The following is a 72,089-nucleotide window of genomic DNA, read 5'->3' as shown; positions in this document are numbered from 1 at the left end:
TTTTGGACATTTTTCACAAACCAGGATTGGAGTTTCCTGACCTGCCAGTCATCATGCTCTGTGTCCACTAGAGCTTCTTTTTCGTAGTGTTGAGTTCTGCGAGAACATGATAATGGTGCTGTCTATCGCAAGAGGCATCCTTGAACTCTTGCCCAGAACACTAGCAGCTTTGGTTTTTTGCTCGAGGCATTACAGAATATTTTGTGTGGCGTCGTCAAATGACAACACCAGGGCTGGAAGTTTTAAAAGCGGAGAGAGCGCTGCCCCTAATCAGCTGTGTAGTGCCTCTGCTTGGTGAGGTTACAACATGCCCAAGCAAGCGCGGTGGAGGGAAATGCAGAGTGACAAGTGGTGACACGCAGCAACTTGTGTGTTTCTCATCAGTTACAATTGCTTACCTGTTGCAAAGGTCGGAAACTTGTACGTTGTGTTTGCAAGCATAGCCTGAGCTGACCAGGCGGCATTGTGTTTGATGCAAACAAGTGTTTGATTTGGAATTAGAAGGTTGGTGGGCAGCTATAAGCATACCGTGCAATATTTAGACTGTATAACCCTGGGCTGCCTTTAGCATTAATTTTTGGGTCTTTCCGGGAACAGCCCGTGGTGCAGTTGTGTGAAAACATTGAATGCCCAGTGCAAGCAGCTTTATCATGTATGGGCACCAAGCTGTCTTCTGTAGTCTCATTCAAGGAAGGGAAAGGAACATGCTTTTCAATTGTAAAGGGTTCTAGAACATCGTCGTAAACAATAAGAACAGTCCTGGCTCTGAAAATTTGTGGCGCATGGGATGCTAAATGGTGAAGTCCAGCGTAAGCACGTACAGAGACACATGATGCCTAAATAGTTACTAAATCTGGCATTTGTTTTGTTAATTGAAGAAAAATCTATCTCGTGAAATCATCATAAACTGCCGCAGTTAGTATTTCAGCTGAAAACCGAAAGGCTTTCGTATTGAAAAAGCATATTGTTCATTCAATCACTGGTAAAAGCTTGAGGTTGATAATTCTGTCTCGCCTGTAGCTGAATTCCGGCATTGTTAACCCAATCGGTGTGTACGCAGAGTTGTGGCGGGGTCGGGGAATGGGGTGTACGTGAATGTGTGTGCGTGCGAGTGTTGTGGTGCAGCACCAGTGTCGCCCTTCCTCCCCCCCAGGTGGACGTGTGCCGCACATGTGGCCTCTTGGGCTACTCTCGGTGGTGCCACTTCTGCCGCTCGTCGGGGACCATAGCGACGCTGCGCATCCCGTACGCCTGCAAGCTGCTGTTCCAGGAGCTGCTCTCCATGAACATCATTCCCCGCCTCGAGCTGCAGAGCCACTGCGCTCACCGACGCATCGCTGCCCAGCAGTAGCGGGCAGGTGAGGTGAGCTCTTTCCGACGCCATTCACAGTCAAACCCCACGACAACGAAACTGAAGGGACGCGGCAGAATATTCGTTAAAGCGAAAATTTCGTTGTGCCGATGTCTGCAGCATCCCGCTTATTAATCACATCATTGACAGCATGTTGCAACCTTTCAATCTTCATTAAAAAGGGTTGCCCCACAATTTCGTCGTGCTAATTTGGGTAAAACGGGTACCAGTAGCTACCAAACTCTTTTTTGCCTGCTCGCAAAGAGTGCATTACTGGGGGAAGAAATGCAGCGAGAGAACATATCTCTGTACAGCCAGCCTCATCCACTGAGCTTGTACTTGCAGATGGCTGCTAGGTTTGTTGGAAGCCCCCCTCTCGTTTGGCATGGCACGGCACAGCGGCATCTGACCTTGGAAGATGAGTGTGCGCACGATAAGGACAGGACAGCGAGGGTTTGAAACTAAATGGCAAAACACTTTTTTTTTTTTTTTTTTTTTTTGCTTTTGTCTTTGAAGCGACTGACGGCGTTCTGCCCGTTCGACTGGCCTGCTGTCAACTGGCCGGTGTACTGTTCCTGTACAATGGCTGTTTATTTCTCTTCAAGCATTAAACCAGTAAAGTTTCGTTCCCTGCCTGCTCTTCGTCACTCCAAACGGAGGCAACTCTCCTTCATGCTGCTTGCTAAACAGGGTACCACGGCATTGACAGTGCTTTTGTCTTTGATGATTCACGCCTGCGTTGACGATTTCGCCCCCGCGACAGATTCTACCTCACTCAGAAAATGACGCCCGACGCGCGTGGCAGTGAGAGGAGCCTGCCTTAAAATATTCCGGAAAGCCCGCTGGCCCTGCCGGAGTTTAGGCTTACCACGGTTGCGTATATCTCTCCGAATATTAGCACTTGTTTGGAAATGAATAAATAATGACAGTAAATGGCATTGATAACTTCTAGCAAATGAAACATTTTATTCCCGAAAAGCTGGTCATCGATTGCTCCCTCATCCTTGTTTACACACATTATTGTGGTCTGGTTGCGCAACTTGTTGGTCTTCGTGTCCGATCGCTGAACGTAGATCTCAACAGGGAGAAGGTTCTCTCGACAACCCAGCGTCCATTAGCTATACACAACGTCAGGGTAGCACTTGCCAGCCTGAGGTTGCGGCTGGTAGAGTCATTCCAATACTCAACGAGTTCGGAAGGTGTATTTGTGGGGCTTGCTTCCAGCAAGTACTGGTTGAGAATGGCGGAACGTCGGACCAATATCGTGCAGCTCGTTCCTTTGAACAGGTCCATTCGGGAAGAAATTGGGTTTAACCCGATCTCCTGAAACATGTTCGGGGTGTAAGAATCGGGATTTACCCGAAAACGAGCAACCCTAAACATATGCAGCCGGACTTCAAGAACACTAGAACTATACATGAGCCCTTGACAGCATTAGCAGCTCTCTTCGAATCCTACCACGGGATCATTTTCATGGGCACGCCTGAAGACACTCGCAAAGTAAAATACCCTCAGTGCCTTGCCATGAATTTTCAAAACACTTCACAAGAAGGCTGGTCATTTCTTCTTCTTCTCCTTCACCTTAAGTGGCTTGTGCCCACATGGAGGAGGGGAGGATTTTCCTGGGCTCGTAAGCAATACCTATTTAGTGAACTAATGAAATGGTAAATATGCGAATAAAAAAATAAACAAATTTACCCCATAGCAACGGGGAGACGGGATGAAATGAGTGTTTCGCATCTGTTTCATTGTCCTCACTTCGTCTTCTGTTCACTTTGTCGTTGACGTCTAAAGACAGATCTTTCGCCGATTTCTAAGTTGCCGCCTGAATTTACGAGCAAGCCAGCTCCGTAAAGCAAAAGGACTTCGAAAACAGCCGCAAAACAGTCTGATCAGCCACGCCAAAAGCAAACTCCCATCGAGCAAATGGATTCGGCTTCGGCAACAACGGACTTTCAGTTACAACAGACTATTTCTGTTGGTGTGTCTGGTCCCCATGCATTTTAAATGTAGTCCACTCCACTTATTACGGACCCGGCTAGAGCAGCCGACGGGCTACAAAAGGCTAAATTTTAGGTGAAAATTATATCGACTGAATGTTTGCAGCGAACTTCTGTGGGGCTGGCACCCGATATCCTTTTTTTTTTTTTTAGTTTGGCAAGAAAACTGTTCTGGCAACATTGGTTGCAGCCGGGTTGTTGGCGCAGCCAAGCCAGTGCCAGTGGCTTGTTTTTTTTGCGACTAGCGACATGGGCGGCAGGGTTGCCGATTTCACTTTCGGATAAAGTAAGCATAATTAACGCTGTTGAACGTGGCGTAAAAGAGGCCGACATCGCCAGAAGTACAGACCTATCTGAGCAGACTTGATGGTCCGCTCTTGCCGTCAAGAACAAGGCCACTGCCGATAAACGTGACTCCGGTTTGACTGAACAACAGCGTTATAGAATACGCGAAGTGGTGCACCCGGAGTCGAGTCTGCCCTCGTCACAGTTTTTTTTTATGCAATAATTTAAGAACTCGGGTTCAGTAAAGTTCGGTCTTTTTCCCGTTCCGTTGGGTGAAAAAGGTAAGCAATGCCTCAAGTAGTGGGGTTGGTTCCCATCTATTGTATGCAATCTGCCGGTAACCGTGCGCAGTCTGGTCTAACTTTCGACTTAACAGCTGTCCATCAGATGATTTTGTATCAGCTGTTTCAATGACTAGACTAAAATCATAAAAAATGTGGAAGCTGCCACTGCCTTGGGGGAACGTCAGGTAGTGATCTGATTTGCTTGACGAATGGTTTCGGGTAAACCTGCCTTGTCACGAAGGGATATAAGAAAGTCTAGCTAAATCTGATGGCCACGACTGATTTTTAGAGCTGGGTAATAATTGCTCCTAGCTATATTCTTTTTATATTTTCTGAGCTTAGCATGTGTGTTTACACACTTGACCACATGTGCCAGGCCTTTTCCATGTGCCGGTCAAACTACCCACTTCTGTGCTCATATACGCGCGCCCCCCCCCCCCCTTCCCCCTACCGCCCCTCCTCTTACCCCCGGTTGCAGATACTGCATACTTTGGCTACAGTGGACATTGTTTTCCGGATTAAGAGGGCCCATTGTAACGGGCGTAGACTGTACATGTTTGCCGGGTGTTATGTGACCTATTTTGTTGCAACCTCATTTCTAGGGGAAAGTTGCAAAGTTATTCTTGTCGCTGCAGTTTTATCTGACTTCGTTTCGGTTTGTGGATTTGGCTCACTTAGAGAAGAAAAAACGTCTCGTGTGGTTGCTTCGATGTTTGAAGTTTGGGCTATTCGCACATGGCTCTAGTAGATACATGCCAGCAGTGGACTCGCCCGCTCTTACAATTGCTAAGTTTTTGCATTGAAACATTCAACTTGGAATTTTCTGTCACCCATGTGATGTTTTACCTAAGCCTACATGGATTCTTCTCTGCAGGGGTAGTTATTTGCAGTGAGCATACTCCATGTAATTTCTGAAACAAGAAAAAAAAACTGTTGACTAGTCTAAAAAAAGTTGTTCTTGGTGTTGCGGTTCAATTAATTGGCGTCTCTCTCTCTCTCTCCCCCCCTCTCTCTCTCAAATATACCCTCCCGGCCATACGGGATTTCATCTCACTGTCAGCTTCTCGTAATGTTTCTGCAATGCTCTGCGTTAAGGAACCAGGTTTAAGTTTAGACTTGCATTTCCGTTTGTCCACAGGCAGTTACTAGCCGTTGGTGCCTGTGGGGACTGATCACTGCCAAGCCAAGCCAGCTGACGTGAAGCATACGACGATTCGGTGCTTGGAGCAACAGCTCAAAGAAGTCTTGTATGGATGGCCCTATGGCAACACAAGGCCTGTCCTAAACAGACCACTGTGCTGTTTGCCACACACACTACTCGAACTGTGGTCCATTTCCAGGGCTGTTTCAATGTGATGTGCGCTTAAAAACTGTTGTGAATCACTCCCGAGCTTCTGTTGAAGGCAACGACAGGTGTATTATTCACTTTAATCTAACTTATTACGTACAGAATGTAGGGACACTATAGTGCAACGTGTCGTCCCCGTGTAAAACTCTTCCCGATGTGGTGCAAACATTGTGGTACCACGATAAACCGTTTTTGCAAAGGAATTGCCGAAGCATTTGTTCCAAGAATAAGCAACAAATGATGATCCTGACTACAGGCGTAAATGTTTGCCGAATGCTGTGCCTTTCACTTTCCCAGTGGCTTGATCGGCAAGCGTTGCTCTTTGTCACTTAAGCACATGAGGCAGTGCAGGAGTGTCTTTACACCCAATGGTTTATTAGAGTTTGGAAAACCGTGCTGCAGAGTTTCTAGTTGTTATGGTAGTATCAATTAATCCACTAATTATGCCGTACGGCTGTTGTTCTATTGGCCGGGGAGAGCAATGCTCAGTAAACGCTTGTAAGATTGATTTATCAACATTGGATGGTTTTTTGGGGCATGCACGCATAATGTTTGTGTGTTCTCGAACTTGATCGCCTTGTATTGGCGATCAAGCCTTGTATTGGATCCGTAAATAGGACTGGATTAATTGCATGAGCATCCTGTGGACCTGATGTATAGACTCGGCTTTAAGCAGTGGGCATCGTCTGTCATGTTTAACTTGTGACGCATGCCACAATGTGATTGTGGTGCTATTTATATGAAGTACCTAAGCTTGAGTTCTGTACAATGGGTACAAATTGTAGCGATTTTGTAAATCATGTTTCAGCGGAAGTTGAAGGTATATTGACTGGCGAATCGTGTACAATATTTTGTATTCTTCGACGTGTAGTTAAGAATGGGTGGCTTTTCTATGAGTGTGGTCTGCACATAATTGTGTGGTGTCAGTTGTACAGAAGCTAATGTACTTGGAATAGGCAAATGAATAAATGGCGTACATATTTTCACTTGAAGCCGCAGATTTTTTGTTTGCTTCCTTTTCATTTCTCTCTATGGCATGAAGTCAGTTCCAAGCTTTTCACGATTTGAGGTTTTGCACTCTTTACTCTCTATTGCATTTTGCGGCAATGTTCAAAATTAGCTCCTTTGGTTGTCCAGTGCTCAGAGGGCTCCAAAAAATTACTTGTATCTTCTACACAGTGCAATCTTGGGAGCAAGAGATGACTACATTAGCTTTCTTGTTCCATTGGCAATTCTGGGCATGCTGGGAAATTGTTTTTCTGGGCGTCAAACAGTACTAAGTACACATGGTTTATAAAATGCACACCTGCATATAATGCATGTAGGTCTTATTGTAAGAAAAGCATCAATTTTTTCTTGCATGGCCTTAGCCTCTGGGAAGACCGTTAAGCAAAAAGTGCCAATGGGATTCATGAAAGTTTTGTGTAAGCCAGGGTATGTTTGCCACTTGAGCCATTAAGTAGCACATCAGGAAGTTTTGACTGTAATCATTGTGAAACAAGAAAGATAAGATCTTATGTCAATTCACTGTGGTACTGACACTTTGTTTGCCAAGAAACTGTTGCTGAGGGAAAAGCGGAAGCTATTTTCAGTTATGTACTTTTCTAATCATGAAAGCACACAATTTCCACCTATGTCTTTAGTGGCGCCTAGAACGGCACACAAGTGTAAATACCTAGGTTAGTTTATCTTGATTTCTCTGCAACTCGAGACAAAGTGCTCAAGCCCCACTGTGACGGAATAAAGAAAAAGAAACGTTCACAATGTTTGACCTAGTCTTTGAGTAATGGGTATTGTTGCTTGCATGTGCATAACTTGTCCACCCTCGTGCCTCGATGGGTGAAAAGCTCACTTGAGTTGTAGGCTCCATGGCAGAGCTGGATGGCATTGGTCAGAATGCTCTCTTAAACCATTTCATTCTCAAAGTGCAGTTTCGTTTTCTGCTGACGTAAAAGCACCAAGAGATGATTTCCCCTTAAAGTCGGCCGTGCCCAGCACTTAATGTTGCTGCAACTCCTCGAAAGTTCCAATATAGTTGCATGCCCAGCATTCCTGGTGCCACACAGAACATTGCCCCAGGCTTCACTCTGCACCCACACTGATGTAAAAGGCACTAAACCACCTTTGCTTATTGAAACGATGGTTGGAGTTCACCTACGAGAATTTTTGCTCGACACAGTATTGTGGGAGCTGGCAAAAAATTATTAGAATGGCTGGGGCTCAAATGGGGGCTGTTAACGTCAGAGGCCGAACAGCGGCTCCTCACCTGTTCTTCCTACCCATCCATCCCTCATTCCCATTGGGAGTGGCACTCGGTCCCTCATCTCAGTTGCATTCTGGGAGCTCTGGCTGTCTCCCCCGCTGACAGTGAGCATCCAGGCTGCCCAGGAAGCTCTCTGAACATGTGCACTGGATCTGCACGAACCTACTTTGCCCAGTGGACTGAAGACCGCTACAAGGACCTAAACCTAGGTTCTTTGGACAATAAAATTCCCTCTAGCTCTCAAGAAAACAGCGTAAATGTTCAAAGCAAACCTGTGAGAAAGTGGTTGTGTACAACAATCTGGCTGCCCACGGTGCTAAGATGATTTTGTTAAAGGGACACTGAAGTGATATGTAAACATTGCGGGATTACTAGCGCAAATTGTAGTCCGGAGTCCCCAGGCCATGTTTCGACCACTCTAGGCGCGTTTACGCGATTTTATTTAGTAGAAAAACTAATTCGAAAATGCTGTCCTCCTCTCTTTACGCTCGCCCATTTTCTGTGGCGTTTTCGTGTGACGTCAGGAGGGGATCAGGAGGCAATTGGCTGGCTGCGCTACTGCACGGCTCCCCGGCCTTCAGACAGAGTCAGTCGGCCCAGCGTTTCGTCCGCCGGCCGCCGGCGGGTCGTCGCAATCAAGGAGGTTAAAAAAAATTGCTTGGTCGCAATTCGTTCGCTTAGTTAAAACGAAGCCAGGACACGTTTATGAATGGAAGAATGTGCCTTTCTTTACTTGGTTTGTACACTGTATCTAGCTCCAAGTCAAGGTCGCTTCACACAGGCGCTGCACAAGCGCACATGCGACGCTTCGCTGACTGGTACGCCAGTAGGAAAATATAAGGCCTCTTGAAGGCGGGAGAAGAGTCAGCGAAGTTAATATAGGTACTAAATAAATAAAATCAACTGATATTTTTACCGTACAGCGTAAAACTACGGCGCGGGAAGCACTTTTTTGCGCTGGGCGAACAAGCACAGCGGTCAGGAGCACGACTGCGCATCTGCGAACGCTTTTCCGTCTACGAAATGCAATTGCTAGACGTGAGCTACTGTGGAAACTCGGGCGACGCTTACTGCACGAGCGCAGTACAACAAATAGTCACCTAAGCTGCTTGAAATGCCAAAACTAAATAAAAGTGTAAACCGGTTGTGCAATATATACCCTATATTAGGAAGGCCTGGGGATCCGGCTTCGTGGGTGAGTGGGCTGAGGCGTTATGTAGTTCACCGCAAATGTTTTGCAAGTCACGAGTTCGAATCCCCGCGGGTACGTGCTTTTTTTTTTTTTTTGTAAGTTAACTTTTATGTTTTCCGCCGATGTTTTCTATATTGAGTTCACCTTTTTTTGGGCCGCAACGTTCATGTCTACACGAACTAGTTCACAAAACACACGCAGGCTGGCACTGGCGCGCTAGCGAGTTCTCGTTGGCGTGCTGTTGCCATAAGCACCGACTGCTTGCAGGCAGTGGGCACAGGCCAGAATGAACAGACCCTTGGCCTGGTGCGAACACGCTTTTTACGATGCAGGCATGAGGGAGGCAAGCTCCAAATATGGGGGAAAAGCGCATGACATTTGGGCGTCTGCGGGTACGCGGAGGGCGTTCATGCACTGCGTAGGTCTCGGCTAGTGAATGCCACGACTACAAGCCGTCCTGGGAGGCTTATCTTGTGCATTTTACAGCCGCCAACATGGCAGAAGCGCGGTACGATGATTACTGAGATATTGAGAATGCCCATCCAACAACGCCATTGGTTATGTTTTACAGAACCGAAACCGAAACTTGTTTGATTGCTAACCTTGGGCATCGTCCAATCACGGCGCCCCTCCTCTCAACGTCACAGCCTTAGTTGGTGCGGCCGCCGCAAACCGCGCATGGTAGTTTTTCTTCTTTCGCGCTTTGTAAAATAATTACCGATTTGTCAACCGGATAAACGATGAAAAGTGTGCTAATTTGAGCCAGTCTACGCAGTGCAAGCAAAAACGGGAGCTTGACAAATTCACTTCAGTGTCCCTTTAAGGTGGAGCTTTCTTTGCCTCGCCAATGACGAGCGTATGTGAAAACGTACTGCAGGAAAACCAACTTCACACAATTGGAGGGCACACGATGATGGGTTTCCACAAAGGCCCATCAAGTGCATCAAAAGAAAGCGTTTCCCATCATAGGAATCAAACCTGGGTGCTTTGCAATTTTGTGCAAGAAAGCTACGTGCCTAAACCATCTTTCTCCATTGATGAAATAGGCTTTGATTTTGTTACTGACTGCAAAGTTTGCATACACCAAAAAAACACAGGTGAAGTGTCGCCTTCAACTTATCTGCCTGCCACTGTGCTAAGCAACATTATTACTATTGAATGGGCCAGTTTTACGCGCCACAAGATCACAGTGCATGGGACAAAGTGTAAACCTGTTTAGCTTGCCCCGGATTAAAAATTAAGACATGAATGGTGCACAAAGAAAAGGTTAACCATGTGCACCTAATAGTTAAATGGCATTAAAGTGGCTCCTTAAATAGGAATCAAGTTTTTTGTGTTGAGAAGCCCCGGGACCATGTTAATCTTAATGCAATCTCGATAAAGAATGTGATGGTTTCTTTCTCTTTTTTTTTTGCAATTTCCACTCTTTTTTTTATTTCCAATAAACTCGTTTGTTGCGCGTTGCCCTGTACACTTGTCTGTGTATGTATTTCTAGTCCTTCAGATTTGGTAGGAGTGTATTTCTGCAGATTTGGTAAGTGTATCACAGACGGGCCCCTATTCGGTATTCACCATGCCTTACAAAGAGTAACCTGATCTTGGCAACAAAAGCCCTTGCATGACTCTCTCTCAGTCCTCGCTCAAAGCGAAAGGTAACCACATTCTCTTTATGTTGTCACAATAATTTGTAATGCCAAAGCCCACGAGCGCAGATTACGACTGTGACAAACATGGTAAAACGGCAACAAGTGGTTGTAGCGGAGGCGGCGACAAAGTACGGAGAAACATGGCATCATTATTAGGCCGCAACCCAGATAACGCAAAACAAACCTGCGTAAATCCTCAGGATGTCCGACTCTGGACATTTCAGCATCCTCAGGTTGTCCAGATCTTATCCTCAGCCAGTCCAATCGAGGTCCGTTTGTCCGTCCAGCGTACATCCTTAGAACGGCGTCAAAATGATGGCGCTGGACAATTTTCGTACACTTTCAGGATACAAAGTAATGTTCTTTTTTCTTAGTCTGAGGTTATCTACAAGCTAAGACAAAAGGCCTCACTACACACTAAACTTTCTTGTACCCTTTTTGGCCGAAAAGGGTGTAAGAATCTTGTCCCATGGCGAACAACTTTAAAACGTGTTTTGACGAAAAAAAGGTGTATAAATGAAAAAAGGGTGTTCGTGTGGACACCCTAAAAAGGGTGTAAGGTTGCTTAACACCCTAAAATAAGGGTGTCACCGTGTGGCCAGGGAGCAGCTACGCGTGGCAATGTGAATCGGCGGAGCGCGCAGCAATCAACACAAACAGTCAATACACAGAAGTTACACTTGGAACACAAATGAATTGAGTAAGAAAACCATGCAAGCAGAACAGGGAGTTCACACTTGCTTAATAATACATGTGCTGTTCTTGCTTTTATATCCAGCAGAGAAAAGCCCACCGATAGAGTCGGTGGGCTTGTCGCAAAAAACAGACATTTTACCGCTAATTTTGGAACTATGGATTTTACTATGAGAATATACAAACAAAACAAGTGTAAACAAACGCCTAACCGTTGGTACTGAATGCAACACGACCACAACACGACATGGATATTCTCTTACTTGAGTACGTTCCATAAAGAAAGCGTTGAAGCCCCGTGGCACTTCTTTCTTGCAATCGCAGAGAACGCCCTGAGCCGAATGCCCGGGTTTGACGCATACATTTTATTCAACTTCCAAACAATCCAGAGATGCGTTTCGAACGAACACAACGTCACAACATGCGTTGCAAGTCCGAACCGTGATTGACAGACGATGGGTTGCCTCCTCCGCCCCTCGTAAATTCGGCACTCACCTCGCGCGCGGTTTGCGGGGACGAACAGCAAGTCACTTAACTCTGGCGCACAAGCCGAGATGGCTTTTAGCCACGCACACTGCACATACCCCATGCGAGGTTGAGTTGGTTGAGTCGTACGCCGCTTGAGAAATATAATCCAGACCATTGGAAGCACTATCCACCCGCAGAAGCACAACGTCGCATTTCATCGCGAAACAAAGGCGTCCACAACACACACACCATCGCCTCCTGTAATGCCAAACGCATCTCGCACTTCCAAATGGGAGTGAGTAGTATGCCTGCAGTGCCCATATTCCGCGAGGTGGGGCCCCAAGCTGAACCGGGATCACGCAGCCGTAACTGACTTCTAGAGCGGTTTGTGCCTTGTTGCCAGGGCAACCGGTGTTTGATATTGTCAAAGAAATGGTGCTCGCTCCAGCGCGAGGAAGCTCAGAGCCGTGGCTGAGCATGTTTTGCCAACGTTGCCGCTCTCCACCACGTGTCGCCCCAAGCTGAACTGGCGTTTTGTGCACGGGTTCTGTATCGGTTTAAAATGTCTTTTTCACATGCCGCCGGCAGGTATTACCACCGCCACAAAATAAGACCCGGCACCAGCGGGGCCACATCTGATACGGCGCTTTTTGGATAAACAGTGCGCTGTGCATCCAATGGAGCGAGCGCAGGATCCTCCCCGTGCGGCTGCGAGTTCGCCGCCGATAAAAAGTCGCGTGCCGCCGATAGCAAAGTTCTGCAGCAACGTACACCGCGAAAGGGCAAGGCCATGGCCACCGCACACATGGGGCCAGATTTTTCGTTCGCTTTTCCAGCCTTGAGCGGAGTGCGGGATTCATGGTGTCAACAAAGCTTGCCCGTAGCAGACGGCTGTGTGAGCAGCGCAATAGCGCAAGTACGTCACCGCCGAGGAGCGCAGCATCATGGGAGGGAAGGCTCTCTCGCCGTCAACAGCGGAGAGTAAGTTGAAAGGAGGAGGAAACGCGGCGCAACGATAATGCGCGGTTTTTGATTTACGATTTCTCAGCTAATACTCATCTCTTCAACAAAATTCTTGCGGGAGGAGATTGCTATACATTGCTTTATTTGGTTACATGTACATCCACGCATCGGCGGAAGGTATTTCAGGACCCCTTTAAATTTGCGATAACAGGGCCTTGTCAATTTAGTCGCGGTGTTTGAAGGTGAGCGTATACCTACACTTGGGATATGACTCATTTGGTTAAACATTCGCCAGCATCCTAGCAAACACGGATTTCGTCAGGTTTTTCTTGCTCAACGCAGCTTGTTGGTTCACGCACGATTTGTCTCTACCAGTTGATAAGCTTAAAGTAGTTGACTGTATTTTCTTGGACTGCAAAAAAGCATTTGACGGTGTTTCATATCACCTTCTTGCTAGTACATTGTGGGCTATAAACTGAATGTATCGGTATTGCATGGATAGCTCAGTATCTCTAAGACAGCAGTCGGTCGCTCTCAATGGTTGTTTGTCCGGATATGTTCCCGTGACCTCAGGAATTCCCCAAAGCTCAGTTGCGGGCCCTCTTTTTTTCTGTTATATATAAATGTTATTACTGCTGGCCCCAAATCTTTCTTCGAAATGTTCGGGAATGACTGTCTAAAGGACTATAGCGAATGAACGTGATTCCGAATACCTGCAGCATGATTCGAATTTAATAACATCCTGGGGTGCTGATTCAGAAAAGTCGTTGAATGTTAAAAATGTGTTAACGTCATCTTTACTAGAAAATCTTCATTCCTATTGAATACGTATATCGTAAATTACACTGCTTTAGGGACGGCCGGGGAATATAAATAACTAGGAGTGTATTTGACGAGAGGTTATGGATTAAATAGGCACGTTCACAACACAAAAGTTACGGCTGCACGTGTTTTTTGCCTTTCTGATCAGATAAAATTTCAGCGAATTTCCACCTACCTTAAAAGAACAACTGTATTTCGCTCATGCGCGCTCGATGTTGGAGTACGCATGTGTTTTCGGGAATCCCTACACCAAATAGCTGGTTGATACGCTCGAAAACATACAGAATAGGGCAGTGCGATTCGTATTAGGTAATTGGCACTGTCAACTTAGCATGAGCGAAAATAAATGTAAACTTTTATGGTAAGACGTGAAAGATCACAGACCAAACCTCAGGTTGAAATTTTTTCGTAATATCTATCACCCGAAAACTGGAATAGAAAGGGAAAAGTATATCCAAGCGCTATTCTATATATCGTAAAGTGGGACCGCTAGCTTAAAGCAAATTATTAACTTAACCTTCCAGGGAATGAGGCGGCATATGCCGCTGCCCGCGAATTAACTACCCGGGCATTCCCGAAGGCAGAGAAGACCCACCGGAATTCCTCCATCACCTCCCAGTCCCGAAACGTTACACAGACATCTTGTACCACTACCGTCGAAATCGCCTCGTCTACCCTCCTCGTCATCCATCTCTCAACACCAACGACGCACGCCCTTGGCGACGACTATAAACCCAGACATACTACAACACAACTCTACACACCATGAACGTCTGAACGTCAGCCGGTCAACTGGCCGACCGACCATGGCCGTTGGAGCCATGGGAGTACGGCCGTATACGGCCAAAAGGCCGACCTTTGGACACGGACCGAACACGGCTGCCGGAATAAGGCCGTACAGAAAATCACCGCCAAAGCACACCGGCTTGATTTAGGCCGAACAGTCCTGTGCTGCCTGGGACCTTGGATTAATAAGTGAAACGCGCATGTGTTTCTCTCAGCACGTGGGGCGGAGAAACAGGAAAAATGCGAGTGGGGTGAAAAACGGCAAAGCTTGGCCTTGTTATGCAGCTTATTCCGCATGAAATTGAGAATCCGAACACAGATGCTCTTCACTCTCAAAATGAAAGCGTAACTCAGCTTTCCTCTATTTAGCCAGTCGCAATACATTCACCCCTCCTAGCACACCAACCCATGGGCTTCATTCTGTAGTAATTAGTGAGACTAACCATTCCAGAAGACTTTGGCGTTGTGACATCGCGCATGGGAAGAATCTCTCATATAAGACTACTGATATCACTTGGGTCAGTCCAATGACAAAACACACTTTCGTGCGTTGACTGTTCCAAACTTGACACAAGGTAATGGGCCTAAAGAATGTCGATATGCGCAAAGATGCTGGAAAACACATTTATACGTGCCTGCAAACATTACTGGTCTTGCTTTAAATTTTGAAGTGCACAAGAGGAGTAGGCGAAAGTGAAAGCACGCACACATGCGACTGACAACAAGAAATATTTTAAGACTGTTTTTGTTTTCACGTGAAGAAGTTCGTGCCACGATTAACGGGACAACGCTTAAAAACTCAAATACACAACAAAAGGTGCCGAACTTCGAGACTTCATTTTACCAAACCATGCTGTACTATACACCGCTGTAGCGAAAGCGAAAACCTTTCTCCTCACACATGAATTCCCCCGCAGCATAGCGTTGTGCGGTCGGACCGATTCTATCACACTTTTCATCCCGTGAGCTTCGCAAGAGCAAAAACAAGTTGCATAGTTCAGTCCGATGATTCTGACGTTTCGAACGCCGCCGCGCGCACATGCGTCAGTAGGTCTACTCACAGGCTCGCATTCACAACAAAGACCCCGCGCCTGTTTGATTCACAAGGTGAGTTCTTATCCCAAGTGTCCGAAAAGGCACAACACTATAACGCACGACAACGTAAGTCACGCAAACGCAATGGTAGATCACGTGTGCGTAACCCCTTTGAGATTGAAAACATGTTTCAGCTCGGTTTGTTCTTCAGTTATCAATAAAGCTTTTTCTAGTATTCTATACACATATCGCATCAACGTGAACCCGCCTACGCGGCTTTGGTGGGCAATGCAAAAAATCCTCAAAGTTGTCGAGGAATTGTCAGCAATACAGAAATAAGGGAAGGACAAACGCGGTGGCTTGTGCGTAGACTGCTCAGATTGAAAACCCCTTTCCACTCTGTCTGCACAAACGTTTCATTAGAGCTATCTATACAATTCTATACAGATACCGCAAAAACATGAACCCGCATACGCGCTTTTAGCTAGTACAACAAAAAATCTTCAAACTGCCAGCTGTACACGAATGGCAGGAAGTACAAAAAGCGCCTTGTGCGTAAAATGCTGAGATCAAAAACGCGTTTCCGTTCGGTCTACACTTCAGTTTCACCAAAACTATTTATAGACTTCTATACACATATCGCATCAACATCAGCCCGCACACGCGGTGGTTTTAGCGACGAGAAATCTTTGAGATTGTCCATTGTACTGTAGGAACGGTGGGCATTGGCTCTCAGTCGATGTCGGCTGCCGTGGACCTGGAGGGCACCCTGGTGTCCGTCATCAATGTCTCCTGGTACCTGGAGATGATTAGGCGCTTCTTGCGCATCGGAGAGAGTGGTACCACGGAGAGCGAGATCGCAGGCTTTCCGCAGTTGAGCAAGCGGTCCACCTGAGACCTGGACATGCCTTCCACCGAGGCCCCGTTGATCTCCACCAGCACGTCGCCCGGAAAGATCTTTTTGTCGCTGGCGCTGGCCACGTCTGCGTACTGAGAGAACCGAAACACATTGCAACTGCGATGGGCGTTCAAGCCGTATGACGATTGATTGATTGATTGATTGATTGATTGATTGATTGATTGATTGATTGATTGATTGATTGATTGATTGATTGTGAGGTTTAACGTGCCGACGCTACACAGGCGATGAGGTACGCCGTAGTGGAGGGCTCTGGGTTAATTCAGACCAGCTGGGAATCTGTAACGTGCACCGAAATCTCGAGCACACGGGCGTTTCGCTTTTCGCCTCTCATAAAAGTGGCCGCCGCTGCCGGGAGTACCTGGTTTAACCCAATACCACGATTTCTAAACAAGCTATCGCTCGAAACTTTCACACTATCACGGACGCGTATGTGTACTTCTAGTACGTGTTCGTTAAGCCGTGTAAGCAGGGATGTCCTATTTTTCGTTCGAAACAGAAAAACTTTATATCTCCGATCTGCCATTCGACCGTCATACGACAGAATCCTGGTACAAATGGTTGATCACAGCTGCCTATTGATGCCGATAACTACAAGCTAAGCGAAACGCTGAGCCGTTATGTGACAAATCAGGAACGTCAGTTCTACAGTCCAGCTTTTGTTCACAACGAGGTATTTTCTTCACGTTCCAAAGCCATAAGTTCAGAGGTTCGAGTATAGCCGGAGATTTTTGTCATGGTTCGTCACTGAACATAGTACAATTAAGTCCAATATTCCACTATACCGTGGTGGTTGGGTTTCCCATCGAGGCATTATGTAGTTGTTGATTTGATTGTGGGGTTTCACGCGTCGAAGCTACGCCTGGTCTACGAGGTACGCGCCGTAGGGGAGGGCTTCCAATTAGTTTTTACCACCTCGGGACCTTGCCCTGCACGAAAACATTGACACACATGCGTTTTTTCTTTTCGCGACGATGAGAAAACCAGCCACTGTTTTCGGGGTCGGCTCAGCCAAACAACGCCTTAGCCACTGCGCCACTGCGGTGGGTGGTGGTGTTGTTGTGGTAGCGGTTCTTGTTGTCAGAGTTAATTTTTTTGTGGTTGTTGTTGTTGTTGCAGCTGCTGCTACCCTTGTTGTGGTTGTTGTTGTTTAAAGTAGTTAACCATCAGGAAGGCTGAAAACAAAGCCGGCTTCTGCTAGGGTTTACCAGAATCACGAAGCACTTGACCCCGGTCTTGTACTTGTCGTCGGACACATCGACGTCGATGATGCCAACGCCATACGGCTTGGCGCCGAAGCATCCGAGGGCTGGCGCGTTGATGACGGCGGTCTCCCGGGTCAAACCACGCATGATGCTCAGCATGTCGCGGCGGCTGGTCAGCAGTCGGTACGGGCTTACGGCCATCACCGACAGCACCATCTGGTCACCAGCGGCGGTGATCATCTTCTTGATCCGAGGAAGAGTGGCGCCTGCTACGGGAATGCCGTTTACGTGCAGGATGAAGTCCAGAGGTAGCACCTTGGACAGGTCAGCCGGAGTTCCCTTAGTCACCACCTGGGAAAAGAAAGGACCGACAGCGCTCTTCGCAAAGCCACTGCCACCTCCTCCTCTTTCAGGAATGGCCAGAATTCTGCCGGGCCGACCATGTTCCGGCGACCGGTGCGCCATCGTGAGGGCATATCCTGGGTACTGCGGGGCGAGCAGACGACGCCGCAGTCCCACGCTGTTTCTCCGTGCCGTGCGTGGATACCAAACATCCAAGCGGCATCGAAAATCGGTAAGTGTCATTTATTCGGTATATCGGCAGCAAAAGGTCTAACGGTGCGTTAAGGAAAACGCTCAAAGCGTCCGAGAGCCGTCAGGTTTGCCCATAAATTCCGTTCCCCATCCGCTAAGCCGGCGCGCACCAATCTACACGCGCTTTGTCCTCACGGGGGTTGCCTGTGAGGCTGCGTTTCGCCATGCCAGCAGGACGCCCGACTTTTCATCACTGAGTGGTGTTTATTTTCGTAATTCTGTGCAGGTTGCCGTGATTGTCTTTACCTGGCGATGTACAAAAGCTACTCGTCCGGGCGTCATTACGCCGTTGTCGGCTGCACCAACAATCAGCGAATCAGCGTTATTGCAAAGTGCTCAAGAAGCGCACCCTGACAAAAGAAGTGCGCGCATGTGCAGAGTCTATTCACTGCACAAATTTCCTGCGTCCCTTGAGTGCGCCGCGAATGGGTTGCGCGTTGAATCGGATACAATTAGAATCCAGCAAACTTGCGAGGTTAAGTACGGTCGTACGTTGTTTTTGGACGTGCTGTTCATTCACCCGCATGCCCAATCCTCATCGCACGTTTCTGTTCTCTGGAGCTATCTTCTGTTCATCTCATCGACGGGAAGCCGACGAAAATCAACCCGATACTCACGCTGCAGCTCGGGTACGCGAAAAAGTTGAGCCGAAAGCGAAGTAGGTCCGTCGCGGGGGCAGAGCACGCCCGGTGGTATCGGAATATAGCTGTCCGCGGTTCCCACCCGCCGCAGAAACACAGAAGTCCTTTTAAGCAAGCAAACGGCCGTGCAATCTTGGTGTATTTAATAAGCTGCCTCTGTTTTGTCAGCACAAAATGGTGTTGTGCGTTGGCAAACATTGTTAAAACATATTTTATATTTATAAGCCTGTAACTGTATGACCTGCACAGCTACAACGAATATTTTAGTGCCAGGTTTAACAATCAACTCCGTATGACGTATGAGAGCACGTATTAAATGACAACGCGTTCTACCACACTGGCAGCAGCTAGCCATGCTTACAAATTTGCACTACCGCTCGCGAGATAGGAAGCATTCGCTCAATGCGCTAACCCACTGACTTCTGAGGGTACGTAGGAGGCATCTTTGCCGACACGACCGGGTGTGCTCCGCCGCCGCGACGCTCCTATTTCGCTTTCGGCTGAACTTTTTCGCAAACACCCGAGCTGCAGCATAGCTGTCGGGTCACCTTCCCATCGATAAAATGAACAGAACATACCTTTAGAGAACAGAAGGGGTGAGCATGATGTTTAATAAACAGCTACTCCAAAAGCAGCGTACGAACGTACGTACTCTCGCAAATTTTGCAAGGTTCGAAGTCTCTCCGATTCAGCCTGACGACCCATTCGCGGCTAAGGCCCCTTTTGCGGTGGCACTCAAGGAACACAGGATATCTGTGCACCGAACTCCTCCCCACATGGAGACACTTTGGTCGGGTGTGTGCTCATGCAAGAGACACACGTTTCTTGCATGAGCACTTTGCGCTTACGCTGATTGTTGCTGCAGCCAACAATGGCGTAATGACGTCCGGACGAGTAGCTTCTGTATATCGCCAAGTAAAGGCAATGACGAGAACCTGCCCAGAATTGAGAAAATAAACATAAAATGGGAATAAAACGTGGGGCGTCCTGCTGGCACGGCGAAAAGTAGCCTCACAGGCAACCCCGTCAGGACAAAGCGCTGGTGGGGTGGTGCACGCCGGCTTAGCGGGTTGGGAAAGGAATTTATGGGCAAACCTGACAGCTCTTGGGTGCTTTGAACGTTTTCCTTAAAGCACTGTCGCCTACCTATTTTCGATGCCGCTTGGACGACTGATCTCCCCGCACGGCACGGAGCAACAGTGTGTGACTGCGGCGTCGTCTTCTCGCTCCGGAGTCACCTAGAAATGCCCGCATGGTGGCGCATCGACTGTTAAAAAATGGCGGCGCCCAGTGCGCGATGGAAATCCTCGAGATCTGCCTATAAGAGCGCCACTGAAATCCCCCTAGCGGCCCGTTTCGAAACCAGCCGCGGGAGTCTCCTGCCCGCTCTCTACTGTCACCGCTGCTTTTGGGGCACGTTAAAGACAGATTCATTGTTTGCATGCGTTCAAAACACATATGAACATGGAGCAGTCAGTTTGTTCTCAAATGTGGTGTATTTAAGAGCCTATAAACGCTTCTGACGCGAACTTAGTGAGGTACATTCGGTCTGCATGAGCGCCAGGTGTGTGTCACCGACCAATGTCACGACGCCGGCATAGCTGATTGTAATTCCACTTCCCTGAAAATTACTAACAGTGTATCCGTAAGCAGCATTTCCTCAGATGGCCATGCAGTGCCTATACAGCATGATGTAAATTAGTTTTGTGCGCTTATATAATCTAGCGGAGCACTCATACCTGACAGCACGCCAGTTACGCTCGCTAATTTAATACCTGGGATATTGATTCCTACCCTGCACAAGCAATGTGGCATAAATTTCACGAACATTCTGCGAAAGAAGTACGGTGGATATACAAAATTATACCTGAGATCCGCAACCGACAAATAATTCAATGCTGGGTCGTCGTGTTCTGAGGTGAGCGCTTGCAAACATTCATCATCTGTGCATATATCTTCACTGAGCAGCGCCTCGGCGGCCTCATCGAGTAAGTCGCGTCCGCTAATGCTCCTTCGAAACACCACCATATGATGCAGGAAGCCCAAATGATGCAGAAACTAGCCCAAACTTAAATCAGATGACCGTACAATATACCAAATTCTTCCAACGAAACCTTTCATAGAGAGAGAAAAAAGCTAACAGAAAGGCCGAGAGGTTATCCAAGCTTAGAGCCCGGATTGCTACACGGCACTGGGAACTGCTGCCCTTTACTTCCCAAATGCGTCCGCCGAGTGATCAGCTATTCATTGAAGTCGAAAAACAAAAGGTAATTGAACGCGCAACTTGTGTGTGTGATTACTAGAACATTAATTCCCCCTGATTTTGTTCCGCATTTGGACATAAAGATAGTTAATCGTCACCCCGCTGCGAAATAGCAGTGCATTTCCCATCTAGTGGAGTCTGGCGAACCCTACCTGGCTGAAGTTTAAATGGACGTCTTTAGCATTTCCGATGCTGCACTGGTTTTTTTTTTTTCGGTCCCGTACGAGCTATTCTGTTTCTTCACTACTTGGAGTCCATTTAATATTCCGTGGCTTCATTACCTCCCCGTCGTTCTCCCTACAAGGCATGAGTGGGTGCACATTTCAAGACGCAGAGCCTTGCACTATGCCTAATTTTTGCGTGGTTTATAGTTTTTAAAAAGCACAAGTGGTTGTCATACAGTGGGATAATCACATCCCCCAGACAGATTTTTCTACGACGTATATATTTGAAATGAAGCCGCATTCGTTGTACGCTCTGCAAGGCGGAACGGACCGCTCACTGTGCCAGTATTCCGTTTAAGCGAGTCTACAATAGAATTCACTTGTACCTGACCTACTCGGACGTCACAGTGGTCATGCGCTGCTGCCGTTGCCGACGCCCGTAACAGCGGTCAGGAAACGCGCAGAACTGCATTCTCGGATAGCTTTAGTTGGCGTTCGAGCATTCTCCCAAGCCACAGCTGCGTTTTTAGGTGCCCTAAACGTACTATTTTCTTACAGACATGACCACAACAAGTTGTTCAAGGCGCAGAAACGCAAAAACAAGCGAAAGAGACGCAAAACATAGCATGAACCCGTATCAGCCCACAGCGCTCCTCCCGAAGACGCCGCGGAGAAGCGGTGGCAGGCGGCGCAGCCATAGCGAAGATCGAAGCGTATAGGGCTTCTGCAATGTGTTAAGACGTCGGACTCCAAGAACTTAAACAGGCTGAAGACTTTTTCTGGACTTGAATTAATGCGTGCAGGGTGGAAAGAGCGAACTACAGCAGTAAATTACCTTTCCAGTGTAGTCGACCGTCTAGTGTAAGCTTAAACTGCCTACGGCTCTTTGAGACAGCGGAATCTTGGCAAATATTCCTGATGTTCTCTCGGGAAGTTCGAACATTTTTTTAGGGAAATTCCCCTCCCATTAATTATTTCTGTGCCGCTTCGTGGCCCGTGGCAGTATAGGTGATAGCTCGTAAGTCGGCGCCTATAGAGTCATACACAGCTGTGTAAGATTTCTTTGTGCACAGAAAGAGATGAGTTTGAGAAAAATTGTTCGCAAGGAAACAAGGTGCGGCTGCAGTCCAGCTGGGATATCTAAGACGTTTTTAAATTGTTTTTCGTGTCCCTACTTATGATAATCAGAACAACGGCACTTTTATAATCAAAAACAGTTTTGTTTTTAGCAGCCTGTCTTATATTCGTTGCATTACATGACGTATACCCAGGCACTGCCGCCTTTGCTGTGTTTGATGCTTTTAACGACGTTCATCCGGCTATCCTGTCCTTGTGCGCCCAATCTAACACTGCGTGATTATATCATTTATGTATGTCTACCTACAATACAATGGTGTTCCCGGCAGCAGCTCTACGGAGATGCACGCCGCATTTTCCAGTGGTTCTGAAGTAAGTCCTTACAAGTGTGCGTTCGAAAAGCAAAATATGCGGTGTCCCCCTTCATTCCCGTCTTGTCCTCTCTTTATCGTAATTCATGAACTCGTAACAAATTACTCATGCAATTGAAATCACGTTAAAGGGGCCACAAAAACAAAAATCTAGGTTTCGGCTGAGCAAAGGCAATCGCCTAAACTTTCAAAGTGAAATCTAAGGTACGTATCTTGTATGGTCGAGTAAATGTTGCATGGTTAATAAATCTTGTGATCACCGACAAAAGGTTTATTTACAACTTAAAAACGATGTTTCGGCTTCCATACCGAAGCCTTATTCCTTCATTGTAAACAATTCTGGTGAACAAGGCTTCCGTAGGGAAGCCGACACGTCCTTTTTACCTTTTTAAATAAACCTTTGGTCGGCGATCACAACTTTTTCAACTATGCAACTTTGAAAGTCTGCGAAGCTAGTGAGATTTTATTATTTCAGGATAAAAACGTTTCCATCAAGCGGCTGAGTGTCGGCCAGTGGAGCGGGAATAGAGGTCACGTGAGAGGATATCCTCCGACCTTGTCGCGGTCGTTCGGAGACACCACCTTTTCAAGTGCGTGTGTCCCTTGGTGAAGGAACTATGGTTATGACCAGCAATATGACTACAGCTACCGGCAAAAAAAAAAAAAAAAGAAGTGAATTCGCTCACATCCACGTAAGTGAAGAAGCCATCTTCTCCCTTGACCCGCTGCATGGAGAAACCGAACCCCCAGAACTTGTATTTCTTCTTGCGGTAGAGCATCAGGTCCACTTTCTCGGTTACGCCGGTGTCCCGGGATTCCACGCCTGAGTGGCACAAATTTTAGTTCACTCTTAAAGTGCACCACATATAAATACACTCGAGGCTAATAATAATATGCGTATGACTCCAAAGAAATATAAAGTGGAAATGTCGCACACATCTTAAAGAGCAAAGGCAATAGCTCCGAAGTGGAAAAAAGTTTCGAAGAGACACCTACGACTGATCATGTGTTGCAATGTGACCGACTTACATTTCATTAGGGCGACGATGAAAGTATTGCAACTTTATTCAAATATTATTAACCTGTTGGTAGACATAGCACGGACGAAAGTTTATGCCTGTTTATGCATGTTTTACAATCACTTCTGGCGTCGACAGTACATCGCAGTGTAGAGAGCACCGATCGAAGTACCGTTTATTCTAATTATATTCGAGGTCAATCTGGCGCTACTGTCTAGGCGAGCCGCGCTTCAGCGAACGTTCCGTCACGTACCGGAGAGGCACGTGCGACTTGTCCTTGGCATCCCTCACGAACAGGCAGAAAAATTGCCCGTGGATCTAACAAAGGACCAGTTTTATTGTAAAATATTATTTAAATGTGGTGAATTACTATAAAAATGTAGTTTTGAAATTTATTTGCCAAGAATTATTTAGAAGCCCTATGCTGGACGAACAAGAAAACAAGTAGTTCATTCATGGAAAAAAAAGAAAAACAATTTTTTCCTCCGTGTATACATTGTTCATTTTGGCTTCAAGAGAAATAAAACAAGCCTCGTAGCTAGCCAAGTCAAGTAGGCAATGAAGGTCGCTCGCTGCTATGGCGGCTCCCACGACGGCACGCGACTGCAGCGACAGATTTCCCACTAATATATATAAGTATGAACCTGTATGTTACCATCTCACGTGTTTGTTCTGTTAGCGCCGTCTTATCGCTGGGAAATGAGTGAGAGGCGTGTCCGATCGCCCTAGATAGCACTATTTATACGCTTTACCATAAGCGCGATTTCTTGTTTGTGAAATTTGCACGCACTGGTTATTCTGTACGCATTAGTACGTGCGCATGTCTGTAAATATGTTCTCCAAAACGAAAGCCACAGTGCATTAACTAGGTCTGCCTTGTGTCAGCTGTGACCAAGTACCAGCTTCGGTGCAGAAAATGGGCGTTCGACTTGCATTCCACATGCCCCTGGTTCGAATCCTAAACAACAAAAATATAATTCCTTTCAATTCTCTCATTGCATCTCCGGCCATTTTAGGCCCACATTTTCATCACACTGGTGTCCGGTATTTAAAGCATGTATTGGTATCCGGGTTTTTTTTTTTTTTGCTGCTGCAATTGCCGTTTGTTTTTTGTGCTTTATCGTAATTGTTGCTGATTTTATTGTTTGTTTTCGGTGCTACCGCTGCTATTGTTTTTCTATTTTCATCGTCCCTGTTGGCTTTTTATGTTTTGTCGTTGTTCTTGTTGATATACGCTGTTTCCATTGTTATTGTTGCCGTACTTGTCGTCGTCGGCTTTGTTGTCGTTGTCGTCGCCGCTGTAGTTGCTATTCTTTTAATTTCAGTCTTAAACTTTCTTCTTTATCGGTGTTATCGGTTATCGGTGTGTTATCGGTTATCGGTGTGTCGTCTCTTTTTTCATTAACGTCAAAAGCCCGACGGGTATCGCTACCAGACTGTCTACCAGACCCTACTCCCCCCTATCGTGAGCCCCACGTCCACGAGGTGGGAGTTCCCAAATCCCCTCCTCTTGCATATCGGCTAGTCCCTTACCATTATTCAGTACAGCATCTTGATACCACTACTTGCACAACGTGGGTTAGATGACACACGTATAATTCTCCGAGTATTGCAGTAATGTGTCCAACAGGATCAAAGGAGGGATGGTGATTAGACAGACGGAAAGGGGGCTTGTTTTGTGCACTAGTTTTCCCTTTAAGAATTGACGAATTCTGCGCGTCAGTTATACATACTTCAGATGTCGTTCGCTTCTCGGGAAAAAGGGCATAAACCGACGCAGAGAAGCACAGAGCGACGCAATCTTTCCTGGTTTTACACGCACGTGACCAAGAGCGATTTGCCAGTCTCTGATCTCTGCTTTTACTTGCGCGCTGCCCGGTGTGACTGGAAATTAGATAATAATGCTTGAATATGTAGTCACTTCTTCCGAAGAGCTGCCCAAGCAATCTGATTTAAGATGTAAAATATTTGCGACACAAAACCTGTATCCCACGCATATGTTGTGCTGAACAACTTCACGTGCGATCAATAACTGTCAAGTGTACCGGAGTTAGCGAGTACCTCGAATTGGAGTAATTTGCCGAAGTTAGTACTAAATTATAATTCGTTCTTGCAGGACACGTGTTACGCCCATGCCTATAGAATCGATTGGATCTCAAAATTACAGCCGTACCTTAGATAATCCTTTCCTTTATAGAGTTCCGAAGTTCGCATGTAGAGAACGTGTTTCTATCAGCACGAAGTTCGCATGTAGTTCGCATCAGCACGAACTTCGCATCAGCACGACGTTCGCATGTAGAGAACGTGTTTCTATCAACAAATATAGCAACTGTTTTGTGAGACGTGCCGTTTTCCTGTGTAAAATTGTGCGTGATCTCTCTCCCCCTCCCCCCCCCCCACCCCCCCACGTCTTCGCCTTACTCCAGTGCACAGACGACCGACGTCAGGGTGTCTTAAACAAAATGGTTTGATTCTGCTTGGCACAGTTCTTATCCTGACATTTTTGCACAAGTACGTTTTCAAAAGACTTTTCAGTTGAAGTTCTTACTTCTGCGTTTCCAGCAGTGCTTTCCTAGTACATGCTCCAAATGAGCTGTGGAGCCTGCGCTATATTCTTCGTCCTTGCTTCTGGGTTGAACAGTGCTTCGGCATCCCGCTCTTTATAATTTGTGTTATTTTTTTACGACATGGTATGCCAGCGGTCCATGGGTGACTGTTGTTGCGTTGTATTGAATCAATATCAATATCGATTCGTTCCCCGAAATGTATTTGGAGGGGTTGAAGGGCTATAAAGCGGGCTCAACAGCTTGACTAGGCCGGAAAACAATTGCATGGTATTAGGAAAAAACACTACGAAGAAAGTTGCATAATTTTCGTTAAGCACGTCAAACATGGCATACCGAATACAGCATTAAACTTGCACTCTGTTAATCACACAGTGTACTACAAAATGAGGTAACGGAATCGCGCATGTAGATTGCAAAATGATATTTTGCCTTAAACGATAGTTGGTGACACTTTCAGTACAAAAGAATCACTGCGAAAATTCACATCCCCTGAGGAAAAAATGTCGTGCGCATCCCACTTTCGATAACGAGATCAATTCAGCCTTAACTTTCTACGTTATAAATCCATGTTCTTTGATTAGCAAACTTATGGGCATGACATAAATATGATGTACAAGCAAGATCTTGTTTCTAAGTGTATTGATCCTTCAATTTCCTAGGTGAAATGAGGAAGCAGTGCCTCTGGGGTTCCCGTCTCGGGATCGGCGATAAAAAAAGTCCTGCGTTGTTCAATTGTCACTCGTCACAAAGCAAAAATTGTTTTTTTTTTTACAGGTGGTGGGTCTTTTAGGGCAATTAGTCAATTTCTCCCTGGTGTATCGGTGGCTAAAGCCCCACATAAGTCAACTAGCTGGTTGCTTTCTGCCGCCTCATCGTCTATGACACGGTCGGACAAACCTGAAATTATTGATCAGGTACGCTTAGTGTTGCATCCTTTTTTCCACTTTACAGGAGGTTTTAGAGCTTAAAGACAGGTATTTGGTGTATTTGCAGGTAGGTTCTTTCCGTCCCGTGTGTTTCTGCTGCGCTACATTTGATCACTATGAATTACCAACTAGCCCAGTCTACAGCTTTACTTAGTTGCAGGTAGATGCCACTGCACATCACTTAAGTGTGGTTACAGTATCGCAACATCTGTAAAATGTTAACAGTACTAAACTGTCCCTACGTAACGCCAGAGTCATTGTTGAAAACCATAAATTATTCAAGACTACCTTTATCTCCGTAGTACTCACCAAATGTCAGCTTAAAAACATTTCAGCAAAATCACCCGAATTTCAATACGCCAGTCTCTTTGCAAAGTTGCTGCCGCGATTTCAATAAATATGAATTGGCGGGCACCAGGGCGGCGTAGCTTATGCACTACCATCTTAGTACGCTCATAAGGAGAAAAAAATGCGACCAAGGAAGTTAGAAGATACATCAGTTGCACTCACTGCTCAAGGCTCCACTTCTGCTCATGGTCAGCGGAGAGTTTGCCTGGTAGTCAATGGCCGTTGAAGTCTGCTCGGTGCTCTCCATAAACGACTCAGGTACAGTGATTGATGCCTTGCGCCCCCTCACCTACAAAGGCAAGGCTTATTAACTACTCACTTGATACTTCTAGGCTACGTGTTACCCCAAAAAGAAGCCCTAACGTTTTTATCGCGTATCTTACTCTCACCTGCAGATAAGGGTATCAGAGTAGATGGTCGTAAGAACTGCCAATTCTTTTCCCCACAAAGAGTCAATGAACCAACCTTTACCTTAACAAAACAGCGCCACAGAAACAAAGACTTAAGCTGAGGCACACAGGACGAGCGCTGACTTCCAACCGAACATTTATTACAGAAACAAGCCAAATTTATACACACGCATGCACACACCTACGATGAAACATTCGACCCGATAGGTAATCTATATCAAATGTGCAGGAAACATGACATTCAAAACAGACCCCAATATGATTATCCGCCCCCCCCCCCCCCCCCCGCACTCAGCACGTGCGTGTACATTGAGATGGCAAGCTAGATGAATCACCAACTCGCCCAATACTACACTCTGCTTAACCTTGACGTTATGTGGTATTTCCCCAGTATAAGAATTAGCACGCTCCTGTGGCTGCGTCTTAATTATTGCTTGTTCTCTTCCCTCCATACTGTATATTCAATGAAAAGTATACCATTGTATGACTATGGTGTTCCGCTAATATCAGAAACACAAGCCACCTGGGCGTATACAATTTTTTCTAAGGACACCGGTAAGGGGCAACTGATACGACAGGTATATAGAAAAAAACGCAGCGGTAGACCGATGTACAGTAAGAAAGATTATGTGCGATATAGCCGATATGAATAGTCATTGCTCTCCCCGCCAATCTTGACTGAATAAGCTTTTCAGCAGCCTCTACATACCTCCCACCCAAAATGGAAGTGGGCAGTCACACCCCCTGTGGATGCCCCAGTGTAAAGAACCTGCTTGATACCGGCTGCTTGAGGCCTGCAGGGGCATCTCGTATATTCAAGGTGACGGCAGTGGCGACACCGCGGACCCCGAGCCCATGTGGGTTGGACCCACCCACGCCCAGGCTCTGCATGGCTGAGCCGCGTCCGGGGAAAAGGGCATTCTGGTGGCTGAGCCAAAGCCGCGGTTGTTTTGGACCTTCACAGCCCCCCGGTAGCGGCAACACGCCACTTTGGCCCCCACTTCTCTCACACGGTGCCCCCGGTCTGACCCGCCCGGGGGAAATCAGCTAGTCGCCTTTTCCTGTCTCCCTCTGAGCTCGTTTACCTTCCTGTCTTCTTTGCTACCCCTGTCCTGCCATCTCTTTTCTTCATTTCCACACTTTTACAGGCGGTAAGGGTTAACCCTGGGTAGGAATCAACCTTGAGTACTTAAACAGGGTTATAGCAGCTGTGTATGGCTAACGCGAATCTAGTGCGTCCCAGGTTGGGCTCGGTGGTGGGCGGCCAGCACAACTGCTGAACTGATTTCACTTGTTATGGAAACAAGATACTCTACATCCCATGATTGTCCTCCAAAAAGTGGGACCCAACGAAGAAGTCCAGAAGTTTTTCACTCGAAAAAAGCCAAAAATTTTCCGCAAGTTCCACGTCATGCACTGTGAAAAAGAAGGCATGTTAATGAGACGACTGTCACGGTTTATGGTAGCCAAAGTTCTTACGAATGAGCTAGGAAGTGGCTATAAAGTAAGCAAGTTGGGAAGCGGTGACCTTCTCCTAGAAGTCAAAGACGTAGATCAGTGTGCCAAGTTGACCAAAATAACCACTGTTGGTGCCACCCCTGTGAGCATCACTCCCCACCGATCTATGAACCCTAGAGGTGTTATCTCTTATGATGACTTTCTGAACTTGTCTGAGCAATAACTCCTGGAAGGGTTCGAGGACCAGAATGTTGTGAATGTTCAACGAATCAAAATGCATAGAGATGGGAAGGAAATTCCGACCATGCATGAAATCCTCACAATTTCTAGTCTGTCTGTCTAGGCAGGCTACGTTAAGATTCCAAGTGTCCGTTAAGAGTCCGTTCGTATATTCCAAACCCCCGATGGTGCTATAACTGCCAAAGATTTGGCCATGGTTTGTTAAGCTGCCGAGGCAAGGCAGCATGTCCCAAGTGTAGCCTTCCCGACCACTCATCTAACACGTGTCAAGCTCCACTTCACTGTGTAAACTGCAAAGGAGAGCCAGCCGCGTACTCGCGATCGTGCCCTCAATGGGAGAAAGAAAAGGAAATAATTGCTCTGAAGTATAAGGAAAACATTACTTTTCGGGAAGCACGACAGAGACTGTTCTTAACACACACTAGCTTTGCCGATGTAGCGCGAAGGGGGGCGGCGCTACACTCGGTTAGAGTTCCCCTTGGAAACCTCCCAGCGATGCCCCAAGGGACACCTCAAGCCCCCTCAGTGCCGGTGGCTAAGACCACTGCACATTCCACAAAGGAAGCGTCAAGGGCTGTCTGCGAATGCTAGGCCCTTTGCTGGCACTGCAGCGCCGGTTTCAGCTGAGAGGCACACTGCCTCAACCAGCCAGCCTAGCCCTGCTGTCGAGGTTTCGCAAGAAGCCATGGACACAACGCCAAGCTCTCTGGTGCGCAATAAGCCGAGAGGGCACGGCACTTCTCTTGACCGCACAAAAGTGAAGCCACCTTGGGTTCCCGCCCCTGAGAAGGTGTCTTGAAGTTAGGAGGGTGACAGCACGGTGCTTCCTTAATCTCTTTTAATTATCATATGCTGATAGCTGATAATATAGTCCAAGGCCTCTTGAAAAACTTGGATGATATATTTGAATTGGTGTCACAACACCAAACAAGTATTATCAGGAGACACACCTGAGGGCGAACCAAACAAACTTTTTAAAGAACTACTCTGTATTTAGGAAAGACAGGGATGGTTGCATGCACCCCTCTGGAGGAGTTGCCATTATCGTGCTAAAGTCGGTGCCATGCCAGTTCTTACCGCCACAGACCAGTTTAAGGCTGTAGCCATACGAGCCATTATCTTTAATAAACTGGTAACAGTATGCTCATTGCATATACCTCCAGACCACAGTAGGGAGTTTGAAACATCAGTTGATCAGCCGCCAGAGACGTATCTGATAGTTGGGGACTATAATGCTCACCACCAACTCTGGGGGGACTGCACGCAGTGATGTCCGAGGACGCCTTTTAGAAAAGTTTGTGCTATCTGGAGCCTGCATACTTAACAAGAAAGACCCAACATATTATAACACGACACATGCTACATACTCCTGCATAGATCTCGCCATAGCCTCTCCGGTTCCGTTTCCAGCACTTCAGTGGACGGTCATTATAACCTGTACGGGAGTGACCACTTGCCAGTCAGCCTTAAGCTTTTAGTCAATAAACAATAAACAAAAGCTCAAAGAGGAGGCCGCAGAATGAAAAAAATTCAAAGAACTCTCTCACTATACACTTATCGACCACCTTGGTATTGATGAAGCTGCAGACACTCTGACCACCCAAATAAATTGAAGCGGCGCTAAATTCCATTCCCCAGACTTCTTCTAGTAGGGTTACTAAGCCAAAAGCTTGGTGGAATGACGATTGTAGGCAGGCCCGTAAGGAACAAAATAAGGCGTGGGGTGCCTTGCGTAGGTACCCGACGACCGAAAACCTGTTACTTTTCATGCGAGCAAAGGCCAATGGCAGACGGATTCGGCGTATTGCGAAAAGAGAAAGCTGGAATCGTTTTGTGTCCTCAATCACATCGTATACTGACACGCGAAAAGAATGGAGAAGAATTAAAGCTCTCCGAGGAAGCAACACTCTTACACACCCTTTGATCAGCACAAGTGGAGACACTTTACAAGACCAAGCGAATGCTCAAAGCAAGCATTTTGAGTATATATCAAGTTCAGCTCACTATTTAAATAACTTCTTGAGACACAAAAATCCAGAGGAACAAAATATCGTACGTGACAAAGGCAGTCCGAGGTAGGGTGTATTGCCCCTTCACTATGCAGGAGCTTAAAGTTACCCTCACCACTTGTGGTAAATCATCACCAGGTCGAGGCCGAATAACATATACCATGATTAAGCACCTGTACGAGGACACGCTAGAAGCGCTCTTACTGTTGTTTAACAAGATCTGGCACTCAGGGCAGTTTCCAAATGTGTGGAAAGAAGCTATTGTGGTGCCGATTCTAAAAGAAGGGAAAGATACAGAACTTGCAACCAGTTTTAGACCGGTTGTTTTAACCAGTTGCTTATGCAAGGTCTTCGAAAAAATAACTAACCGTCGCCTTATCTATTTTCTTGAGTACCATGGTATTATAATTAAACAATCGCCAGACGGGTTTTCGCTTCGGTAAATCCACAACAGACCACTTAGTGGCTACTACATCCTACATCAGGGATGCACTTGTTCATAAGCAGTATTGTTTATCACTTTTCGTTGACCTCCAGAAAGCTTAGACACAGCCTGGCGTTACGGTGTTCTTTGTAATCTGCGCCGCCTTGGCGTTCGTGGAAACATGCTGAAAAGTTTGAAAGATTACCTTTCGTAGCGCACCTTTCAGGTTAGGGTTGGAAACGCCCTATCGAAGACGTTCGTCCAAGAAAATGGAGTGCCGCATGGCGGTGTGCTTAGCTGCACTCTTTTTATTGTTAAGATGAATTATTTAGGAACTGCACTGCCTCGCTCCATTCTTTACTCACTATATTTTGATGATGTGCACATTGTCTTTAAATCATGTAATATGTCTATTTGTGAGAAGCAAATCCAACTAGCTGCTAACAAGCTTATAAAATGGGCATATGAGAATGGCTTCTGTTTTCAACCAGAAAAAAAGCACGTGTGTGGTCTTCTATAGGCAGCGTGGTATTTGCCCGGTTCCCGCTATTAAACTCAATGAAGCACCCATAGCAGTAAGAAAGGAGCACAATTTTCCCGGGGTTGTGCTTGATGACAAACTTTCGTTCATTGCACACCTCAAGCGCCCTACAGTGAAATGTTTGGATGCAGTCAGGATACTGAAAGTCCTCTCACACCATTCATGGGGTACTGACACGAAGAGCCTATTGGCCTTATTATATAGCCTTGTGAGGTCGAAAATCGACTACGGGTGCCTTGATTATCAATCCGCCGCAAGAACAGCACTAAAGATGTTATACCATTGCTACCAGCTTGGCCTTCATCTGGCTACCGGCGCTTTCAGGACAAGCCCTGTTTTAAGCCTGTATGTGGAAGCCACCTACCATCACCCTCCATAGGGAGAGCAGTAAAATACCTATAAGGAAGGGTGTCAGACAAGGAGACACAATCTCTCCAATGTTATTCACAGCATGTTTACAAGAAGTATTCAGAACATTGGATTGGGAACAGGTGGGAGTAAGGGTTAATGGAGAATAACTCAGTAACCTCAGATTTGCTGACGACGTTGCCTTGCTAAGTAACTCAGGGGACGAATTGCAAAGCATGCTTTCCGCACTGGGCGAACAGAGTAGAACCGTGGGCCTGAAAATTAATATGCAGAAAACTAAAGTATTGATCAATAACCTCGGCACAGCACAGCGGTTTGAGAGAGGTGGCGAGGCAGTGGAAGTGGTAAGCGAATATATCTACTTAGGCCAAGTTGTGACCCCCGATCCCAACCATGAGGCAGAGATATTTACAAGGATAAGAATGGGGTGGGGTGCATATGGCAGGCATTCTCAGATAATGAATAGCAGCCTACCATTGTCGCTGAAGAAGAAAGTGTATGACAGCTGCATCTTGCCGGTACTCACCTACGGGGCAGAAACTTGGAGGCTCACTAAGAGGGTTCAACTTAAATTGAGAACGACTCAGCGGGCAATGCAGCGGAAAATGATAGGTGTAACATTAAGGGACAAGAAGAGAGCGGAGTGGATCAGGGAGCAAACTGGTGTTAAAGACGTGTTAGTAGAAATTAAGAAGAAGAAATGGACGTGGGCAGGCCATGTAATGCGAAGGCAAGATAACCGCTGGTCATTAAGGGTAACAGAGTGGATCCCTAGAGAAGGCGAGCGTTGCAGGGGCGGCAGAAAGTTAGATGGGCAGATGAGATCAAGAAGTTTGCGGGGATAAATTGGTCACATGGTCACAGTTGGCACAGGACCGAGGTAATTGGAGAATAATGGGAGAGGCCTTTGCCCTGCAGTGGGCGTAGATAGGCTCGTGATGATGGTAGAAGCCAATCAGTGGTTTCTTGAGACGCAGCGGAAGTACCCTGGGCTGAATTATGCTTTAAAGGGTCATCCTTGACTGAAAACCCCAACAGCACTCTAGGCAGCCAGGCTATCAAGCTTTTTGAAAAGCGACCTGCCATGGCTGAGCCATTTCTTCTGTGAGGGCACTGGCCACATGCCTGGGGATATCCTTTGCTGACACTCAGAAAACCAGCTTTGCATACTTTGTCCCTCCGTGGGATCTCCGCCCTATCTCTTGTGATTTGTCTTTTAAGGAAATTGACAAAAGAACCGCTCCAATGGAATTATGCAGCATTTTTTGCTTTTACAGAACAAGTACAGGGCATCCGAGTTCTACACTGATGCCTCCAAGTCAGATGGTGCAGCATCATGTGCTGTACATGGTACAAACTTTTACCCACCAAAGACTATGCCTAAAGTTACATCAATATTCACTGCTGAAACACACAGCCTTGTAATGGCTGCAGAATATATAATTTAGAGCAATGTCTAAAAGTCAGTGATATTCACTGATTTTCAAATTGCAGTGCAGGTTTTAGCATCGATCCCTGAGAAACGGGACAGAATCACAGAGGTTACTCTATGTAGACTGCGCATAGACCATACTCATGCTACACATGCGTACCTATTGAAAGGAACAGAACAGGCACGCTGCTCGAGGTGTGGAGGGTCGTTATCAGTCATTCACGTACTAGTGGAATGCAAACCACTTGAACCACAAAGAAAACGTCATTTTTTAGAATTGTGCACACGCATGATACATCAACACCCATTGCTGTTTCTATCAGACGAGCCATTTTTTTTCTGTTAACCGTGTTTTAAGTACCTCTCAGATGTAGATTTTTTAAAGTATGTGCATATAACCCGTGAGCCTAGAAATCATCGCACGCTTGATCCTGGTACGGTTTCTCCTTGCCACCGCAAGGACGGTGGCATGGGGCACGCGTAGAAAATTCATGTCGCTGTGACAATTGTTTTTACTTCGCCCTCTACATCAATTTTAATAATGTTGTCCTTTTTTAACACAAATTTTAAATACCTTCTATTATATATTCTGTACTTCATATTCCCACTCGAATAATCCTCATCATAGTACTGGTGATCTTTGGCCTTGACACTTTGCGCCAAGAAAACGTAACATCATCATCATCACCGACGGCTTCAGCCATTATTTACACAGGAACAAAAATACTGGGCACAGGGCACAGCCGCCCTATTGCAACAGCTATTCCCTTTTTAAATTACTCACTGTGCCCAATGTGAATCGGCTAGCGCAGCGCCACTACAAAAGGGCCTTAACTTCCGTACAATACCTAAGCTGTGTGAGCTCCATCCAAACGGGGGCGTACCTTGGTCATCAATTTCTTGAAGCTTGGAGCAGCGTAGCAGAGAAGCGGCTTCTGACTTTCGGCAGTCACGTCGGTCATCTCCTCGATCTGCAAGTGCTTGCGCTTGTCCTCCGGATCCCCCGACTTCAGATCTTTATCGGCGTCGTTGTTCATGATGTCTTTTATGCTGGGAATGTCGCACAGCTCTCTCTTTTCATACAGCATCTTCCAGTTGAAGTTGTCGAAGAAAGGGTGTGTTTTGAGGTCGCTGTAGGAGCGCGAACCGAGCCGTTCTAGTGGGTTCTTCTTGAGCATCCGGTAGGTCATGTCCTTGGCCGGTACATTGGCTGAGTGCGGGTGCTCTACGGCCCGTGGCCACTTGAGCGGCGCTGTTATGATGCGCTCCCGTAGCAGCTGCTTCGTTTTTCCGCGGAACGGCACCCGGCCGGTCATCAGCTTGTACATCACGATGCCTGCCGACCACCAGTCAGCAGCACGACCTGCACGGAGCGCAAGCAAGGCATTTCAGTTAAAGGTAGCGGGCAAAACCCTCTGTCATACCGTAACGCCTGCAAGGCACGTGAATCTTAATCAACTTTAATTAAGCGGACGTCTGTCTTCAATTTTGACATGCAAGGGAGGCCTTGCCTTTGTTGTTTTACTGCAAAGCAGTATGTATAACCCCCCAGTTTTCATTCCGGTGTTATCGATTTACTCAGCGCCGCTCCGAGGCTCCTCCTCACCACCGCTGACACCTCTTTCGCAACTATTTTCTCCCTCGCCTCCTCCGATTCCCCTTTGGCAAGTTGCGCAGTCGACAGCTAACGGCGGTAGTGCGGTTATCAGATGGTTGCGAAAAATAAACAGAGAGCAGATGGGCGTAAAAAATTCACTGACGATTACTACACTCCCTAATATGAAATTTGTGCGCAGCGCGAGCTGCAGTCTTCTCGGTCACGGCACATTTCTGGTGCGTTTCAGGAAGTGTTGGCGTGATCAGCAAACGTACGGCGTCGTGCGCTACTCTGCTGCTACCTCGCACTGTGTCGCCGGTGCCGGCCAGCATGTTGCAAATAGGATTTGAACCTCCCGCGCAAATGTCACGTGGTTCGGATTAGCCCCGCACAAGGGAGCAGCGACCATGTTGCATTCGTGTTTGAACCTCCCGCGCAAACGTAACGTGGTTTGGTTTAGCGGAGAATGGAACAGCGTCGGGGGAAAGTGTCAGGGGGAGGGCGCTCCTTGGTTGCAACAAATGAAACATTGTGTGAGAGAAAGGCAGTGAGAGCTGACGCTGTAGCCCCACGTGTCGTACTCAACTTCACCCTTCGCTCGACGCTCATCTCCGTTTTTTTTTTCTTTCGTTCCTGGCGCGTTCGCTCACACAAATACGCTGATACAAACAGACGCCGCTAACCCGAAGCCCTGGTAACGCCTGCCAAATGGCTGCCAGTAAAACGACTGAAACCCGCCGTCATCGTTTCCACTCAAATTCACTACGCCAAATAGCTGCAAATCCCTCCCGGTACAAGAGAGAGAGAGAGAGAGAGAGAGAGAGAGAGAGAGAGAGAGAGAGAAAAAACACTTTATTGACTGAGGAAGCGACCAAGGAGAATTGAAGTCCTTATGTTGGCGACGGGTAAGGGCTGAACGTCCACCCCACCAGGACGTCTTCTCCTTGAGTTAGGTGGGCGAGCTCGTGGTGACCGTAGGCCGGTGCCTTTCGGCGACCTCTTCCGCCCTCTTGACCAGGCGTACCTGTAGGTCCGTGTCGGGGCTGCGAAGCGAGGCCTCCCACCTCTCCTCAGAAGGGATTTCGGGGAAAGGGTACTGGGGGCATGCTCAGATGATGTGGGCCAGGTTGGCATGAGCGCCACATAAGGGGCACGCCGAGGTTGGGTAAAGGCTGGGGTGGATATGCGTCATAACGGCCGGATTGGGGAAGACTCCCGTCTGGAGTTGGCGCCAGACGTGGCTTTGTTCTAATGTCAGGGATCTGTCCGCCCGAAACTTTCCCAGTTGGCACCCCTGCTTGAGCCCATATTTCTTTTTCAGCTTGGAAGGCCTTCCAAGCGATATTTTCGCCGGTGTCTTTCACGCCTAAGTATGCGCCATCACCGGTGACTGGTTTATGCATGCACGGTTTGCGGGTAGACAAAGGGGGCGCGCACGCACAGCTAGGCTTCATACCGCTACCGACGAAATCCCGGTTGTTCCGGTGGGAGATTTAGATGTCAGAATTACATGTATCAATGCGGCTAGTCGACTGTCGTCAGACCAGTGGTTCGGGTGTGGGTTGATGTGTTACAAAGACATCTTACACACACAGTAAATGCATACGATGGGGAAGGAAAACGGACAGCTACGTGTACGCGAGAATAGAGGTCAAGGGATTCCAGGTTTTAAATCGTTATGGGACGGATGCATGCCGTTTGTTTGGAAGAAGAACAAGAATTGAAGCGTTGGCCCGAACACGAGCGTGAATGAGTGCAAAAACAACGGAAAGCTGCTGGCACCACCGTTACCGTCTCAAGTTCAGCTCATCGAGTAGCGGCAAATCCCTCTCGGATGAACAGCAAATTTCCCGCTTGGAACGCCGGCGTAAGCCAATATCACTTCTTCAGAGGGCTTTCAGGGGATATTTTTGACGGCGTCTGTCACTTCTAAGCACGCGCACATGACCGATTTGCCGGTTTATGCGTGCGCAGGTTTGTAGTGGAGAATAGTCGGAGAAAGGAGGGGAGGCCTGCACGCGCAGCTATAGGTTTCATGCCCGTACTGATGGATGGCATGACCGTTGTGCTGGTGCGAGGTTTAAACGCGGACGTTAAGCGGACCAATGGGACCTGCCCGGAGTCCTTAGTGGTAGAGCGAATTGGGTTTGTGTGTTAGGCTATGTTCAGATAACCGACACAAAACCCGTATCATGATCTATGCACGTAAAAAATGCCATATCACGCCGTTCGGTTGGCTGAGACGTGAAATGAAGTCATTCTTTAAAGTTATTATGACACTTGCGGCAACAGCCTAAAGCCGGCCTTACACAAACCGTAAGATGCTTACGACGCGGGAAGGACACAGACAGTTCCATGTTTATCTGCAAGACCAAAGCTTAGAGCCGTCAGAGGTTCATTCAGCTAATTGGCTAGGAAATATGCTCCATCGCAAAATACGATAAACATGTTTTCTTTCGTGCACTCCGTGTACTGCGTCCAGCTTTGCAGGTCTTCCTTCTTCACAGAGTGGAAGGCCACTAATTTTTTTTTCAGCAGAGAAACAGTACCCATTTCGTTCAGTGCATCGAGGACCTACCGTACGGCCTCTTCCTGAGTATTTCCGGAGCCATGTAGGGTATGGTGCCAGCTGACTCCATATCGTGGAATTCAAAAGGCGTTCTCCGGAAGTAGCCCTTCAGGAGGCGCTTGGCGACTGCATTGATTGAGATGAACTCCGATCAGGTGTACTGCTGGGACAGATGCATCAGCAACACATCTTTGGCTAGCTCACTTGGCACCCAAGAAGAAGGGCACCACCCCCAAAGCAACGCTGTTTGTCGCGAGAACTGTTTGCGATAGGCTGCGTGCGCGCATACTCGGGTGAGTTGTAATGCCAGCTATAAGAGATTCTGGGGAAATCCTACACACAGTGACTCCCCCGTAAATTAGCAGTAACAAGAGACGAGTGTTCAACAGTAAGCTTTCGCCGATAAAAGCGCACAGAAGGCGTCAGAGTCGAAATTTCACACGAACACAAGGTGTATAACAAATAGGGATTTACACATTACAGGAGACTCTTAACGAGCACATTTGGTTATATTGCAAACAGAAAAAAATGAACAAGTCAAATGAAAAGATAAATCTCATATTTCAGATGGATGGCGGTATGGCCACTAGTTTGTTATGGGAGAAGAAGACGGTCCACATTTTTTCTCTTTATGTCCTAGGTGTGCTATGCCTCTCCGCATCTTTTACTCCATGCGTGAGGTAACTTCACTTGCTCAGGATTTGCTCAGGCATCAGACTCCGGACGGCTCGTGTTTATCAGAAACGTCTGCAATTGCTGGGCACGACGAGTGTGGACGGCTACATAGTCGGCTTTTTATGGCGCGAAAACATACTGCTCAGAACAATGAATGAACAACAAAAAGTTCTGTGCAACGCTAACGGATTAAAATGAAAGAAATACTTGCAACTAGGCATTGCCGCACGTTCCTATAGTCCTTTAATACAGTCACCCGGTTGTGAAGACCGCCATTTGTTTGAAGGAGGCTCACAAGCCCTCTTCCGATGAGGGATCCAATGAGGTGGTACCTATCATGAATGGTGTACCTATAGACCTCGGAGTTTTGACGGGTACACGGACTCAGTATATGAGGCAGGCCAAATCCACGTGTTCCCTATGAAGATTACAGACTTCCGGCGGTACACGAAAATAAAAAAACAGAATAATTCAGGTGTACTCCGTTTCTAATTGTAAAGCGTCCGGATATTTCTCAACTGACTTCTTGTTTCTTCTCGTTGCCGCCGGCCGTAGGCAAGTTTACACCTGCGTGGCAGAAACGCCGCGCTCGCGCCCTGGAGGAAAGCGCGCCTTGTGCAAGATGATGAGGTCACGTGCTGTACTAAGGGCTGGGCAAAGGGACGTTGATACCGCACGGAGATATCCAGAAGCAAGCATTTAAAGCAAACGAAGGTGCCTCAGCCGAAAACAACAAAACATCACGACGAAATCAAGTTCTCATTCAGAGATCTACAAATATAGACCGGTGCTTACGCACCTGTAATTGACTGGACAGGAGAACCTCCTTTTATTTTTGCTTCTTTTCCTGCCTGGAACTCTGCTGTATTGTACAGCTTCCAGCCAGTGTTGTGAAATGCTACTGCTATAGCTTATTATACTAGCCTACATCGTACTTGGAGAACTTTTCTGGATGCAACGAGTTGCACAAGAAAGGTCATAATATGATTAAATTTAAGGCATTAAATTCTTGTGCGCCCCATTATTTGAGAATTAATTTCGCTAACACCTACACGTGTTAATCCTCAAAGTTCACTTCTCAATAAAATCACCTTGAACGTGCTGCGCTGGACCTCGAGTATTCTTTCCGACGGCCAGACATGCATAACACGCGAACGTTTCTTTTTTCAGAAACACTCTCAGCAAATTGTGTAGCATTTTGTACCAGGCCTCGTATATTTTTGTCGCTTACAATACCACGACGACGAGAGCGTAATGTGTTTTTGCAAAGAATATGACATAATAAAATGTCCGTACACCTTGATTCTGTTTTTAAATGTGCAGATTCAACTACACAATGTCCATGTCATATTCATTATGCCAAAACGTTTTTTACATAATCAGGTGCACTTACAGTGACCGTTGCAGACCTTAGTTGTGTCGAAATCGATGACCTTCACTCGGCCGCCAGGCGAGATCATCATACTGCAAGGCCCGTGGTCATGTTGTTACTTTCGCTGCTTGTGGATAATTCCTAGCACAACACCTCTCGTTTCGTTTTATTTACAGAAATTTTATCAAGGAGGGCGTTTCTCGTGAATGTAGAGATTATTTCAAGGGTCAACCGCGTCAAGAAATTTTGACAAACAATGCGAAGGGTGGCCTCAAAAGATCGTGACGGAAAATTTCCACGACAGCTTGATATTGCCAGTTGTCGCAGCCCCCAGTACCACACCCTATAAGTTACACAGCTAACACTACTGTCAACCGTCGCACCGCTGATAAAAATTCCTTCACGTGGTTAACGCTTGAAACCTTTTTTTGCACTCAGCAATCTATGGATGTACGATGTTAATAGCGCGAAAGAAAAGTGCACAACGCTATCAGGCTTCTGTGCACGTAGTGGCCGAATGCAAGCCGCCAATGGAGTATTTCCTTTCCCGGAGACTAGCAGAGAAACAAAATTAAAGCAGTTCCACTCGACGTGAAAGATGTCGGAAGGGCAGAGCAGTGATTCGCGACGAAGGCAGGGATGCCGTTAAAACGCTCTTTGAAACCACTCCTCACGCTCATCCCCTCTCCGTTTCACACCTCTGTTGATGAATTCAACTGAGGTTTGTCCAAGTCAATTCAAATTTCCCGCCTCCGCAGTGCTCGCGCACGCCATGGTTGAAACAGCGCGAGCTGGATCTCGCACGGGCAGGTGCCGTACTGCACAATTTAAAATGCATCGTTTTTGGCGGCCACTTTTTTCGCTTACATCGTAAAAACTAACACAACGGGCGTTCCTAACTAAACTATCGCAGGGGCTTCCGGTTATATACACATATTTTCCTCAAAAATGCCTGCAGCTAGTTTTCTTTGGGGTAAACAACAGGGAGATGCATGGCAAGTGCCAGGGATTCAGGAGTTTCGAATGGCTATAAATATATCAACCGATTGCTTTTCGAAGCAGCTGTTTGGGTCCGTTACGCCGTAACGCCGTGGGGCTACACTTGGGTCCGTTATCTCACTGCGCCGCCTTTTCGGGCGCAGTTTATTTAATGTTTCACGAAACGGTTACTGCCAGCCGTAACAAAACTAAGCCAGGTGATAATATGGTCAAAAACAAAGCGAGTGCCTTGCCCACCATCTCGGAGGACTGATGCGTTTCGCAGTTCGCTGCAGACTAAACAGCTAACTATACCGTTCGCTTGAACAACTGCTCTGGATACGTCATTGCAGACGTCACGAAACACACGATTTGGCGGGAGAATCAAAATTTTGGCGTAAATTGTTTAAATTCTCATTTTATAAAGCATCGTTTGATGACGTACAAGCGCTGGGGGCTTTATAAAACAGCAAATATTTCGAATAAAACAACCTTGTATTCTGTCTGCATGGCCCCTCTAAAGGCATCACGTCCCAAAGGGTGCAACAGCTACGCTTTAGAATGGCCGGCCAGCTCGCTCAGGAGGGAAGCCTGTCATCGTTGGGGAGAAATGCCTCCCCTACAGGGCACTCACTTGGACACCTTGATGTCCCGGTGCAGGAAACCGCGCAGGTGCATGTGTTCCAAGGCGAGGATCAGCTGCGCCATTATCACTTTAACCGGCTCCAGGTCCAGGTATTCCTCCTTGGTCACCACGCGCATGAGGTCCACGCCGGCGATGTACTCCATGATGGTGACGTACGCCTCCTGCGACACATCCCAGCCGCTTGTTCGAACAAATTCCCGCCGCACGTGATTGCTTTATAGGGGCCGTATGAAGACCAAATATAAGTTTTCTTCATTAGAAGGACTGCTTCGGCCCGGTGACAACGGTATTTAATTTATCGCAAACCTCAAAAAATACTGGAGATATTAAAGAAAACATGTGAATCCGTAGCGAATCCCTAGCGACTTTCTGGCAACTTTCCTATCACGTCGCAAAATCTTGCGTGTGCGATTGGCAGCCGTCGATTTAAAATACCGCTGCGATTGTAGTGGGGACTCCAGTTCAGTTTGATCCTATAAATCGAATGCTCTGATAAAAATGTTTTGCGTTGTGCTACACATGACGTCACTCGTGCCCACAACGCGTCACTGTAGCACGAAATTTGAAAGTTTCTCAATACTCCTTGCGTTCTTTGGGTTACAAAATCGTCTATCGTGGCTATAATGCAGCTCAGTGGGGGGCACTGCAGCCTAGTTCTTTCAAATTAAAAAAGTTGTACTTTGTTTTCATGGCCCCTTTAATCAGGTCATTACCCGTCGCCAACCAAGCCATTATTGTCGAGGTGCACAAAAGGAAGCTGTGATTCTTGCACTGCCAGTATGCTCGCTTTCTCTCCCAATGCTACAACCTGTAATAAGGGCACCCAAAGAACTTGTTGGAGAACGTTTCGGTTGCTACTAACATGCAGCTTCCTAATTCTTTAGACACACCACGGCGGCTTAGTGGCCAAGACGTTAGGCTGCGAAGCCCAACTGCGTGGGTTCGATCTCGGCTGCAAAAGCCGTTGTTGCGATGGAGGCGAAAAATGGTGACGCCCGTGTGTCGAGACTTTGGCGCACGTTGAAGATTCCAAGACCATAAAAATGAATTCAGAGTCCAAGAGTACGGCGCCTAGCCCACGTGAAGCTTCAGGACGTTAATAAGCTCAAATATGAATTTTCACTGATGTGTTTTTCTGTTATTGCAACAAGAAAATTTGTTTTTCTTTATTTCCGCGCTTAATACAAGTGTGCTCTTTTGTTACGCGCATATTGTCCAAGTTAAACCCGTTAGCATTCCACTAAATTCCTTCCTTCGGGCTTGCCGACCTAATCAAAACCGCGGGGAGGATGGTGCGAGAGAAGCAGCACTTCCAAGTCCATTTTTTACGCAAGAAATATACTTGTAAAACCACCTAAAACTCAAAACATGGTCTACATACTTGGCTTCAATCTGGTACTGTAATAAGACAATGTTTGCATGTCACTACAGTGTCCCGATGAGAATTAATGCGGATGGAGGGTAATAAAAACGCTTCCAAAAGGCGTTCCAGGGCACTTTTAAAGATAGATGATGCTCTGCTGTGGATCCCAGCTTATCCGTACCCTTTTTTAGCACTTAACGCTAGAAAAAAAAAAACTACTCTAAGAACTGGCAAAAAGACTTATTTGCGGCGCGTAAACACTTAATGGAACCATTGGAGGATCCCCTAAGTGTTTACATTTGCGCACTTTCACCAACCACGATCCAGGTTAGGCATGTCGGCATGAAATTGATCCCAGCAGGCATTGCGTGCCTTACCTTGACGCAGAAACAGCAGTAGTACTTCACCAGGAACGGATTCCTGATGACTGAGGCGACGACCTTGTCCATGGCTGCCTGCTTGTGTCGGCTGAAGCGGTCCACGTTCACCAGCTTCAGCGACGACACAAAGTTCGCCGGACGGTAATTCGCCATGTAGACGGCCCTGCATAGAAGGTAGATGGGGTGGCATAAAGTCGGACGAGATAAAAACTAACCTTGCCGTTGTCAGTTATGAAGGTTGCGTGACACCTAACACTTAGCTATTTGAACCTTCTTTTAACGCGATAGCGTTATGAGGCTCATTTCTCGAGTTTGTCATGCCCGCTAGCCGTACGCTATCAGCCTTGCTCATCAAACGTCCACGGAAATACGTCACCACTGCCAACAGGAAACTATGACTGAGGCAGCCAGATAAAAAAGGTTAACTGTGGGAAGCAGGGTAATGATGCTACGTCGGATGCTATGACAGAAATTGTGCGTGACGATTAATGCGTCGCGTCTGCGCAGTGAGTTGGTTCTCCCGCCGTTGGTGCCTGCGCCGATGAGCCACTGTTGACGTAATACCCTTACTGGGCTCATCGGTGGCTTTCCGTAAAGGCTAACTGCTTGCTATCAGCCGTCCTCATGAAGCGACCACGGAAGACAGTTTCCGTCAACCGGGAAGTACAGTCGGTAAATCGCTTGTCTATAACAGCGATTTCAACTTCAACCAGCTACATCCGAAAACTGCCGAAACATACTCGTTCCAAACATGTCGGAAGCAAAAGTTAAGGGCTAAGACTTCAGAATTCCGCAGTAGTTTTATTGAAATCCCCCACCGGCGGGGCAGGATAGGGCTGAGAGTACGAAAGCTGTGTTATAGACAAGCCTTTTACCGGCTGTACGTCTGCGCACCCAACAGAGAGCTCGCGTGTGAAACTGTAATGGCGGTAGCTGCTTAAAACCGAAAGTGGAAAGGAGAAGGCAGGCCTGCAGGCTTGCCGACATTGATAGTGCTGCGCAGAAGACAGAAAGGATACGTGATTTTATCAATGGCCGCTTCTGCGCAGTGAAGCTCCTTCTGCCACACAAAGCCGCAGTTGCTAGTTTCGTTAGGTTAAACTTCAGCGCTCGGAGAGCATGAATGACGATTCCAAGGTTCGAAGCTCTCCCTTGATGGCGAGGTAACGCTACCGCGTCTTACATCTTAAGACCTAAACGTAGATGTCCCCTGCAACTTTTTTTCTTGCATAACTAGCACTATAAAATGCTCGTTCGTTGTGCTTCGCCATAGCATTCTAGAATGACCAATGACGCCTCCGTGCCTCGAGAGAATTGAAATAAATGAATGGCTGTCACTACACATGCGGCGCCAAAATGTATCATTAGGAGCGGGGGAATGGGGGTTGTTGTTCATGAAGTGCTTACTGAGGGAGCGGTTGTTAAATATATACAGCGTAAGTTGGATGCGAACAAAAAGATGGTTATAAACTAGTCATCGCGTATGAAACAATTTGAATAACCACGTGTAAAGAATTAGAAGGGGGGATTCTTTAAATGCGCTAATCTCTCCATCTAAGCGTATACAGTGAATTTCGAAAGCTGAAAGCAAGGTAAGAAAAAATACACAAAACGTCCAACGCCAATTGAGACGTAAAGGTCACATCAAGCAACTATAGAGGCAATGCATCTTTCCGGGGGCGGGGGGCGTCACTAACATTTTTATCACAGCAGCGATGCAGGAGACCTGAAATCCCTTCACCGCTACGAATCCCAAATGCCCTCGCTAACGGAGGCCAAGGTACTATCTGCGTCAAATGGAACTCGAACACAAAAATATGAGCCAGAACGTGCAAAATTGAAAAATACTGTTCGTCGAGTTCATATAATGGCACGCTATTGGTATCTTTGGAAATCTACTTTTCCCAACTCTGTTTTTGTAACTAAGCCACGCGCCATTTTGGCTTGCATGGAAATAAATCGTTCAGGTTCATATTTTTGTGTTCGCGTTTCCTTTGACGCCGATAGTACAGCGCTCTCAGCGAAGCAAAGGCCAGTGCACAAATTTTCTGTTCCCCCAGCATGTGCAGTTTCATGCTCAATAAGGAAAAAGGAAAAACACTGAAAACATAATTCCGACACACTCAATTATGGCTCCAGCTTGTACCAACCTTGCATTTCAAGCTGAAAGACCAAACGTACGTTCAGCCTGAAAGGAACCGCTTGCACATGCAGAGTGGGACGAATAATAAAAATGCCTGCAGCAGGACATATGTACGAGTCAACTACAGTGTTGTAGCTATCACTGATCACATAGCTCCTGGAAGAGATGTCACTCATGCAATCTGTCAGCCCTTCAGCACCATTGTACTTTTCATGACATTAATTCTGTCTGTAGCTCGCGCCATAATCGGGGAAGTTTAGCGTTGTTTTAAAAGCCTAGACTCAACAAGAAAACCCGTCTTTGCGTCTTAAACGCTTGATATGCGACACTTTTGGCGCATACCAAAATGGTATTAACAAATGGCGCTAGAGCCTTCACACTTTGATGCCAGGTTTCTTACAATATACCCCTCAAAATGTCTTTCTAGCAGAGATTTTGTGTACCGCAGTGAAGCCGACTATCAATGGGCTCGGGGTAAAGCGTTTAATAAAGATACGTAAAATTTAACAAAGGTGCTTGATATAAGGCCGTAGGATCTTCATGTTTTCATGTGAAACCTCTTCCCGTTGCCCTAAAGAATGTATTGCCAGCAGTGCATTTTTGCGTGGTCTATAGAGGAGCTGACAGAAGCGAGTACTAGGACCTTCATATTTTCATATAAAATCACGTATATTTCAACTAAAAATGTAGTCACAGCACTACATTTGGATATAGCCCACTTTACCACTTTAATAGGGCTCGGCATTAAGCGCTTTATTTTGATACGTGCAGTTTTATGGAAATATTATGTGACCCAAGAGCCTTGCTACTTTGTAACAGACTGCTTATATGATGCCTGGCAAGAGGCTTTCGCCAGGGCGCGTGTGTGTGTAGCAGTAAAGCCGACTTCGAAGGAGCTCTCTGTATAGCAGGCCAACAGTGTCCACGGGGGAGTTGCTTGTATTTTAAAGGGACAGACTACCGATTTTTGTCGAGTATATATTCTCTATCCCAAATGAAAGGGCATCACTTAAAGCACCCTAACGAGAAACGGTTTTGCTGATAACGCCCTAGAACTTTTTAAATCGAAGTTTTTAGATCTGCGAACCGTATGTGTCCCTCCCAAAACTAATGCTGGCAACCATGACATAGAGTAGCTCGGCAACATACTTTTTTCTGTATGCGAAATAAAAAACGATATTTAAAAACTTGTTCCCAGCTAAAAAAGTTTGAATCGCAGGCTTTCCTGTTCCTTTATGTGCTTTTTTATGCAACGGTCTATTTTGCACGAATGCGCCATCTGTTGGGATAGACGATAGGTAGAATCTGGCATCACGTTGCGGAGGTGGGAAGTTCGATTCTCCCTGGGCGCGACGTATTTTTTTTTTTAAGGCTGCCGTTGGCGTATTTGGAAACTGAAATCAAATATTTTGGCAGAACAAACGCCTCTCACTCAGGGAGAATCGTCAAAGCTCCTTCACTGGGTCTGTTTACTGAACGCTGCCGTTGATTCCGGGCATGGTGGCTCAGTTAGCGACACTGAGAGCAACCCAGCGACGGCGGGCGGCGTGTCTTTAAAATTTTCAAAATAATGTTTGGAAATGCATATACAATTTAGCCTTGTACAAATACTTGTGTTGAAAGGTTTTCAATACGTAAATAAACGTTTCAGCAGTTACAGTATCTGCTAGGTTTGCAGGTCACGTGACAGGGACACATATTGTAGTGCCAAGTTTCGACACTACGAACCGCCACCCTTGCGATTTCAGGAAGTTCGGTGCCAAATTAAAATTATTTCCGCCGATTTGTTTAGAAATTGCTTGTGGTTATCGGGCTATATAAAACGCTGGCTTTCATATGAGCTAGAGAACATATACGCGACAAAAATCGGTTGTCTGTCCCTTTAACAGCGGAGCTGTTTAGGCCGAGCTTTGCCTGTCCATTGCAGCAACAAATGTTGTCAGGGAGGTCCCAGGAATCGGGCCGGGAACTGAACGCGGCAACCTAACCACCGGGACACCCCCAGGCCTGAGGGTACGGGGTTAGCAGCAGCGGGATTAGCAGTAGCAACATGTGCAGCCAATGGGACAAAAAAAAATTAGCAGTGGCTTAGCTCGGCTATGCCAGGATATACGTAGCGTGAGCTAAGGTTCAGCACCCGTACTCCAATTGGATTGGATTTCAATCCAACACAATCCAATATAATCCAATCCAATCCAAATCAAATGCAATCAAATTCAATCCAATCCAATCCAAATCAAATGCAATCCAATTCCATCTAATCCAATCCAATCCGATCCAAACCAATCCAATGCTTCTCGCGTTTGCGCAGAACGGCCCATCACGGCACACGCGAAACCGCTCGACCTCGGCCAATGTAACTTACGCTACAAAAACGACTTCCGTTGTAGGAACCGAACCTGAGTCCCTTGGGTTACGAAACCGGCGTCTATCCGATTTAGCTATCATCGCATTCCAGGCGCACGGCATTTCCTTTGGGTTCCTTATGCGGGCGTTGGCTTTGGACTTGGGGCTGGTTCTAGAGTGTGCCAACGCCGTCCACCCTGGAGATACGGGAAAGGCTGGGAACGAAAGAATCTCGGCCTGCCAGTCACGGAGAACATTCAGTGGCAAGTTCGGAAACCCATGTCAGGTGCATCACACGGGTCTCCGACGAAGGGAGACCCGTCTGAAGGACGGGCCGCCAGCTCTGCTGTTTTTCCACCCTTGCACCACTAGTGCAAGCTGCGCCCATTTATTCAGTGGAATTTCTGCTATTCGTTGCTTCACATGTATCTATTCTGTACAGACGCTCCCAAAACACTGACTCTGCGGCTGAAGTTGGGCTCAGCAAGAAGGAGAACCAATTCAGTTAGACACGTCAAACTGGCGCCTGTGTAGCCGTTTTGTTTTTTAGGCTCCGGGGGCGCTTTCGAGTGCGACAACGTACCCAAATCCGCCGGCTCCAAGCATTTTCATGCTCTTGAAGTCACGCATCCGGGGAATGTAGGCGCCGAATGGAGGCGATTTGGGCAGATTTAACTGCAAAAAGCGAAAGGACAATGTTTAAAGAAAAGCGTACGGGCAGTACAAAGTTCGCTGTATTAAAACCATCAAACTACCTCCCAGATTTAATGGTTCTAGCACAGCCAGTTTGATCTTTGGGCTGCAGCTGAAATGAGGTAACTATATCTCATGCGACGTGTTTGTCAAAAATTTTCTGGCTCATTCCAAAGGTCTATACAATGTATCTCAAGAAATACGAGGTGAAATCCTCTCGTTGAAGTCGCACCAAAATATCCTATAACATAAAAAGAAAGCCGGTTCGCCAGCTTGTGTTGAGAATTTCTCGTGGCCTGTAAACTTTTGACGAACACTTAAGTCTGGGTTTTTAATATAACTTTTGTCTTCTCTTTTTTCAATTTCGCTATCGTCTGCTAAGTTCGGGACGCCGCCCCCGCGAATTCCAGATAACAACTGGCAGAAGCTCTGGTTTCACTCTTTGTAGAACCGCATGCGTGAATTCACGCGCCATCGCATGAGCAATTGTGGCTTTCCTTTAAATCTTTGCTTTCCAACCACCTTCGCAGCGTAGATTGGAGCCAATTTTTTTAGAGGTGCGATAAAGACAAAATAGAAGCTCGGTTCGAGAAAAAGGCTGTTTGGTTCCAATAACAGCAGAATTTTTACCGTCAACTTACGCAAATAACCGAGACATATCCACAAAAAAAAAAAAACATATCCAACAGCGGCGGCGTAGAGGTAAAGCATCCGCCACGCGTGCACAAGGACCGTGGTTCGAATCCCGGTGGCGCACAAATCCCACCGGATGAAAACAAAAAAAGTCTGCATGTTGACGGAATCGCAGAACTGGGGTGAGGTCTGATCCCGGCGACCATTGCCGATAAAGCACTCCCTCACAAGGGCTGGATTGGCCACCTTGGTGCAGTAATGGCCACAACCTCCCGTAAATACGCGCCAATTAACCCTCGTACGTCAGTGCCTAGCGGCTTAGATGCAACTGACCACGGCAGCGGTCAGAACTGTGATGCACTAGATGGTGCTAAAAATTCCTGGATCCTGACAGGCCGCCTTTGGAATCTGAACCAGGCAACGTTTAATCCGAGAACATCTAGCGAGGCGTGTCTAAGTGTGTTGTTTAAGAAACTAGAGGGCGGTAAATGGATGCAATAAGGCTTGGTGTGGTACCTGTGCAATCGATTTTTTTTAGCATATGCTGCTTTATGTTCGAATATATTGACTAAATGTTATTTTTAGAGGGGTACAGTCCTTCTCAAGCCTTGGTGGCTTTTTGTCTGTGTTCCTTTCAGTGTCATATCGATACTGGAAATAAATGATTTGAAAATCATTTGAAAAAACGTGCAAAGACGCGTCGTTCTCCGCGAATGCGCACGGAAACATGAGAGGAAAGGTACGCGTGTCCAAACGCGTCTTCGCACTCTGGAAACCGGTCCGGCGTCGGCCAGGAGCACGCATGAAGGGGACCGGTTTGGGAGAGGGAGAACAACTCGCGGGAAAGCGTCGCTCTCCGCCCATGCTTACTTAAATGAGTATTGACACGGAATTTCAAAGATAAAGATATCTCTGAAGTTGAAGCCATACCCGTTCAGATAGAACATATTTTAAATCAATTTTAATCGTTGCGCGCATAAGAAAGCTCATCCGCGCCATAGAGCGAGCTCATGACGTCTCTGCGCTGCGACCCAAACGACCGACGTCTCGGCTTCCGTGACGTATCGAGAAGGCCGCCATGCTGTTGGCTCGTGCTTTCCCACCTTATGGGCACCTCACAGTTTTTGGGATTAACGTCACGTGCGAGTACGGACGGTGGGGCTGGTCTGGCGCGCGCGCGCGGGCGCGCCCACACCGGAATCTTCTGGTGTGCGACTAGAACAGTGACGTCAAATGCGCCTCCCCGTCGTGACGGCTGCCTGGGTGTTCGCTACACCGAAACCGAAACTCACACGAATAAACGGAGCTGTAAGTAATTATTTATGCTGCGTTAGGCAATCTAATGTTCCATTCTATTATTAGTGGGCACGCAGGCACCTATAGCGGCGAAAAAAACGTAACGCAAAAACGTCGTGTCAGTACTCCTTTAAAGGTGGACCTAGTCAATGCGTTGCTGTATATTCTACATAAAAGCGTGTGTTAAAAACGTGTGTTCACTTAGAAACGACTTAGCAACGTGTGTCCTCTTTAATTAGTGAAGCGGACATCTGAATGTGCCATTCGAGTCACAGTGACGAAGTCAAGGAAAGATGGAAATCGCAAATAATGTAGATGCTAGACAGGACAGATTCGGTGATTAAACTGTGGTGCTTTGGCATTGACCACATCACAAGAAATACTTAGGTGCCCACGTTTTTCTTCTTTTTGTTTCTCATCGACATCAGAAAAACGGCCGCCGACGTCGGGAGTCGAATGGGCAAATCATGGTTGGTAGCGCAAAACATCACCTCGTGACCCAACGCGGCGTGTATCCTCGGTATTCGATGGCGTGGAATGCATGCAGGCAACCAAATGTGCGCCGCCATATCTGTGGCCAAGCGTCTGTTGCTAGGCGACGTTGTGCGTACGGCCCGCAGATCAGCACCCCTCTTCTCCTCCATGCAACCACGTGAGTGCGCCGTCACTCGTTACGTCGGGCTCCGCGGCGGCACTTGTCCGTGCTAAGCACGACTGTGAAACACATGACTGTGTTTCACGTTACGAACTCTTCGCCGAACACAAAGTATTGCGTCGAGTTCACTGTGAGTGCGATTAATAACATCACTGTTGGCGCCACAGTTCAGAATCGGATTGGAACGGAGCAGATGACGCACGCCGGTGTCTTTTTTTTTTTTTTTGCTTCGGCGTGCGGCCGCAGTGGCCGAGGCTGCACCGTGTCCGTGGCGCATCGGTCATGTCTGTGGCCGTTTCCAGTGTTGCCAAGCGATGAAATTGACCGCTGAACTTTTCAACGAATACCGTCTATACCCTTTTCTGTATTCGCACTAAAAGTTAACCAGTTCAACCGAAGGTCCCAATGGGTTTTCCTTTTCCTTTCAAGGATCGTTCTAGGCATCCCTCGTATTTCTTTTTTGTTATGGAACATGTTGACTTTGTCAATCACTGATTCCAAAGTTTTTTTTCCCTCAGTGGATGGTAATAATGAAATATAATACCATGGCGATTATTATTGCTTGGGATTACCATTTATATAATGTACCACAACATTCTGGTTTCCGTTCATTTACTTATTTGATTTAGCTGACCTTACCTTTTCGAGCTTGTCGACTATGGCATCGCCAATTGCCATCCAGTCGGTGATGGGCACTTCGGAGATCTTTTCCAGGGACGTAGCAACCTCACCGACGATGATGACTAGCTTGCGTACGGTGATGCCCAGCTCCTTGGCCACCTCGCTGTTCTTCTTCACGCACTGCGACGACAAGCGGTTGTGAATTCAATTAAATCGATTACTTCGGCAACACAACAGATGGCCGTGGGGACATGTCGAAAGGCTACACTTTAATTCGCCTGAATAGGCCCCTGGCACCAGACAGCGCAAAAAAGCAGTATGTTACAAAGAAACAAAATACATCGCATACCAGCCAGGCTCAAACCTTAGACATTTCTGTACCAAACGATAACGTCAGGACACGCAAAAGAACCGACGATTGGGCGAGTTGGTACTTTTTCATCTTCTCTAACAGCGCACACCCGCGAAGACTAAGGCAGCGCTCATCCTGTCCCCTTCTTTGCCTTAGTCTTCGTGTGTGTGCACTGTTAGGGAAGATGAACGTCAGGACAACCATACACAATTAATGTCCGTTTCTGTAGCGTGCACAGTACTCACAGTGCCACTGCGTCATGTGCACTTGTCACAGATTCGCTGAACTAAAACAATGTCAGAATTTCGGCCACATTGGCGCTGTAGAAGAAACGGTCCTGCTGCTTACACACCAGCCTCACAAATTCTATTCCTTGTCGCGGGGTCTGCGAGGTAGCCCGCATGTCAGTTGCACTTTGTAACGCATATGCCAGCTGTCACGCCAGCGCGGAATAAGTTTGCGGTAAACCCTGGTGATATCGAAATCTCGCCGTTCGACACGTCGCTTTGTTCTAAGTGTTTCGTTGTTTCCATAGCAGTATCGCTTATAACGAAGGCAGTTTTCAGTACCGAAGATTTCCTTATAAGGATGTTTACTGTATGACGTTTCACTACACTTTGCCGAGGGCTACCTGAATGGAGCACTCGCGCGTGTTCTCGTGCTCGTGTGCGTCCATTTGAATGGCGAAAAACCTGACCACTAGCGAGAGCAAAGTGAATTGCTTATCTGCATATAGAGCCAATTACGAGCCGTGATATCCCGAGTGATCGCCCACCTTTCCAATATACGAAATATTGAGGCGAAAGCATGCCTTGTGTTTTGTTCACTTATATGATTTGTATCCGGAGTCTTTGTATCCAGACCTTTGCATTCGAAGCGGAGCGCGTGTTATGTTTCCTTTAAATTGTTTTGCCCGCAGGCTATCGATTTGACACGAAGAGTGTCTTGCCCTCTCGTCGCTAGACTAGAATACTCACAAGTCTTCTCGATTTAATTCGGCGGTTCCAGAATGTACGCGCGGAAAGATAAATGCTCGAATGGAAAGCTCCGCGGCAATCAATTCGCCGACAGCCGTCCGTTCTCGTTACGTTGTTGCTTGCTGCGTCGCGGCTTGTGTATCCTTTGAGTTCTCAGCGAAGCGCAAGTTCGCTCCAATAAACGTGAGTTTTCTGAAGCAACGTGCGTCTTCCTTGGCTACGTGACAATATTATGGCGTGACAATATTATGATCCACCCCATTGTAAAAAGATCATCATTGTTGTAGTTCTCGTTCGGCAGAGCAACTGGCCGCTGCTAAAAACGTTTGAGTTCGTTCGGGATCGGAACCCGGGTCTCCAAGGTGGAAACCGAGTGCGTTGCTACTGAGCTCAGTCCGCACATTGGCAGTTGCGGCAGAAAAGGTCAACGCGTGCGTGCCGCGGAACACAGGACTCTGACGGGCGCGTGAATAGAAGAGGTGCTCCACAGCCGCGTGAAACTATGTCTGGGGTATATGTGGCGTGTCACCAGCCCGCCTGTTGAAGTATTTCGGGCCGAAACTCGAAGACATGGAAGCGAAGAAAGAAACGCTAACACGGTGTAAAAAAGCCTGTCAAAAAGATGAAGAAAGAAAAGAGCAGAAAGAGACGTATACATGATGCAGCAGGGAAGAACAAGTTGGCAAGTATACCATGGCTTTCTCCTCCAAAGCGAGTAAGCCAACTTAAAGGAGCCATGAAGACAAAACACAAGTTGGGTTTATTAGAAAGACTGCTTAGTCCCGATAACAATGATGCCAATATCATCGCAATGTTCGAATAAATAACGGAGATATTAAAGAAAACGTGTGAAGGAGTCGCGACCCCCTAGCCCATTTCCCGCAACTTTTCTATGACGTCACGGAACCTTGTTTGTGCGATTGGCGGCCGCCTAACTGACCTGTCGTGACGACACATGACTGGACGTCTGTAATGGGGCCTCTAGTTCCACTTGACCGCATCACTTGAATGCTAACGTGCAGTTAACGCACTGAAAATTATGTTTTATTGTTGGTCCGTATGACGTCATTCTTGCTCATAACACGTCACTGTGGCGCAAAATTTGAAAGTTTTTAAATACTTCTTGCTTTTTTGTCGTTAAAAAACATCTTTCGTGGCTGTAATGGAGTTGAGTGAGATACTGAATCCTAGTTCTTTCAAATTAAACAAAGTTATATTTTCTCTTCATGGCTCCTTTAAGTATCACCAAATTTTTTTTGTTTTAACGGCATAACCGCCGATTCAACGCCCCTCCCTTAAATACCCAAACCGCGGACATAACAATTTGCGGAAAGCACCCTTCTTGTCTCTGCCTCACTACCTTCATTGCCGCCGGTAATGTTGCTGCCTTTATTCTTCCCTGTTTGTTTCCTTTTCGGGCTGCGTTCGATTTTGCGCTCAGGCTGATTGTATTCACGGATCTGAATTACACTCTTCTGGAGCTTCCCTCACGCGATGCAAGCAGAAAATTTTCCGGACCATAAAAAATGTTTTAATATTTTTGTGAACAAGATAGCATCCCGCGATTGAAGTCGAGTTCACGTCTCGTAAAGCCATGGTAGGGGTAAAAAAATGCCGAGTTTTAACTGACGAAATCAAAAACTATGCACACAGTGCTTCGCGAGAATTGGTCCTCGCTTGAGATTCCGTAGTCTGCCACCTAGCTATATCTACTTCATGATTGGATTCATCGTTTCTCTTTCGCTGACGAGCCCGCACAAAGAGCCCAAGAGGAATGATAAAACTGGCGAAACTGAAGGACCGAGCGCTGGCAAAGCAGCCGTTAAACATTGCGTAGTCACGTGGTTTCCTTGCGCTTATGTGCACGCGCAGATGGAACAGCTTTCGCTAAGCGATCAAGGGCACGCGGCGCAACCGTTTCACCTTCCACTAATCACCTGATAAATCAGAATAAGCTCCGAGGGACCGAAGCGATAAGAAAAAGGCACTCCTTGCTCACCATCAGGTGAAGGTTGCGATTCGGCGAATGACTTTGAAAGCTGTAGCGTAGTAGAGCTTTCGCTGTAAAATATATAGTTGCTAGCTTTTCGCAATTTTTTTTTCGTTTGGTCCACGAGACATGGCTCACCCCCCTTTTGAAAACGAGTTTTCTTCAGGCAACCTACTCGGGTGCCTAAAAGCGGAAATTTTGTGTCTGCCTGTCACTAGATTCATCTCGCGCAACAGAGGCTGGCCGTGACGCCCTCTGCCGTCTAGGCTATAACACTAGTGGTCAACCACTACTCCCGGGACACACACCTCCGTGGGAGTACATTACCGTTACTAATGGAAAGCCACTACCCGTTCACATAGGTACTCGTCACGGCGGTCGAAGGGCAGCCCATGCGAAACGTCACGCCCGCTCCACTCAGGCGGCATTTAAACACGAGGGTGTCATCTACACGGATGCTGCCATACCCACTACGGCCGACTTACACATTGTGTACGCCACCGCCTGGTTCGACAAAACTACTGGACTTCAAGGTCGCCGTCACCACGTCGGGGTCACTCCGGCCCACAGAACACAAGCTGAACTGTAAACCATCTGTGACTATGTCGACGCAGCTCTCCAGGAAGACCTAACGAGCTCTCCTGTACATCACCATGTGTACATGGACTCTCAAGCAGCCTATCGAGCCAGTGCCAATGTGCGATTCACCTTGCCCCGTCACCGAAGTCACTTGAAGCAAAGTTCTGAAACTCCGGGCATCGGGTAACGTCTTCACACTTCACTGGGTGCCAGCACACTGCGGCGTCTTCGGAAATGAAAAAGTGCATCGACTAGCACGCGCGAATTTTTTCTCCGTGCTAGCTCGGAGCTCTTACTTAGTCGTGACAACGGCGTCCTTGCCCGTCCCAGGAGAAGAAGTCGATCCCACGGCTGAACGACAGCGTAGTCAAACCCACCGTACAGCTTACCTCGCAGCCACGGCCAACCCTCTGCACATCCCTACAGTTCCTTCTCGTGAGTTCTCGCGGCGGGAAACTGATCATACGGCGGATTCAGACGGGAAAACTGCTCACACCATTTTTGCTCCACCGTGTTCATCGCCGTGGGGCCGCTCCCAGTTTCCCGAGCACCTGATGCACTTGCCCTACCAGGGCAGACCTACAGCATCTTGTGTGGGACTGCCCGTATACAGTATTCCTCTATACCGTGCCCTCACCAACGTGCGCCTTGGTCCTTGGACCATGGCCCACGTCTCTTTAATTCTGGTCCTGTCCTCCACCTAAAGCTCCCGCTGGGTACGCTACTAGCTCGTTGCGCGCCCTGCTGTATTTTCTCTTAGACCCCCCAGCACTACTCATTGGTGACGGGCTTTGCGGTGACGCGCAGGACACTACGACGACTACGACTTCAAGCGACCGCAATGTTTCGTGCATGCCAGTGACGCAGTACATGGCGGCATAGTTATTTCCCACTTTCCCCTTCCCTACCAATACCCCTACATAACCTACGATTATCCGTAGCAGCGCCCAGGCGCAAAAAAGTGGACTAAACGTGTTTTCAATCAAAGTATAAGAAAATATAGAGGGATCCCAGCTATCATACACCAAGATTTTTAAGAAAAGCAATGCTGTTACTTTAATAGAACCAAGCGCATAATGTTTCCCGTGCGGTGAATTAACAGCCAGTATTTTTTTTCATTAATGAGATTTAATTTATTAATTGTAATTAATGATCTCACTCGAAAAGTACTGCCATAATAATTGAAGTGCCAATGAGACACTTGTAGGTACTCGGGAGAGGAATCTAACTGCGGTATAAGCGACAAACTAATTGCGCACTCAATTATTCTGACCAATAAAAAAACCCCGCGAAATATGAAAAATACCACGTGACGGCGCTTCCATTCGCATCCAAAAGCAGCGCATTCGAATAGGCTGCATCTCAATTACCCAGAATGAAATAAAGAAAAAAAGAAGAAATCGCGACCCTGTTTGTGCAGCACTTCTCGAGTTAGATAACTAATTATAATTATTTACTAAATTTCATTAACGAAAAAATTTCTGGCCGCTACTTCACTGTACTGGAAAAATTATGCTCTAGGTTTTCTTCAAGTAACGGTATTGCTCTTTTTAAAAAAATTCACAGCATATCCACGGGGTGAATGATTATGAGTGGGCGAAGCTCCTGAGGGGAAATCATCGGTAAAACCGTGACTCTTCAGTGAAAGTTCGCCCACAACATCTGTGTCCGAACGTAACGTCTAGAAAGTCTCGCTTAAACCGCGCGTCGGCACCTTGTGGCTAAGCTCGCCTGATGCGTTTTGCAGACGCCTCACGAGCTCTCACTGCATCGGGGTCTGCCTGCCGATACGCGCGCTTTCTCGTCTGACGTTTTGGAGATCCTCTTCGCGCCGCAGCCGTGCCGCTTCGCGTACGGCAGGGTCCTCGCGCCGTTGCCGTGACGCTTGGGCCTCTCGTTCTCGAACGCTGGGATCTTGGCGGCGTCGTCGCGCAGCCAGACGACACGCTTCGGCCTCCCGCTCTCGTACGGCAGGATCTTGGCGGCGGCGTCGCGCAGCTTCACGGAGCGCTTCTGCCTCGCGGGCTCGCACATCTGCAGCCTTATCCATCGGGCGACTCCGAGCGCGCGCCAACAGCGAACTAGAGGTAGCCACGCCATCTAGTAAACAATCCAAGAACTAAACTAGAGGTAGCCACGCCATCTAGTAAACAATCCAAGAACTAAACTAGAGGTGGCTACATACATACGTCGAGGATGGACAGACCCACGCCCTAAGGAGCGTCGCCCCTAAAATATTAGTGCAAGATAGCTGGGACTCCCTCTATAAAGAAGCAAGGACCGATGCAAACTAATAAAACAGTTAGCGATGAGGAGAGCGTCTCTATGTTGATCTGTTGTCAATAAGAGTAAACGCGCTGTCCTTAGAGAACAAAGTAAACCATGTCACAACATGTACTTTCTTCATTTGTTTTCCTTTTTTAATGCGTTTTCTACTGATAATAACAAGTATATACACGTATCGCGTGCGTCCGTATTAGTGTAAACGTGATATCCTACGTTGTTTCAGCTGCTGTGCCAGGCTCAGTGTCGGGTATTCTGCTAGAGGTACATTACCATGTTATGGAGCCCAACCAAGTTCTCCACCATGTCACGGACGTCCTGGTAGGTGATGACTTGCTTGTTGAGCTTAAGCAGGCATTCTTGTGCGTGGAGCACGACCTCCTCTTGGCAGAAGTGCGAGAGCGGTTGGCGCATCAAGGACACCGTGCTTTCCCGCTTGATGAAGAATTCGAGCAGGGCGGTGGCCGTCTTGGGAATCTGTTGCCGCACAAGGAGAAAGCACAGCACTGTCTACAGAACCAATCGACTTCTCGTCGCATGATGAGAAAACATGGTGATTACTTCTCCTTATTATGTAATCAACAATTAACACTAGCGTGAAACAACCGAGGGCCCACATATTGCCTAAAAATCACGCACCCCTCCGTCAAACGACCACGATGGTTGAACGCGAAGCTTTCTATTGTGGGATTCTTTGGTTGTCTAAAATTTCCAAACCACTTCGGCAATGTCGAAAAAGAGCAGTCGGATAGACTCCGGCTTCACGAAGCGAGAGACGCAAGTTAGAGTCCGGCAACCGGAATCGGTTTCTTTCATTTCGGCGTTTTTAAGCTACAGATGCAATCAGTGACAACAGTAACGCTTCGCTTTAGAACTGCAATGACTGCTTGTAGTCATAAGCAAGTTTTGTGCCTACACCAATTTTATTTATCTCGCTGGATTTTGTGTTATTAGCTCGTGTGAGTCTCTGGTGAGCACTGATCTGCTGTTTTATCTTGTTCTGTGGGAATAGGCGGCAATATCTCACAAGCTCCCCTAGTAGAATGTTCTCGTTGAAGTTTAAAACCAAAGTCTGTACCTTTTTACAACGGAAGTGTCATTTCACTGACGGCATTTAGGACCGATCGGAAAAGTCACAATGTTTACATATGAGGAGTTTTTTTTTTTTTTTTCAAAATGAGCCAAGTACCGAAACCCGAAACTACGATAAATTTGGGTGTAATAAACAGTACTTCTAGAGAGCGTTCATACGAAAACCCTTTTAAAGCGAAATGATCCAAATATAAAGAGAAACATGAACTCAAAATGGTTATTTCGATTAAAAAATGAGCCAAGTACGCGACCTGTCCGAACCAATTGAGCCAAATACACTCAACCAATGTGCGTTCACTGTGTAAGCCTCGTGATCAAGCAGCCAACGTGGCCGTCGCTTCTCCACTTCGCCTCTGCACCTCTTGGCTTGTTTTGCTGTTTTCTGGCGAGTTTACTCGTTTCAAATGGAACGCGACGGTAACCAAGAAATTGGTGGCCGGTCCGTTCCTAGAAGAAAGTAGTTATCATTTGCTACGTAGCTCACAATGAGCGCGAAACGTACCACTACCGAAATACGCGCACAGGAAGAAAACGCTCAAGGGAGCTCTTGTTTCGCCACCTGCAGCAATAAGCTTCAACTACAAATTTCTTGAATATCCGAAAAAAAAAAACGTGGTGCTTTCATTTTAGTGTTTTGCCCTTCTGGACGTCACAGGACGTCTCCTTAAACAATTTGGCGAATCATGGCAGCAGCATGAAGTGTTGAAGTATTTTTCCGACGTTTGCAGGAGATTTCAAAATAAAAAAAGGGCAGGTGATGAACAGGAAGAGTGAGGATGTTGCCAAGGAGACTCCTGTCCACACTTAGTCGTGGTCTCGGCACGCAGTGACCTCTGTTCTAGTGCAGCACGGGAAGGCAGCTAGAAAATGACAGTCATGTTACTCATTTATGCGTATTAGCTCAAAAAGTTTTGATTGATCGATTCTAGGGTTTAATGCGCCGACGCAACGCAGGCGATGAGGCGCGCCGTATCCGGATTAATTTTGACCACCTGGGGATCTTTAACGTGCGCCGAAATCTCGTACACACGGGCGTTTTTGCTTTTCGCCTCCATCAGAAAAGTGGCCGCCGCGGCCGGGAATCGAACCCGCGACCTCGTGCTCAGCAGCGCAACGCCTTAGCCACTGAGCCACCGCGGCGGGTAGCTCAAAAAGTGCTCAAGTAATACTTTTCCAAGCGGTTATCACTAGCAAGGACCGGTGCAATAAACAACTTCTTATTCAGAATGGGTCAAATCCTGCGTTTCCCACCTATGTGTGCCAGATGTGAACTTTACAAGTAATTACCTAAGGATCTAATGCACCAATATTTCTATTTCAGTGCTCAGATAAGATCCTTTCCTTCCTTCTACACCATGGCCAAAAAATATTTCAGAAGGTGTTACTGGTATTTCGGAAGCAAAAAACGACGTTTTTCTCAATTCCATTTATCATGGACTTGGCTCATTTCGAAAAAAAAAATCTCTTCATACTTTGTTGCAATTGTGTGTCTCCTGCCAGCAATGAACGAAACGATTTACGTCTATATTGTGTTTAAGCCATGCAGCGGTGGTGCATACGTTTGCTTCCGTAGCCTAAGTTACCCTACAACAACAGGCACTGTTAAGAGCTTGAGGAAAAGCTAATTGTTTGGAACAGCAATACTAGCCGCTAGGGGAGAAACAATGCAGTGTGAACCGTACTGGCATGTTTCTAATTTGAAAATTTTCACGTACAGCACTGGAGAGACCGCACAACCAAAGATCCAGTGTATTGATAGTCTAACCGCTAGACCGAGGAAATAGAATACATAGCCGCTAGACATAAACATGACGGAAATGACAGAATAGGTAAACTCCACCAAATTGAAGGATAGCGTTATTTTATTGATTGATTGACTGACTGATTGATTGATTGATTGATTGATTGATTGATTGATTGATTGATTGATTGATTGATTGATTGATTGATTGATTGATTGATTGATTGATTGATTGATTGATTGTGGGGATTTAATGTGCCGACACTATACACAGGAGATGAGGCACACCATATACGGTTCCGGATTAATTTGGACAACCTGGGGATCTTTAACGTGCACCGAAATCTTGAACACACAGGCGTTTTCTTTTCACCTCCATCAGAAAAGCGGCCGCCGCGGCTGGGAATCGAACCCGCGACCTCGTGCTAAGCAGTGCAACGCCTTAGCCGCTCAGACGGCACCCCTCTCCGTGCGCTCTCGATGGTTCTCAGCTCTTCTGTCGCTCGGCCCACGGATCGACGGCGCAAATTTTCATCGACATGCCCATCTATTGCTCCCGAAAGGATAAAGAGGGAATCATTTCAAAGGGACACTGAAGTGAATTTGCCAAGCTCCTGTTTTTGCTTGCGCTGCGTAGACGGGCTCAAAAAAAAAAAAAAAAAACACGCTTTTCGTCGTATATCTGGTCAATAGGGCGATGTTGGTTTTATAAAGCCCGAAAGAGTAAAAACTACCGTGCGCAGTTCGTGGCGGCCGCACCAACTAACAGCAGTGACGAAAGTACAAGGTGTGCGTCATTAGACGATATTCAAGATTAGAATTCAAACCAGTTTCGGTTTCGGTTTCGGTTCTGCGCCACAACGTGCTTGAGATCCGAAGTTATCGTTTGATGGGCATTCTCGGTGTCTCAGTAATCAGCATACCGCACTTCTGCCATGTAGTCGGCTATAAAATGCGTCACATAAGCAACCAACACGGCTTCGAATCAAAATAACCAGCCGAGGAGTTCACTGTACCGGAGGTGTTCAAATGCGATGCGCTTTTCCTCCACCTTTGGTGCTTGCCTGGCACGCGTCTGCACCCTAAGAGGCGTGTTCGTATTAGGCTGAGGGTCGCCCGATTCGTGACTGCGCCCACAACCAGTCGGTACTAACGGCAACCCCACGCCAACGAGAACTCGCCAGTGCGTCCGTCTGCCCGCATTCTGCGAACTCGCTCGTGGAGCAATAAACGTTGCAGCACAAAAATGGTGAATTCAGTAGAGAAAACATTGCCCAAAAATAAATTATTCAACTTAAAAAAAAACACGCACTGTCGGGGATTCGAACTTGCGACTTGCGAAACAGTTAACCTGGAGCTGGAAAATGCTCGGCCACACACCAGCGATGCTAGAGGTGGAGATGTAACGTAATACGTATAGCCAGTTTGCGTTTTTATTTAGGTTTCGCATTTCACGAAGCTTAGATGACTATTTTTTGTATAGCGCTCGTGCAGTAAGCGTTCTTCGAATTCGCATAATTTCTCATGTCTACCGAATGCATTCCTTAGACGGAAAAGCGTTCGCAGATGTGTGGTCGTGCTGCTGGCCGCTGTGATAATTCACCCAGCCCAAGAAAGTGCTTACCGAACCTTGGTTTTACGCTGCACGATAAAAGTTGCCGTTGATTTTAATTTGTTAGCTCCTATATTAACTTCGCTGACTCATCTCCCGCCTTCAATTGGCCTTAGACCCACAGCGGTGGCTCAGTGGCTAAGGCGTTGTGCTGCTGAGCACGAGGTCGCATGTTCGATTCCTGGCCAAGGTGGCCGCTTTTCTGATGGAGGCGAAAAGCAAAAACTCCCGTGTGTAACAAGATTTCAACGCATGTTCAAGATCCCCAGGTGGTCAAAATTAATCCGGAGCCCTCCATTACGGCGCGCCGCCTCATCGCCTGCGTTGCGTCGGCGCGTAAAACCCTACAATCAATCAAATAAATTGGCCTTAGATTTTTCTAGTGGCGTACCAGTCGGCGAAGCGTCGCATGTGCGCTTTTGCAGCGCTTGTGTGGAGCGACCTGGACTTAAAGCTTGATACAGTGAAAAAACTAACAAACTAAAGCCACATTCTTCCATGCACAAGCGTGTCGTGGCTTAGTTTCAACTGAGCGAACGAATTGCGATGACCCGTCGGCGTCTGGCGGACTAAACGCTGGGGCGACTGACTCTGTCGTACAGTTGTCATACGAAACGCCACCGAAAATGGGCGACGATGGAAGAGTAGGACACCATTTTCGAATTGATTTTTCTACTGAATAAAATCGCGTAAACGCAGCGAGAGTTGTCGAAACATGCCCTATAGACTCCAGACTACAATTGCGCTCGTAATCCCGCTATGTTTACAAATCACCCCAGTGTCCCTTTAATGTTACCCTATGCCAAAGCGGATCGTAGAACGTCCCGGAGATTTTTTAAAACCAAAACGAAACAGCCAAGAAAAACTTCCCCGATATGCAACGCATGTATACACCTGTGTATGGCAGCCTTTCATGGAATTGCCTACGTACATTACCTCAGTGTTTCCCACAAATAACTGTCGCACAACTTATGTACCCCAGTGCATTTGTAGGGCACTAGCCTGGGTTTCTTACGCATATCCCTTCGCATAAATGTCATAAGCGGTGGTATAAGTACGCGTGCTTTCTTATTACGGACATGTGGGCGGAAAAAGGAACTATGAGAACAGAATATGCTGATATTGTAAGGGCCTTGGGTACTCGGTCAGATACCGCGTTTATATTACGACACAGCCGTCTCCGAACACCGGTCCAGCAACCAACGATGATTATGATCAGTCCCGTATAGACGAAGCGTTCCTCGATGTGTTTGATGATGGGGATAATGGGGAAGCGAAATAAATGATTTACTAGGCTTCGGAGCTTCGCGCTCACAATATCATAAACGTTCGAGGAGAACAAGCTTGTTCTGCTACTGCGTTAGCCAGCAGTCGCTAATTTGCACCATTTGAACTGCGCATTCTATGCTTGCTGTTTCAAAGGCCTTTGAACGTCGTACAGCAATTTGAGCGCGTAAACCCCTGCACTGCATGCAGGGGTTTGTGAGCAGTGTGCAGTGCGCACTGCATGCGAGATGTTATTGTTTACAAGTCAAATTGGAGCCCCACGGCGGCCATTGACACTGCAGAAGTCAAAGTTGCAGTCGGTTGGTTCTCGCTTACCCTGGGATAAAGCGTGACGAGCAGCTTCGCCGATGTTTTCCGCTTGTCGACGCCTGCAATGTTCAATGGTATGAGTAATATAGTGGTACTTCGGCCGCTTGAATTACAGCTAAATACCACATTTGCATGTTTCTATTGCGCGCCTTTTTTTCGCTAAAAGTAGCCTTACAATTTGCATGCGCATCCCAATCGAGCTCGTAACCGAAATCAATTTTCAATGTTGCCCGATTTAGTTTTAGCACCACCAGGATGTGGATTGTAAGTTTATGAAGTAGAAGCGATTTTGCTTCCACAGTTGCGTGGATCAAATAAAATGTCTTCCATTAGCTACGTGGTGTCATGTCTTACATCTGCTAGGTAAAATCGGCTTCAACTTATTTTTTTGAATTTCCATAAGTAAATTTGCCCACGCGTTACAATCGTGTCCGCGTTAGAATCGCGCAAATACGGTATCTGTGTCAGAAAAGTCACTCTTGTGGATCCGATCGTTTCCGTATATTCGAACATAAAAAAAAATAACGGCTCCGACGAGCGAATAGAAAGTGGAATAGCTTCCTGTGCGCTACGGCGCCTCCTCGATCAGGACCCTTCTTAGGCTGCCACGGGCGTGATCATACACTCGATCTTCCCGTGTATTTTTATAGGATTTCCCTTGTGGAGATCCTACATGATCCAGGACTGGTAGATTGGGGATGCGTATTCCTTTTTTTTTAGTGTCCGTCATACAAAATGCACTTCAAACACGGTGTCTACAAATGTGGCTACGGTGAGGCCGCTGTGAAGACGAACGGGGAACGAGAACCACTATACGAATTTTCGTTTACCCCTACAGCGTTATAATTAATTATCGGGTGATCATCTTCGTGTATATAATGGTCGTTGCACTGTCGGCCCACTTAGAATGGGCAAAGCAGGTTTCGATGCAAGCATAAGTATTCGTAGTGCGACGCTCTATCATTCTGTCCGAATCGACACTTGACAGCCCCCAGTGTAATTTATCATCTCGAATACGAATAGAGTGGCACGGACTATTCCGTTCGTATTTCACATTTCGATACTCCCACACCTATCTTGGCGGTTTGATTTCGCAAAGTATCGGCCCCGCATCCGCTCGCTTCAGTGCAAGTGTCGCCTAAAGACGACAATCGTCTGCCACCCATGCCACGTGACTGCCTCTCTATTCCCAAACACTCTCCTCTCTTGTTCCTTCCCATAACGTCTCACTCCTCCCATGATAAGCACGATGGATGTTTCCGCAATTCAATTTTCCCGCTTTCACACTGCTGCGCGTGCAATCGTTAGACCATTTTGTTACCATTGGGCAGCTCTTTTTATGGATTTAGGTAAAAACGTTGTTCAACGTGGTTTTTATTTGCTGCTATTATTTTTATACCGATTATAAAAATCGAGCTCATGTCTATTTAAACTATAGACAGAATACCACTAGTATCAGTGATGTTTTGCCTCAAATGTGCGTGATGTTTTTCTTTTTCGGAAAAAGGGTGCCGAGTATGAAGTACGCCCCCGAGATTTAATAGTTTGGAAGGGTTTTTACAATGTATACATCCTGAACGAGAATTTTTTTGTTTTTTTTTGTTTTTGGCTGGGCGACTGAATCGAGTGGCGCATTCCTAGGCAAAAAGAACCAAAAGTTTGTCTTCTGGGGGACTAACTGATTTTGACACAATCATTGCACCCTTAGGAGCCTAACGTGAGCGGGCGAACGGTTAGTCCGCTACACCGGCGGGTCCGTTCCGACACTTCCTATGGACGAACTGCTAGAAGTGAGTCGCACGAAGAAAAAAAAAACCACCAGCGGGGATCGAACCACCGACTCCCGCAACAGCACCGAGGGATTCAATACGGCACCACTAGGCCACGCGGCCAGTCTTTGTTTGTATTTGTAACAGTAACTTTGTTTACAAACAGATACAGAGCCGTTTCGAGTGATGTCAGTGGTTCGAGAGTACAACGCGGCCAGACAGGAGATTTGGTAGAATATGTGTATTGAATTTCAGAGCTTGCAGTACTGTGCACAAAGCGACTACTTATTCTAGCTGGCGTCTGAGTTTGTATCCCTGCAAGTGATAGTGTTCGCGATTTGCAAGGGACTATTGCTCAACTCGATTCTAAGTATACTATAGAGCCTCACAACGATAGTTTTTTCTCGTAATAAACAATCAACTCGTCTCCTAGCTAGTTGCGACGGGTGGCTGGGTGATCGGACGACTCATTTGTTTCCGCACAAATTAGCGCAAACTAATTATATTCTTAGTGTTCGCCACATATGTCAAGTGTCCCAAAGCCGCTGTCTGCGTAAGTGTAAACAGACCACATTTTCCTGCATTGGCGAAACCAGATTCGGCGTTGTTTAACCTGAATTCTTCAAGTTAGCGTTCCTAGACCATGGGGACCAGGAAATGCATCTGTGTATTACAGCAGTTCCAGCATTGTTATAGCTTTGGTGCACAAGGCAATTACAAAAGCTAACTTCAAGGCGCATAGCCGTAGCACGCATTTTTAATTTGTAGTTCTCATCAGCAACCAATGCGTTCTTGTCGTCTTTCATTGGCCGTTACACCTCGAGAATCCTATGCAACACAGCGTATTAACGTAAGTTCACGGAGAAGCGTTTGTCCATCAAGGTTCGCCGCTCCTTGCCATTACCCGCCGCTTGATTTAGACAAGGCGCTTTACTTTTATTTACCATTGATATTTTTTTTTCAGTTGCACTAAATAAAAGACCCATTGATCGCAACGACTTTTGTAAATCTAAGAGTGTCCACAAACATATCCGCCAAACGGCAACGACGCCGCCATTACAGTGGATTATTCCCGCAGCAACGAGACTGCATGTTGCATTTCGGCTTCCCTTTGCTGTTTATAGATCGGCGGGCGGAACGAACATGTAGTCCGCATTTCTGCGCACGGCGCGCACTCTGCCACCGTTACTCCACTTGAAGGTGTATCGTTGCCCAGGTAGATTAACGGCCGTATTCGGCCGAAATTTTTTTCCTTTTTTCCTAGGAGTGCATGCAGGCAGACAGGCCAAGAATTCCGTGCTTAGTTCGCCAAAGAAAGGTTATCGCCTTTAAAAACGCACCGTCGTCCTGTTAGCGGGTTCAAGCCCCGCTCAAAACGGGCACGAGGATGAGGGGAGGGGAGGAGGTGGAGCGATGAAAGGGAAGAAGTGAAGGAGAGGGGAATGAAGCGAATTCAGTTCGTCAACACAAGTCTGTCAAACAACCATAATTGCAATTCTAGAGCACACCTTACCACTTTGACCAGAATCCTATCCAGCAAAATTTGGCTCGTTAGGCGTTTCTGTGCTGATAGGACTAGAAAACTTGACTGTACGTCTGTAACGCTTGCTGTGTCACAGCCCCATCGCATATGAAAGTGATATCGAATAACCTATTCATAGAAGCTTTAGGTTTTTCGTTTTGAGACCGGTTATATTGTACCTAATAAATTAACCATTCCTTCCTAAAGAAAGTGGGGATAGGCGAAAGTAGAAGTGTGCCCAACTTTCGCTGAAAGTGCGTCCCATTGATCTTCAAACATACGTAGACCCCAATCGCAGTCGAAGAACAAACCCATGAGGCGATTTTTCGCGCACTAAGTAAACGCACCTACGAACGATCGGTATGTAGAGCGATACGGGGTTTAAGAAATAAAGGTATACCATTGTAGTCCTCTATGATGGATGCGTTTATTGTCTTATCCAGACCCGCTCCTTCTTCGCGGTTTTCAAGTAATCGTTTTGACACAACGGAACAAAACTTAGAAGGGGCAGGGGGCACAGCGCCCCGTACGCGTACACGGCGTCTCATAGAAGTACATCTCTTAGGCCATCATACTTTGACAGTCCGCTGCTTCTACTGCCCCTCAAAATCTCCTTAGAACGATAAATTTGTGCGATGTAGTTTAAAAATGGGCTCGGTGTTCACCGCTTCATAGTTATACGTGGGGTCATATGACGCATTTAATGCAAGGCCGAAAAGCATTCCACACTGATATCAGACTACCGATACTAACGTCAGAAAAGGACTTTCCAGACGTGCATTTGGGCATAGCAGTGAAGCACACTTTAATGGGTATACGTGTGAAGGAGACTGGCTGACGCGTCCATCCGACCAATTTTGTTGTCCGGAATTGTCGATAGCGGGACAATTCCCACTGAGGGAAGTAATTAAATTATATCTTCTAGCACAATAAAGTTACACATGTGAAGGCGTCGTGGGGGAGGGCTACGGATTAGTTTAGATCACCTGGACTGCAGAGACCCTCGAGAAAAACTTTCCTGCGTTTTGTCTGGAATAGAAATCCCGCATCTACTACGGTCGTTAAAGAGTTCGATTTCAGTAGGCAGGGTAACTAGATCAGCCGCTATCACATGGTGGTGCGCGGGAGGATACCAATTATTTTGGCGGAGTGAGTTTGTGACTTACGTGCATATACACGCACATTGAAGACCTTTGCTGCAGCCCTTTTCAAGAATTCCTGTCTCTGGAAACGGTTTAGGTGAGTGGTCAACCTGTTAGTGTCACAGCAGGCTAGCGTTAATGGTGAACCACAGGCGACACCATACGAAGACGTCCCTACGAACTGGTTGTCAAATGTCTGCTTTATTTCAACTATAACCTTTACGTCTTTGGATCACTTTCAGAGAAAGAGGCATTTCTTGAAGGACCCCTTCCTCCAAATCATTTTTTTTTTCAGTTTTTCCCCCAGTTGCCACATTCCCCGCAGCTACAGCCACTTCAGCACGGGGAATGCACTCTCCCACGAGCTGTTAGTGTAAACCTGCGCCTTAAATGGATTCTGCAACACCTCCTATAAACACTTTCCTCCTTTACTTCGTGTCTGCAAGCATTGTGGAAGATATGGCTATCGCCTGCACGGAGCGGGACTGCGTCGTTTGCTCGTCGCAGCAGATACGCCTTACGTTTTTGCTTTGTTTTTTGGGCAACTTTTTTAAAAATGGCTATCGAATGCGCTTATTGCTGCAACTAAAAAGAAATCGGCCAATCGCCGCTAGACCACACTGATGACGTCATTCTAGCGCTCGAAAAACGCCAAGACTGGGAAAGAGAGAAAAATCTTTTGAGGGGGTTTCAAAGCTATGTGATGGGCATAGAGCCGCAATTTTTGGCTCAGGTAGTTTTCGACCCCATAGTCCAAGAACTGGATGTGTTTGTTGAGTACTTTCTAAAAGCATTAAGGATTTAGAACAAAGTTGAAAAATATGTTGTGGGGTCTATTTTAATGTTGAATAGGTGCAATGGTAAACACAATTCTATCGCCTTCAGATAAACTGCTTGGTCAAATAAGGGTTCAAAGGGGCCCTATAATACAGCTCCAAACGTTGGACTGTCATGCTCGTAATCCCTAAAGTACGCGTTTGCGACAAAAGAGATTTGGCATAGGGCTCCTGTGCTGAAGTTGACTATGATGATGATGATGATTGCTGATTTCTAGTGGTATCCCGTTTGAAGCGGGGTGATGACGTGTCACTTCACTAAAAAAAGAAACTAATATATCTACGTTTTATACTCTTCGTTTATTACTAGCGCTGCTCAATTAGGGCAGGCGCAAAAAAATTTATTTTTTTCTGTTACAGGTGGTTGCTGCCCTAGGCATTATTCCCCTCTCCGCTTTTCGGCCACCAGCAGTTTAATATTCTTGGTGACATGCAGCGCCCCCTCGTGTCCGACGCCTCTGGGTAGTTTACAAGCGGAGGACCCGCGCCGCGCTCCATGTGTTTTCAATTACAAGACAGAGTGAAAGTTTGTTGGCCTTAATGTAATCACGTTTTGGCGCGTTTAAATGACTGCATATTGAATAAAATAGCCCTTAAAATATTTGCAGAGACTAAACAAAATAAAATCCCCTACAGCAAGCCGATTTATCGGCTTTCTTTTGAGCGAGCTGTCGCGATCGTCGCGACGTCGGACAGTGTCGTCGCCAGGAGTGGTCTAACTTCCCGATGATAATTATCGTTCTTTCTTCTTTCGTGCGGTCGACAAAGGTAATCTTCCCAAGTAGCATAAACATAGAACGCTGCTCATCCTACAGCCTGAGGTGACTGTAAATGGTCGTTTCAGCGGGAGCATGCCAGCGGATGCGAGAAGTGAAGCCGGCTCAGCTGACACTGCTGGCCTGGCACCGCCTTAAAAACCAGTAGAAATTTTATTTTGTACTTTTGGCAAACTAAATTATTTTTGCTTAACATTTTACGCCGCACAATTTATCATCGGCAGGGTACATGTATACTAGAAGTAGGTGTACATGTTTAGCTACTCGCTGGGTATACATTCTATAGTATAGGTATGCAATAACAAATTTCGCGCAATTAAAGGACGCGAAACAAGCACCAAATTGCACGTCCGCTGCCTGCAGAGATGTGCACTTCTATATTTATATAATATAACACAGCCGCATACACGGTGCGCGATCCAAATATTTACATACGGTCGTCACTGACTGTGTTGGTTATCTTCTACTGCAGGGGTCGACAAGCGGAACCCAGCACGTCGTCAGAACCCCCACACCTCTCCCTGTTACTAACAATCTGAACGCCGACCCCCCAGTTTTGACCTCAAAACGGGAAAAGGACACAGAATTGATCACTTCCGGTTGTATTGTCCCCCATCTGCACACTTAGCCAGATAATTGTCAAATATTATTGGCAATTCGCTGTATATTTTCTTTGCTTTCAAAGCCCCCCTCCCGCCCGATTTGCCGGCCAGCCCCCGCCGTGTCGACTTCATGCAATTCGGCACACGAGCTCAAAACGTTGCCGACACTTATTCTAGTCATTAAGTGCGAACTGGGAGTATATGATGCGATAGCGTAATTGAATAAACTGAAAGCAAACAAAGAAACAGAACGACCGCTCAGTTCCCCCGACTATGTATACACTGTTGTATGGCACTACATTCGGAATCACAAAATAGATTTCACTCTTCTGGCGCTCGCTGCATTTTGTCACTGAGCCACGCAATAAAACGGCAATCTAGCGCTGCGCCCTGTATTCGTAACGGCGATGCAATCACACAGTGTTTAATGAAAGTACACGCATAGTGTGCAGGTACGCAAAAGCGCGGCGCACCGCAGCAGACGAGCTTGCGGTCCGCTGGACTCGCTGATTTTCACGCGCGATCATCGCCGATTGCGTTACTCTTTTTTTTTTTTGGTCAGCTGTAGTTGAAAAGTCCTCGTGACCAAGTGCATTAGTTTAGCAAGAAGCTTTCACTCCGAATTTCACTTCATACGACCACCGATCGGTGAACCTGCGAGTGGCAGAGCGCTGTCACCGTCCCAGCTGTTTTGTCGACGCTGTAAACGTATTTAGCGCTGCAAAGTTTTCTCCCCTAATGCCAGGTTGATTGCCGGAAGAGATCGGACGCGTCGGGAATGGCCTGGAGACCATGTCACAAAACAATCGAGAATACCGAACTAATTTTGCTTTTGTCAACACTAGATCCTATGGGACAACCGCAGCTTTGTACTACCGGGAAGTACTTCCCGAAGTCGGTTGCGCAGCGCCCCCTGGGCTGCGCAGCAGCCCTACAGATGCTTGCACACGCTACGCTACCGGCGGAGGGTACCGGTTAACAAATGGTTCTGCACGCATTCATCCCGGTGCCCGCCTCGCCGCGCCCGCGCATTAGTTCCGGCATAGGGTGGCCCGCCTCGTCGTGCCAGCGCCCGCATGCGTAGTCGATCTCCGGTACCCGCCGCCGCTAGCGTAGCGTACGCTAGCCGCTATAAGAGTT

The 72,089-nt window shown here is 46.9% G+C and overlaps 2 protein-coding genes across 3 annotated transcripts in view; one reads left to right on the top strand and one right to left on the bottom strand.

Moving 5' to 3' along the window:
• Nucleotides 1-6,260, top strand: part of Polr3b (RNA polymerase III subunit RpIII128) — a 21,482-nt gene extending 15,222 nt beyond the window's left edge. The window contains exons 6-7 of one of the 2 annotated variants that reach the window (XM_077680371.1): nt 1,154-1,358; nt 5,059-6,260. In XM_077680371.1, the coding sequence (XP_077536497.1) occupies nt 1,154-1,351 (198 nt within the window). In that variant the 3' untranslated portion in view covers nt 1,352-1,358; nt 5,059-6,260. Of the gene's footprint in view, nt 1-1,153; nt 1,364-5,058 lie in introns of both variants that reach the window. The other variant, XM_077680370.1, reaches the window with a different exon arrangement.
• Nucleotides 6,261-14,341: 8,081 nt separating this feature from the next.
• Nucleotides 14,342-43,979, bottom strand: LOC144150216 (uncharacterized). Its single transcript, XM_077682067.1, has 9 exons — nt 43,691-43,979; nt 41,939-42,111; nt 40,348-40,418; nt 38,289-38,405; nt 34,998-35,476; nt 27,393-27,519; nt 23,057-23,193; nt 17,264-17,611; nt 14,342-16,126 (listed from the first exon to the last, which is right to left on the bottom strand). The coding sequence occupies exons 1-9, from the start codon at nt 43,844-43,846 to the stop codon at nt 15,869-15,871; spliced, it is 1,866 nt and encodes a 621-aa protein (XP_077538193.1). The 5' UTR covers nt 43,847-43,979; the 3' UTR covers nt 14,342-15,868.
• Nucleotides 43,980-72,089: the final 28,110 nt, after the last annotated feature.

The sequence above is a fragment of the Haemaphysalis longicornis genome, unplaced genomic scaffold (genome assembly GCF_048455015.1).
Source record: "Haemaphysalis longicornis isolate Haplotype H1 unplaced genomic scaffold, Haemaphysalis longicornis Haplotype H1 scaffold_8, whole genome shotgun sequence".
In the NCBI taxonomy this organism is placed as follows: domain Eukaryota; kingdom Metazoa; phylum Arthropoda; class Arachnida; order Ixodida; family Ixodidae; genus Haemaphysalis; species Haemaphysalis longicornis.
The sequence above is the reverse complement of the archived record's forward strand: the minus strand, read 5'-3'. Positions and strand labels throughout refer to the sequence as shown.

Bases quoted from the DNA above. Each gene is read 5' to 3' on its own strand.
- LOC144150216 (XM_077682067.1), bottom strand. From the start codon at position 43,846: ATGGCGAATTACCGTCCGGCGAACTTTGTGTCGTCGCTGAAGCTGGTG. The intron at 35,477-38,288 runs GTAGGTCCTCGA...CGCTCCGTGCAG, and splicing joins ACTCAGGAAGAGGCCGTACG to GTCGTGCTGCTGACTGGTGG. The intron at 16,127-17,263 runs GTAAACCCTAGC...CGGTTCTCTCAG, and splicing joins TCAAGTGCTTCGTGATTCTG to TACGCAGACGTGGCCAGCGC.